Here is a 72,089-nt window from a genome sequence, read left to right on the forward strand (position 1 = left end):
ACACCAGCCCCATTAACATGACCATGTCCATAATGACAGTTACACACACCAGCCCCATTAACATGACCATGTCCATAATGACAGTTACACACACACACACCAGCCCCATTAACATGACCATGTCCATAATGACAGTTACACACACACACACCAGCCCCATTAACATGACCATGTCCATAATGACAGTTACACACACACACACACCAGCCCCATTAACATGACCATGTCCATAATGACAGTTACACACACACACACACCAGCCCCATTAACATGACCATGTCCATAATGACAGTTACACACACACACCAGCCCCATTAACATGACCATGTCCATAATGACAGTTACACACACACACCAGCCCCATTAACATGACCATGTCCATAATGACAGTTACACACACACACCAGCCCCATTAACATGACCATGTCCATAATGACAGTTACACACACACACCAGCCCCATTAACATGACCATGTCCATAATGACAGTTACACACACACACCAGCCCCATTAACATGACCATGTCCATAATGACAGTTACACACACACACCAGCCCCATTAACATGACCATGTCCATAATGACAGTTACACACACACACACACACACACACACACACACCAGCCCCATTAACATGACCATGTCCATAATGGCAGTTACACACACACACCAGCCCCATTAACATGACCATGTCCATAATGACAATTACACACACACACACACACACACACCAGCCCCATTAACAAGTCCATAATGACAGTTACACACACACACACCAGCCCCATTAACATGACCATGTCCATAATGACAGTTACACACACACACACACACACACACCAGCCCCATTAACATGACCATGTCCATAATGACAGTTACACACACACACACCAGCCCCATTAACATGACCATGTCCATAATGACAGTTACACACACCAGCCCCATTAACATGACCATGTCCATAATGACACACACACCAGCCCCATTAACATGACCATGTCCATAATGACACACACACCAGCCCCATTAACATGACCATGTCCATAATGACAGTTGCACACACACACCAGCCCCATTAACATGACCATGTCCATAATGACAGTTACACACACACAGACACACACACACACCAGCCCCATTAACATGACCAAGTCCATAATGACAGTTACACACACACACACACCAGCCCCATTAACATGACCATGTCCATAATGACAGTTACACACACACACACACACACACACACACACACACACCAGCCCCATTAACATGACCATGTCCATAATGACAGTTACACACACACACACACCAGCCCCATTAACATGACCATGTCCATAATGACAGTTACACACACACACACACACACACACACCAGCCCCATTAACATGACCATGTCCATAATGACAGTTACACACACACACACCAGCCCCATTAACATGACCATGTCCATAATGACAGTTACACACACACACACCAGCCCCATTAACATGACCATGTCCATAATGACAGTTACACACACACACACACCAGCCCCATTAACATGACCATGTCCATAATGACAGTTACACACACACCAGCCCCATTAACATGACCATGTCCATAATGACAGTTACACACACCAGCCCCATTAACATGACCATGTCCATAATGACAGTTACACACACACACCAGCCCCATTAACATGACCATGTCCATAATGACAGTTACACACACACCAGCCCCATTAACATGACCATGTCCATAATGACAGTTACACACACACCAGCCCCATTAACATGACCATGTCCATAATGACAGTTACACACACCAGCCCCATTAACATGACCATGTCCATAATGACAGTTACACACACACACCAGCCCCATTAACATGACCATGTCCATAATGACAGTTACACACACACACACACACACCAGCCCCATTAACATGACCATGTCCATAATGACAGTTACACACACACACACACACACACACACACCAGCCCCATTAACATGACCATGTCCATAATGACAGTTACACACACACACACCAGCCCCATTAACATGACCATGTCCATAATGACAGTTACACACACACACACCAGCCCCATTAACATGACCATGTCCATAATGACACACACACACCAGCCCCATTAACATGACCATGTCCATAATGACAGTTACACACACACACACACCAGCCCCATTAACATGACCATGTCCATAATGACAGTTACACACACACACACACACACACCAGCCCCATTAACATGACCATGTCCATAATGACAGTTACACACACACACACCAGCCCCATTAACATGACCATGTCCATAATGACAGTTACACACACCAGCCCCATTAACATGACCATGTCCATAATGACAGTTACACACACACACACCAGCCCCATTAACATGACCATGTCCATAATGACAGTTACACACACACACACCAGCCCCATTAACATGACCATGTCCATAATGACAGTTACACACACACCAGCCCCATTAACATGACCATGTCCATAATGACAGTTACACACACACACACACCAGCCCCATTAACATGACCATGTCCATAATGACAGTTACACACACACCAGCCCCATTAACATGACCATGTCCATAATGACAGTTACACACACACACCAGCCCCATTAACATGACCATGTCCATAATGACAGTTACACACACACACCAGCCCCATTAACATGACCATGTCCATAATGACAGTTACACACACACACACACACACACACCAGCCCCATTAACATGACCATGTCCATAATGGCAGTTACACACACACACCAGCCCCATTAACATGACCATGTCCATAATGACAATTACACACACACACACACACACCAGCCCCATTAACAAGTCCATAATGACAGTTACACACACACACACCAGCCCCATTAACATGACCATGTCCATAATGACAGTTACACACACACACACACACACACACACCAGCCCCATTAACATGACCATGTCCATAATGACAGTTACACACACACACACCAGCCCCATTAACATGACCATGTCCATAATGACAGTTGCACACACACACCAGCCCCATTAACATGACCATGTCCATAATGACAGTTACACACACACAGACACACACACACACCAGCCCCATTAACATGACCAAGTCCATAATGACAGTTACACACACACACACACCAGCCCCATTAACATGACCATGTCCATAATGACAGTTACACACACACACACACACACACACACACCAGCCCCATTAACATGACCATGTCCATAATGACAGTTACACACACACACACACCAGCCCCATTAACATGACCATGTCCATAATGACAGTTACACACACACACACACACACACACACACACAGCCCCATTAACATGACCATGTCCATAATGACAGTTACACACACACACACCAGCCCCATTAACATGACCATGTACATAATGACAGTTACACACACACACACCAGCCCCATTAACATGACCATGTCCATAATGACAGTTACACACACACACACACCAGCCCCATTAACATGACCATGTCCATAATGACAGTTACACACACACCAGCCCCATTAACATGACCATGTCCATAATGACAGTTACACACACCAGCCCCATTAACATGACCATGTCCATAATGACAGTTACACACACACACCAGCCCCATTAACATGACCATGTCCATAATGACAGTTACACACACACCAGCCCCATTAACATGACCATGTCCATAATGACAGTTACACACACACCAGCCCCATTAACATGACCATGTCCATAATGACAGTTACACACACACACCAGCCCCATTAACATGACCATGTCCATAATGACAGTTACACACACACACCAGCCCCATTAACATGACCATGTCCATAATGACAGTTACACACACACACCAGCCCCATTAACATGACCATGTCCATAATGACAGTTACACACACACACACCAGCCCCATTAACATGACCATGTCCATAATGACAGTTACACACACACACCAGCCCCATTAACATGACCATGTCCATAATGACAGTTACACACACACACCAGCCCCATTAACATGACCATGTCCATAATGACAGTTACACACACACACCAGCCCCATTAACATGACCATGTCCATAATGACAGTTACACACACACACACCAGCCCCATTAACATGACCATGTCCATAATGACAGTTACACACACACACCAGCCCCATTAACATGACCATGTCCATAATGACAGTTACACAGAAAAGGTGTGTTCAAAAGACACCCAGCAGAGTTGAAACATTGAAGTTATTATATTTTATTACAAAAGTACAGTGAGCAATTCTTCATCCACAACAGGTGTGTGTGTTAGAAGTCATCCTGGTTGCTCCGTGCGTCTCGTAGGTGTGTGAGTGATGCCAGGACCTCCTCTGTCGGTCTCCTCCCTAGCTGCTTCCCCCCTCTGGTCCTTACACTCACCGTGCCACTCACACACTCCTTCTCACCTACCACTGGACACACACACACAGAAATAAACAATTATTGAATCAATATGTTTACAAGCTGTGTCAGTTTATTTTGAATCTACAGTAATCTAATCCATGTTCACCCACGCACTCTTACCAAATATGTAGTTGTACTGGGCCAGCTGTGCAGAGCGGATCTTCTTATTTAAGGTGGCACCATGGTCATCATCCGCGTCAGCCATGAAGCCAACCTCGCGGAACTGTCGGACCACCTTAACAAGAGCAAAACACACATCACTCACAGTGGTGGTAGAGGAGACAGGAAACAGGCTACGGTAGAATACCAGTAAGGACGGCACCTTTTAAAATCCACCATGAGGGCCGAGACACTGGTGGCTGTATTACCTGGCTATGTATCATCATGACAGACCCCAGATCAGCAGTGTTGATAGATTCTCCTCCCCTGGGGCTACATGCGCATTACATACAGGAGAATGTATTGGCAATGTTGTGACTGGCAGGCTTTTTACAAGACAAGTCAAGACAGAAACAGGAGCCATGTCCTGATGAAGGCCTCAGAAACATTACATGTCTATATTCCATGTTATCTCCTGTGTTTGGTCTTACCTGCTGCTGGCTCATTCATCATGTGGCAGATGAAACTTGTAGAATATATTGATATGTGAGTAGTGGCATGTACGTACCTACCTTTGTTTCATTGTTGGTTCCCATGTGTTAAATAAATAAAAACCTAATCACAAAATTAACCTCAAATCAAGTCCTTTTCAGAGTCATGAACCGTGTATGGGTACAGTGTTGGATTAGCCTTCGACCTCTGGAGTCATTGAGGGGTACAGCTTTTGATGTGTGCTGAGTCATGTTGTGTTTGGTCGCGTGTGTGAGTGTATGGGGGGGGGGGGTTGATTTCAGCCTGCAGTACAAGGGACATGTGTATAATGTGTCTCAGAGCAGGAGTGCTGATCTAGGACCAGGTTCCTCCTTTTCATTTAATCTTAAGAATTGAGATCCAAAATGCAAAACTGACCCTAAATCAGCACTTCTACTCTGAGACACTTGATACATATGGCCCCAGATCTGATATTATGAGTCCTGACCTGTTGCGCATACGACTCACTACCTCCCCCTACAGGAATAATCATGACCTGCGCTGGAGACAACCACAGAGGCCTGAAAAAGACAGAAAGGAAAGAGAAACTGAGTGAGTAAGAGAAATGTGGGTAACCAAAGTGGTATCATTTTAGATTAATCAAATCAGACATAGAAACAGACACACTTCTCACCATTTCCCCGAAAAATTCTCAGCCAATATAGCGATCATGCGTTCCAGTGATCCCAGAACAGCTCTGTGGACCATCACTGGCCTGTGGGTCTCTCCATCCCCCCTGAGAGCGAGAGAAAGGGTGAAAGAGAGCAAGGGAGAGAGAGGGCGAGGGAAGAGAGAAAGATGTTGGGAGAAAGGGGTAGAGATGATCACTTCAGTCTTAAAGCTACAATAACAAAGCGGACACCCCACCTCTGTTTTGGTAAAAAGCTGATGAGCCTGGAGAAATGTAACCACTGTGAAATTCAGAGCTATGGATGCAAGGACTGACCATCCATGATATCAACATGTGTTTAACCTTGTTATGAGGCTATACAGTGTTTATTTATGTTGTTTACAAACATTGTCCAGTGTCTGTTCTTTTGCCCAGTCTGAGAAGGCTTTTTCTTTGCAACTCTGCATAGAAAGCCACCATCCCAGAGTCTCCTCTTCACTGCTGAAGTTGAGACTGGTGTTTTTCAGGTACTATTTAATGAAACTGTCAGTTGAGGACTTGTGAGGCGTCTGTTTCTTAAACTAGACACTAATGTACTTGTCCTTTTGTGCCGGGACCTCCCACTCCTCTTTCTATTCTGGTTAGAGCCAGTTTGTGCTGTTCTGTGAAGAGAGTAGTACACAGCGTTGTACGAGATCTTCAGTTTCTCACATGGAACAGTCTTCATTTCTCAGAACATGAATAGACTGATGAGTTTTAAGAAGAAAGTTCTTTGTTTCTGGCCATAATCGAACCCACAAATGCTGATAATCCAGATACTCAACTAGTCTAAAGAAGGCCAGTTTTATTGTTTCTTTAAATCTGCACAACAGTTTTCAGCTGTTCTAACATACTTGCAAAAGGATTTTCTAATGATCAATTAGCTAATCCAAGTTTATCATTTGAAAAGGCTAACACAACATGCCATTGGAACACAGGAGGGATGGTTGCTGATAATGGGCCTCTGTACACCTATGTAGACATTCCATTATTTATTTTTTAATGAGCCGTTTCCAACTGCAATAGTCATTTACAACATTAGCTATCTCTACACCCTATTTCTGATCAATTTGTTGTTATTTTATGGACAAACTTATTTTGTCTTAGAAATATCTTTGTTTTTGTAATTGACCTCAAACTTTTGAACGGTAGTGTGTGTATATGTATGTACAGTTGAAGTTGGAAGTTTACATACATTTAAACTCATTTTTCACAATTCCTGACATTTAATCCTAGTAAAAATTCCCTGTCTTAGGTCAGTTAGGATGACCACTTTATTTTAAGAGAATGTGAAATGTCAGAATAATAGTAGAGAGAATAATTTATTTTAGCTTTTATTTCTTTCACCACATTCCCAGTGGGTCAGAAGTTTACATACACTCAATTAGTAGTTGGTAGCATTGCCTTTAAATTGAACTTGTGTCAAACGTTTTGGGTAGCCTTCCACAAGCTTCCCACAATAAGTTGGATGAATTTTGGCCCATTCCTCCTGACAGAGCTGGTGTAGGCCTCCTTGCAGGTTTGTAGGCCTCCTTGCTCACACATGCTTTTTCAGTTCTGCCCACAAATTTTCTATAGAATTTAGGTCAGGGCTTTGTGATGGCCACTCCAATGCCTTGACTTTGTTGTCATTAAGCCATTTTGCCACAACGTTTGAAGTATGCTTGGGGTCATTGTCCATTTGGAAGACCCATTTGCGACCAAGCTTTAACTTCCTGACTGATGTCTTGAGATGTTGCTTCATTATATCCGCATAATTTGCCATCCTCATGATGCCATCTATATTGTGAAGTGCACCAGTCCCTCCTGCAGCAAAGTACCCCCACAACATGATGCTGCCATCCCCGTGCTTCACGGGTTGGGATGGTGATCTTCGGCTTGCAAGCCTCCCCCTTATTCTTCCGAACATAATGGATGGTCATTATGGCCAAGCAGTTCTATTTTTGTTTTATCAGACCAGAGGACATTTCTCCAAAAAGTACGACATTTGTCCCCATGTGCAGTTGCAAACCGTAGTCTGGCTTTTTTATGGCGGTTTTGGAGCAGTGGCTTCTTCCTTGCTGAGCGGCCTTTCAGGTTGTTGATATAGGACTAATTTGACTGTGGATATAAACACTTTGTACCCGTTTCCTCCAGCATCTTCACAAGGTCCTTTGCTGTTGTTCTGGGATTGATTTGCACTTTTTGCACCAAGTATGTTCATCTCTAGGAGACAGAACTCGCCTCCTTCCTGAGCAGTATGACGGCTGTGTGGTCCCATGGTGTTTATACTTGCGTATGTACAGATGAACGTGGTACCTTCAGGCATTTGGAAATTGCTCCCAAGGATAAATCAGACTTGGAGGTAAAAAAATTTTTTTTTTTTAAAACATTCTTAGTTCTTAGCTGATTTCAATTGATTTTCCCATGATGTCAAGTAATGAGGCACTGAGTTTTAAGGTAGGCCTTGAAATATATCCACAGGTGCAGCTCCAATTGACTCAAATGATTTCAATCAGAAGCTTCTAAAGCCATGCCATCATTTTCTGGAATTTTTAAGCTGTTTAAAGGCACAGTCAACTTAATGTATGTAAACTTCTGTCCCAATGGATACAGTGAATTATAAGTGAAATAATCTATATGTAAACAATTGTTGGAAAAATGACTTGTGTCGTGCACAAAGTAGATGTCTTAACCGACATGCCAGAACTATAGTTTGTTAAACAACTTCTTAGGGCTGCAATCCCGTTAACGGGATTGATATGACAACAGCCAGTGAAAGTGCAGGGCGCCAAATTCAAACAGAAATCTCAGAATTACAATTCCTCAAACATACATGAATGTATCTTATACCGTTTAAAAAAAGGTAATTTTGTTGTTAATCCCACCAGTGTCCGATTTCAAATAGGCTTTACAGCGAAAGCACCACAAATGATTATGTTAGGTCACCGCCAAGTCACAGAAAAATTCAGCCATTTTTCCAGCCAAAGAGAGGAGTCACAAAAAGAACAAATTAATCACTAACCTTTGATGATCTTCATCAGATGACTCATAGGACTTCATGTTACACAATACATATGTTTTTTTCGATAAAGTGCATATTTATATTTTTTATACTCAGTATACATTGGCGCGTTACATTCACTAGTTCCAAAAACATCCAGTGATATTGCAGAGGGCCACATCATTTTACAGAAATACTCATTATAAATGTCGATGAAAATACAATTGTTATATAGATACACTTCTCCTTAATGCAACTGCGGTGTCAGATTTTTTTCTAACTTTACGGAAAAAGCAAACCATGCAATATTCTGAGTACAGCTTTCAGACAACAAAGCAGCCAAAAAGATATCCGCCATATTGGGTAGTCAACATTAGTCATAAATAGTGAATATTTATAATGCTTTCCTTTGATGATCTTCATCAGAATGCACTCCCAGGAATCCCAGTTCCACATTAAATGTTTGATTTAGTTTGATAATGTCCATCATTTATGTCCAAAGAGCTACTTTGTTAGCACGTTTGGTAAACAAATCCAAAGTCATGAAGCGCGTTCCCTAGTTGCAGACGAAATGTCAAAAAGTTCCGTCATTGTCCGTAGAAACATGTCAAACGATGTATGGAATCAATCTTTAGGATGTTAACATAAAACTTCAATAATATTCCAACTGGATAATTCCTATGTCTGTAGAAGAGCAATGGAACGAGAGCTAACTCTCTCGTGACCGCGCCTCAGAGCCTTTGGCAATCTGCCAGACACCTGGCTCAAACAGCCCTTATGAGCCCCCACTTCACAGTAGAATCCTTACACAAGTTTCTAAAGATGGTTGACATCTAGTGGAAGCCTTAGGAAGTGCAACATAACCAATATCCCACTGTGTATTCAATAGGGGCTGGGTTGAAAATTGACCAACCTCAGATTTCCCACTTCCTGTTTGGATTTCTTCTCAGGTTTTTGCCTGCCATAAGAGTTCTGTTATACTCACAGACATCATTCAATGGATTTTTGTTTTAGATTCCGTCTCTCACAGTTGAAGTGTACCTATGATAAAGATTATAGACCTCTACATGCTTTGTAAGTAGGAAAACCTGCAAAATCGGCAGTGTATCAAATACTTGTTCTCCCCACTGTACGTAGAATCACTCAGCAAAAAAAGAAACGTCCTCTCACTGTCAACTGCGTTTATTTCCAGTAAACTTAACATGTGTACATATTTGTATGAACATAACAAGATTCAACAACAAGTTCCACAGACATGTCAGTAACAGAAATGGAATAGTGTGTCCCTGAACAAAGGGGGGGTCAAAATCAAAAGTAACAGTCAGTATCTGGTGTGGCCACCAGCTGCATTAAGTACTGCAGTGCATCTCCACCTCATGGACTGTACCAGATTTGCCAGTTCTTGCTGTGAGATGTTACCCCACTCCTACACCAAGGCACCTGCAAGTTACCGGACATTTCTGGGGGGAATGGCCCTAGACGCGAATCCGACCATCACCCCTGGTGAGACAAAACCGCAACTCGTCAATGAAGAGCACTTTTTGCCAGTCCTGTCTGGTCCAGCAACGGTGGGTTTGTGCCCAAAGGCGATGTTGTTGCCGGTGATGTCTGTTGAGGACCTGCCTTACAACAGGCCTACAAGCCCTCAGTCCAGCCTCTCTCAGCCTATTGCGGACAGTCTGAGCACTGCTGGAGGGATTGTGCAACATAATTGAATTCGACAACATACAGTGTTTGCCACAAATAGTCATATTAAACATTCCTGAAAATACAAGTGTCTCACACGCTTCAAAAGCCTAGAATCTTGCTAATCCAACTGCGTTGTCAGATTTAAAAAATGATTTACTGCGAAAGAATACGATGCGATTATCTGAGCACAGACCCCGATATCAAACTACTTGTTCAGCCAGCACTTGCGTAACAAAATCACAGATCGCATTGAAATAAATTGTTTACCTTTGAAGATCTTGCTCTGTTTGCAATCCCAAGGCTCATTGTTACACAATGAATGGTCTTTTGTTCGGTTAAATCCATTTTTTATAGCCTAACACGAAACATTTTGTGAATGCTTATCTCGTTGAATTTCGTGTCATTCAATTTGACGAAACATCCGACGTAAATACACAGACTCTACCTGACTTTATCCAGTCATGTTTGGTTTCCTTGCAATCAACTGTTTGTAACACAACCAAACTTGATGGGTCATTTTGCGGGACGTATAGACCAGAAAAAAAACGATTGGAAGATAACAAGTGACGAGCTGCACCAATTATATGACCACTGTCTCGTTGATTGACTGTATTTTAACCCAATGACCACTGATAGTCTTGAAATCTAGCTGGGTAAATAGCCAATGAGCTGAGGTAAGCGGCAATATGCAATGGTTGTGTGTTGGAAGACCAACCCATGTCGTAAACTCCAGCGTAAAGAGAGTCATTCGCTCTTGAAGTTTTATTCCGGAAGGAGCTACGCATTTTACGCACAGCATTGTTTTGGTAAACGAGCAGATTCAGCTGTTTATATATCAATCAGTATGGCGACTAAGTCAGGGAAAGCTAAATCTAAGTCTAGATATAGAGATGTACACACCATTTTAGAAGAAATTGATCGGAAAAGTGAGACAGAGATTGTTGTAGGACGATTCATTTAGCGATTCCCAAGTGGAGGAATATTTTTTGAACGGAGAGGACACCGTTGTAGCCACTGTGTATAATCTGTAACGTGCCTGCAGAAAAGGAACAATGTCACCGTTTGGACTGGTAAGTACTTCTCATGCTAATGCCGTTGTTTGAAATTAATAATATAAAATATTATTTGTGAAATTAAATAGCCTATTTGAGGCTGTTGAGGGGAGGGCAGGCCCACAACAATGGCCAAAGTGAAATGGAAACAGTAGATACAGCTGGTCTGTTGTAATATAATAAAGACAGTAGATCTAGCTGGTCTGTCATAATATAATAGAGACAGTAGATGTAGCAGGTCTATAATAATATATTCAACCTTACGTTCCCTGTACTCATATATATCTGTTTATTATACCTCAGCAGCACAATATTGTGTAGAGCTTTGGCAAAGTGAGTGATGTTATATCCTTCCTGTTTGGCCCTGTCCGGGGTTCTCATCGGATGGGGCCACAGTGTCCCCTGACCCCTCCCGTCTCAGCCTCCAGTATTTATAATAATTCAGTGGGTGTGGTTTATATTCAGGTGCGCTTAATAGTCCAGAAATTACGGTATGCGTCGGGGGCTAGAGTCAGTTTGTTATACCTGGAGTACTTCTTCTGTCTTATCCGGTGTCCTGTGTGAATTTAAGTATGCTCTCTCTAATTCTCTCTTTCTCTCTCGGAGGACCTGAGCCCTAGGACCATGCCTCAGGACTACCTGGCATGATGACTCCTTGCTGTCCCCAGTCCACCTGGCCTTGCTGCTGTTCCAGTTTCAACTGTTCTGCCTGTGGCTATGGAACCCTAAACTGTTCATATTTACTCTAGAGGTGCTGTCCTGTTGCATCCTCTACAACTACTGTGATTATTATTATTTGACCCTGCTGGTCATTTATGAACGTTTGAAAATCTCAGCCATGTTCTGTTATAATCTCCACCTGGCACAGCCAGAAGAGGACTGGCCAGCCCTCATAGCCTGGTTCCTCTCTAGGTTTTGGCCTTTCTAGGGAGTTTTTTCTAGGCACCGTGCTTCTACACCTGCATTGCTTGCTGTTTTGGATTTTAGGCTGGGTTTCTGAGATATTAGCTGATGTATGAAGGGCTATATAAATACATTTGATTTGATAGAGGACTGAGGGTCTTCCAAATATTGAAAGTGTGTAAATAGTTACCCATGTTATATTGTAAATGTATATCTTTTTTTCTTCATATTTTTTTTCCCATTTTGGCATTTTGTATATAGTTATTTGTTTCAAAATGTTTACCTTCACCAATTTGGCCACTTGGGTACATTTGGGCTATTTGTGTGGAACACCTGGGTGACTTCATGATAAATGTCATGTAGCACACTCATTTTGGAAGTTATCATTCTGAAACTTTGCACAAGTACTGTTGCCCTCTTATATTTTCCACTGAAATTGTCCCCATCATCCTATCTGAATGTTTGTTTTATCTTGTTCATTTTAAAGATGATGATACAACAATAAAAATAAAAAACGTATCGTTATTTTCATTGTATTATCTAAACCAGATCTATTGTGTTATATTCTCCTACATTCAATTCACATGTACACAAACTTCAGAATGTTTTCTTTGAAATGGTACCAATAATATGCATATCCTTGCTTCTGGGCCAGAGCTACAGGCAGGGGGGTAGCTGTAAGAGGTTAAACCCTTTACAATGAAGATCTGTGAAGTTATTCTGATTTTTACTAATTATCTTTGACAGACAGGGTCCTGAAAAAGGGATTTCTTTTTTGCTGAGATATATAAATTATATATATAAAATTAATTTATAAGTCCAAAAATGGATGCAACAACTTAGGATTCTAGCTTTAAATTCCCTCAGTCTAATAATGTTGTCAGCCATGTGCAACCCAATTAAATCTACCATTAGTTAGATAAGAGCAGAAGCTGCATCAGGGAACATCCCAGAACACACAGGTTGAACTGACATAGATGAGTGACTCACCCCACATACTGCAGGTCAAATCTGATTGGTAGCTGGAAGTCCAATTGGATGGTGGCACACTGGTGCTGTCGACCAATGGCATCCTTGATCTGGATGTCAATCTAAGACAACAGGAAGATGTGGTGTGTGTGAGTGTTAATAACAAGGCTCTGTTCAGGGCGGGTTGCAGCGTTACACAACGTTCAGACAGAAGGGTCTTGTGTAACTGACCTTCGGCCCATAGAACGCTCCATCTCCTGGGTTGAACTGCCAGCGCTCTCCAAACTGCTGCAGACTCCTCTCCAACTGCTGCTCAGAGAGAAAGAGACAGAGAGAGGTAGAGAGAGAGAGGAGAGAGAGGGGAGTGGGGGGGGGGGGGGGACAAGAGGGAGGTGAGTGAAAGAGGGAAAGAGAAATGGAAAGAAAGGATCTCATTTCTTCATTGAGCTTCTCCTCTCTGTGTTAATTTCCTGAGCTTTACTCCACAGAGGAAGAGGCAGGGAGCATAAACAGCAGCCACAGAACAGACAGGGTTTTGAGTTCGTCACATCCACATGGCCTTCAATGGGATTTTCTGTATTTTTTTTCTTCTCATTTTGTCTGTCATAGTTGAAGTGTACCTATGATGAAAATTACAGGCCTCTCACCTTTTTAAGTGGGAGAACTTGCACAATTGGTGGTTGACTAAATACTTTTTTGCCCCACTAAGTGTCCGTCATTATGATTACAATAGAGGCTATGTGCTGGGATTTATAGACATCACTTGTGGGACAGTAAACACACATTTACACAGCTGGCTCTGTGCGTGTACATCTGTTTGTATGTTGTGTTTGTGTGTGTGGTGGGGTGTGGTGTGTGTACCTGCTCAGCATGGTCCCACAGTGCAGGCTCCCCCAGGCAGGGTGTAGGTCGGGTGGAGAGGAGACAGTGGAAGGAGAATCCAAAAACTCGATACACACTCCTCACAAAGTCCAAACACGCTATGATCTCCTCCTCCAACTGACAGAGAGAGTGTGTGTGGGGGGGGGTGGGGGTACAGGAAGGGATTGGGTGGCAGGAGTACAGACAGAAAAGGAAGACAGAGTGATGGAGACAGAATAGAGAATGTAAATGCAATATTGTAAAATACAGTATAAATAAACAGATGTGAAACTGGAGAGTCCAGGGCTTTTGGGGTTAAGGGTTAACTTAGAGATGAGTGAGGAGGAAAAGTTGATTTATTGACTGATCCAGTGATTGGATTAGCCAAAGTGGAAAACAAACCTCACAATATCATGTGAATCAGTGTGTGTATATGCGCAAGTGTGTGTGTGGTTTAATGGGATAAGGGAATCATTGGGGGAGTCAGGGATACAATTCCACTTTCTCCCACTGTCTGCTGTCCTAGGAATTCCAGGGGGAAAAATGTGAGACAAATATCCAAAAAGGTTCAAATGACAGGAATTGTGTGTGTGTGTGTGTGTACCTGTTCGGGAGTGCAGAAGATGTGTGCGTCGTCCTGGCAGAACCTGCGGACCCGGGTGAGACCACCCAGAGCGCCGGACAGCTCGTTCCGATGCAGCGCCCCGAAATCGGCCCAACGCAACGGGAGCTCCCTCCATGACCTTACACGCTGCTCAAACATCAGACTGGAACAGAGAGAGCTGTTATTGAGAAGTCCTGAACAGTGTGTGGGGCAGAGTGAGACAGAATGTAGGGGTGTGTGTGTTCTCACCAGTGTGCTGGACAGTTCATGGGTTTGAGTGCATAGGTGTGTGTGTCACCGGTCACAGTAAACATGTTTTCACTGTAGTGTTCCCAGTGACCCGAACGCTCCCACAGTGCAGTGCTGTATAGAGTAGGGGTCACAACCTCATGGAAGCCACGCCTCCTGTACTCAGTCTGGGGGGATGGCGAGAAGGGAGGGGTGGAGAGAAAGGGAGGAACAGAGATGTAACAACTTAATTATTACAGACATATTTCTTCTCTGTGCGTGTGTCATCCAGGGTTATTTGGAAAACAGACAGTCGCAGTGTAGTAATTGCAGTGATTTCCTGACTACAACAGGAGTGTCCTGAGGTTAACGTCAGGGTAAAGATGTCTGAATGAGCGGCTGTGTGTGTGCACACGGAAGCGTACTTCACAGATTGTTGTGGCCATTCTATTCTAAAATCATAAAAAATACCAGGGGGTGTTAACCTGTCTAGGACACACGTTCTGTTAACGGAACCCCCCCCCCAAACATTCCGCTGAAAAGGTGGCGCGGGATATTAAAAATATTTTTTAGAAATATTTAACTTTCATACATTAACAAGTCCAGTACAGCAAATGAAAGATAAACATATTGTTAATCTACCCATCATGTCCGATTTTTAAAATGTTTTACAGCGAAAATACAACATTTATGTTAGATCACCACCAAATCCAAAAAAACTGACATTTTTCCCAGCCAAAGATAGTCACAAACGCAGAATTATAGATACAATTAATCACTAACCTTTGATAATCTTCATCAGATGACACTCATATGACATGTTACACAATACATTTATGTTTTGTTCGATAATATGCATATTTATATCCACAAATCTCAGTTTACATTGACGCCATGTTCAGAAATGCCTCCAAAATATCCGGAGGAATTATTGAAAGCTACGTCAGATAACAGAAATACTCATCATAAACTCTGACGAAAGATACATGTTTTACATATAATTAAAGATACACTGGTTCTTAATGCAACCGCTGTGTCAGATTTTGTTTAAACGTTACAAAAAAAGCCTCCCATGCAATAATCTGAGACGGAGTTCAGAAGTAAATATATTTCTCCGCCATGTTGGAGTCATCAGAAATACGAAATTACATCATAAATATTCCCTTACCTTTGGTGATCTTTCATCAGAATGCAGTGCAAGGAGTCCTAGTTCCACAATAAATCGTTGTTTTGTTCCATAATGCCCATTACTAGTGTCCAATTAGCTGCATTTGCTACCACGTTTAGCTCACATGCCCAAAAGCTGACGCTGGTCCAGGAGAACTCGGACGAAAACTTCAAAAATATATATTCCAGGTCGAATAAACTGGTCAAACTAAGTAGAGAATCAATATTTAGGATGTTCTTTTCATATATATCCAATAACGTTCCAACCGGAGCATTCGTTTTTGTCTACAGTCATGGAACGCATGCGATATCAACAGAGAATTGCGCAACCAGGAAATGGCATTCTGCCAGGCCAGTGACTCATTCCCCTCCCGTTCAGTCAAAATTCCCACTAGAGGCTTCATTCCACATTCTACTGAATGCTGATATCTAGTGGAAGGCGTAGGAAGTGCGAACAGATCCATATCTTGTTTGGATGTGAATAGGCGATTACTTCAAATTCGACCAGCCTTCAGAATTTCCACTTCCTGTTTGGAAGATTGCCTGCCCTATGAGTTCTGTTATACTCACAGACATAATTCAAACAGTTTTAGAAACTTCAGAGTGTTTTCTATCCAATAGTAATAACATGCATATATAAGCATCTAGGACAGAGTAGGATGCAGTTCACTATGGGCACGCAATTCATCCAAAGTGAAAATGCTGCCCCCTATCCCTAATAAATTCACTCTGGATTTCCAGAGTGTGCTCATAGAGCGCTCTGGGCATTCGTAAATTCAGAGTGTTGTCAGATTCTCCATTCGTAAATTCAGAGTGTTGTCAGATTCTCCATTCGTAAATTCAGAGTGCTCCGTTCTAGGAGCTTTCAGAGCACACACTGGACGCCCTGACTGAGGAGTAGGGTTGATCGAGCGTTCTGACCTCACAACGGCAGTTAATCACCCAACTGGCTAAAGTTGGCTAACTTGCTAGCTACTTCCAGACACAAATGAGAGAACACCTCACTGACCATTTTACTCACCCTAGCAGAGCTGGTTAGGCTGTCTGCATGTTATCCAGAGTGTTGGTGACTAACTGTGCTGCTTGCAACAATTCAATTACGTTTATTTGACGACGTTTACTGACACCGGTCATATTCAATGGGGGTTGCGCGTTCGTTAATTCATCAGTTATTCTGCACTTTGGCACACTCAGACGAGAGTAGATCGCCAGAGTGAATTAACTAATGCACCCGAAGTCAACCAAAGCAAAGTTGGTAGAATGTTTGAATTTGGAACGTTTGGCTGATAAGAGTAACAGTGTTGATTTGAAAGTCGTTCTATTTCCTTGCCATGGTCATTCTATTCATAAGAATACTTACATTTGAATATGATGATCTCACAATTGAAAAAAGCAACTTTAGAATGTTTGATTGATAGGCACCCATGTTGATATGGAACTGTTTTGGTGGTATCAACACCAAGACTAGACGAGGGACTTGTTTCTGCCAGAGCCATATATGAAGATATTTCTGCCAGGCTTTAGAACAGCTGACATGCTAGCAACTTATTCTTGACATGATGGTGATGTAACAGTACGAGTGTCTCTGACAGTTCCCTATGAAATGACCCGCTGTCAACAAACAAAACAGTGCAGCGAATTTAAAACACATTTTTACTGATTAGCATTTGGCATAATGTGTATTCAAGTCGGTATTGTGTTTGTGTCAACAAACTGGATCTTCATCGGTTTTGAAAACTATCAGAATTAAACAGCATAATGTGGAAGTGTCAATTATCACGTAGCAACGGCTATAGAGGAGAAAGTGGTGCTCTCGGAACGTTCAGACAGAGACCGCATTGGCCCAACTCTCTAGATACTGTTTCACTCTGGTTTCTGCCATCTTAGATTATCAAGTTTTCAAAAATGAGCTTCTACATCCAACGATTTCACCAGTCTGTAACATGGATGGCACCGAGACGTCAGTATCTTCCTGCAAGACCTTCAAATCCCATCATCAATGGTACGAATCATGGTGTATTCTCACGAAGATTTGGTTCATTGTTGAGTTTGGTGTACTTCTCAACATTCCTTGGTTAGCATGCATTTGGGTACATATAGAACTGGTTTTGTGTGAATTTAGGTCTGGTCCTGACCGAGTTTCTCAGAGATCTTGCAGTGTGAGTGGCACTGGAAGCCCCTAAACATGGCCAGCTGCTGGCATCACAGCCAGCACCTGCCTGAGCAGGAGAAATTACATCTGTTTCACAAGCACATGGAGCTGAAGCACAAGGTGGAGTTTTACAGGAGATTTAGGAGGGGGTTTTACGAGCAGCGTGTGAGCTCAGGGCCCAGTTCTGGATTTGGCCTGTCAGAAAGTGTTAAATGCATAGAAATAGAATGAATAGAACTGGACTCCTAATTCAAGTTTATGGTTTGACTATTCTATTTCTATGCATTTAACACTATCCCATAGATGAAATACAGACTGGGACCACGAGACCAGTGGCATTTTTCTGATGGAGAAACTACAAGCCATTCCAGAGGAGTTGGAGTTGGCTGCAGAGATAGGCTTCCTGTGAATATCTGATCTATTTTGTAGAAGCAGTAGCTAGTAAGATAGGATTGGTAAATATAGTACATTTGTGTGTAAGTTAGTCTATTTTATATCAATAAAAATAAATAATATTTCAAGCACAACAATTGTGACGTGTCTGTGTGTGTGCATTTTACCTTGATAAAGTCAGCGAGTGTGTTGTAGATGTGAGCTCCTTTAGGCAGGAAGAAGCAGCTTCCAGGACTGACGTCATTAAAGAAGAACAGCTCCTGGTCCTGGAGGCAAAACACACCTCCCCCATATCAGTCAGTATACGCTCCATTTGAGACACCGTCGCACTTGCCTCTCAGTTAGCCAAGATGCTAAGCTAGCCTGCTAAAATAGGTTTGTTTGTTAGCAATAGTTTCTACACTACTCCGCTAGCTACAGTAGCTCTGCCATGCCAATGACAACCTGTCTCCGGTTGTTTATATATCTATGCTTATTGGGCCTAGATCTTTTTTCTTCCCGCTCCTCGTCCACCTCACCTTGCCGATGCGTCTGTGGTCCCTCTTCCGTGTCTCCTCCTGTTCCCTCTCCCACTCCTCCCTCTCCCTCTCTCCTGGGAAGGCCACACCAATCACACGCATCACGCCTGACGTGCCAACAGGATTGGTCAACGTTACGGGAGACACCTGAACAGAAAGAGGGGGGACAGACAAGACAGAGTGTGACAGAGAAAGAGAGAGAGTAGCAGAAAAGAGAAATATACTGAACCAAAATATAAAAGGCAACATGCCCATGTTTCATGAGCTGAAATAAAAGATACCATAACTGTTCTATATGCACAAAAAGCTTATTTCTCTCCATTTTTGTGAACAAATTTGTTTACATCCCTGTTAGTGAGCATTTCTCCTTTGCCAAGATAATCTATCCACCTGACAGGTGTGGCATATCAAGAAGCTGATTAAACAGAATAATCATTACACCGGTGCACCTTGTGCTGTGGTCAATAAAAGGCCACTCTAAAATGTGCGTTGCGTCGCACAACACAATGCCACAGATGTCTCAGGTTTTATAGGGAGTGTGCAATTGACATGCTGACTGCAGGAATGTCCACTAGAGCTGTGGCCAGAAAATGTCATGTTAATATCTCTACCATAAGCTGTCGTTTAAGAGAATTTGGCAGTTAGTCCAACCAGTCTCACAACCGTAGACCACATGTATGGTGTCAGGAGGGCGAGTGGTTTGCTGATGTAAATGTGAACAAAGAGACCCATGGTGGCGGTGGGGTTATGGTATGGGCAGGCATAAGCTACGGATGGACAATTAACACAACTGCATTTTATCGATGGCAATTTTAATGCACAGAGATATCGTGACGAGATCAACTCTATGCGAAGCAGATGTGTCGCACTGCATGAGGCAAATGGTAGTTTAAGGCATCTGTGACCAACAGATCTGTATTCCCAGTCATGTGAAAACCATAGATTAGGGTCTGATGGTTTTATTTCAATTGAATGATTTCCTTATATGAACTATAACTCAGTAAAATCTTTGAAATTGTTGCGTTTATATTTTTGTTCAGTATATATAGTAAAAATAAAGAAAACCCCTTGAATGAGTAGGTGTCCAATATATATAGCCCCAGTCAAGAGTTGACACACCTACTCATTCAAGGGTTTTTCTTTATTAGTACTATTGTCTACATTGAATAATAATAGTGAAGACATCACAACAATGAAATAACAAATGGAATCATGTACTAACCAAAATAAAGTGTTAAACAAATCCAAATATATTCTAGATTTTAGATTCTTCAAATTAGCCACCCTTTGCCTTGATGACAGCTTTGCACATACTTGGCATTCTCTCAACCAGATTCAACAGTCTTGAAGGAGTTCCCACAAATGCTGAGCACTTGTTGGCAGCTTTTCCTTCGATCTTTGGTCCATCTCATCCCAAACCATTTCAATTGGGTTGAGGTCGGGTGATTGTGAAGGCCAGGGCATCTGATGCAGCACTCCATCACTCTCCTTCTTGGTTAAATAGCCCTTACACAGCCATGCTGGTTAAGTGTGCCTTGAATTCTAAATAAATCACAGACACTATCACCAGCAAAGCACTCCCACATCATCACACCTCCTCCTTCATGCATCAAGGTGGGAACCACACATGCAGAGATCATCCGTTTACCTAGTCTGCGTCTCAAAGACACGGCGGTTGGAACCAAAAATCTCAAATTTGAACTCATTAGACCAAATGACAGATTTCCACCCGTCTCATGTCCATTGCTCGTGTTTTTTGGCCCAAGCAAGTCTCTTCTTCTTATCGGTGTCCTTTAGTAGTGGTTTCTTTGCAGCAATGTGACCATGAATGCCTGATTCACGAAGTCTCCTCTGAACAGCTGATGGTGAGATGTGTCTGTTACTTGAACTTCATGAAGCATTTATTTGGGCTGCAATCTAATGTGCAGTTAACTCTAATGAACATATCCTCTGCAGCAGAGGTAACTCTGGGTCTTCCTGTCCTGTGGTGGTCCTCATGAGAGACAGTTTCATCATAGTGCTTGATGGTTTTTGCGACTGAACTAATTAAAATGCATTCCAGGTGACTAGCTCATGAAGCTGGTTGAGATAATGCCAAGAGTGTGCAAAGCTGCCATCAAGGCAAAGGGTGGCTACTTTGAAGAATCTCAAACATAGAATATATTTGGACTTGTTTAACACTTTTTTGGTAAATGTGTCATTTCATAGTTTTGATGTCTTCACTATTATTCTACAATGTAGAAAATAGTAAAAATAAAGAAAAACACTTGAATGAGTAGGTGTTCTAAAACGTTTGACCAGTAGGTAGGTAGTGAGTGAATATATATATATAGATATATATATATCTATCCCAACCATCTAATGGGCAGGGGCTGCGTTTCCCCTTGGGACAATACAGATTGACAGGATTTCACTTGGTGGGGCTGGAAACTGGTCACTTGACAATCACAACATCCTGTGGCTATTGCTCTCCCAGCGTGGAAAGTGGAAATTCCATTCTGACCAGTACAATACCAGTATGGCAATTCCACTTTGAAAGCAAACAGTAGTGCTGAGCGATTAACCGAAATGTTGGTTTTTAGATCAACTAATTGACCAACGTCAGTTCAATAATTTGAATTCGATTTAGTTCATTATTTTTTCTGGGAGCTCGATGCGCAGTTTCTCTAGAGATAAACCAGATCATCAAACCGAAACTGAACAGACCTCAAGCACTAATTGCTCAGCACCAGCAAATAGGCCATTGTTGGCATCACGGGCTACCAAGCTACAGTTCTAATGGTTCTAGGAAAAAAACAAGCAGCGTTTTGTTTCACTTGTCTTACGTGTGACATGTTGTTCTGACTTGTTAGTCTCCAGTTAGGCTCCAGTGCGTTGTTTAACTGGCTAGTGACTGTCATTTACCAGTAAGGAATTTCCAGTGTGACCTGTGCAGTCCCAGTACACATTAGTATCAGGAAGAGGTCAGAGTTAATGGCTATATTGCATGGTAATGTCGCAGCCCATGTTATGAGTTAAACAGTAACCAGGTTTCCATCCAACATTTTTATGTGAGTAAAGTACATGTTGGATAAAAAAAATAATAATGACAAGCTGGATGGAAACAGCAAAGCTTACAAATGTAGACAAAACATGCTAGACAAGGTGAGATCTTTTTGTGTGTAAAATTAAAATGGTGGTGGAAATGCTTTTATGCAAAAATATTTATATAAATAACCATCATATCGAAGTAAACTTGGAGTCACGCGATGACAAGTCTGTGTGGACCTCTCACTACAACACGTCAGGAAAGCATGCAGTTTATTAAGAGTACAGATGAAATAAGTTATTATGAACTTCAGGGTGGTGAAAAGGCAAGGTGGTGAGCTTGATGCTCCTTTCCAAATACAAATACAGTATCAAGGGTATGATGCTTGGCTGCCTTTTGACAAATAAAAATAATCTCGCTCTTTTGTCCATAATAATCTCATCATGTAGGCTATACCCACACTATGTGCCAGCTGTTGGCTACAGCACACATGCCCGGACCAGAGTGAGAACATTCGCTACATAACTCAACATGGTTTGTGACAAAACCATCAGTGGAGATGAAAATGCGATGGAATCCATTTTACTGTTGTTTTTTTATCCTGTACATTCAATTTTTACATCCAGTGTAGTTTAGATGTCATGAGAAGAAGGCAAGAACTGTATATTCCTCACTGAACTGATATACAGACAGGAAGGCAGGTTGACACACACACAAACCTGCAGCATCTTGAAGACCTTGAGGAGACCAGTGTTAGGGAGGAGAGGACCATTGCAGACTCCTATGCTGTCTCCACACCTGACCCACACACGGAATAGGATATCATCCTAGTGTACAGTCATTTTTCCTTAAAAACAGACCATGACTGTAGCATTACCATGTGGTGTGTGTGTTGTATCAGGCTGTGAGATGTTGAGCAACAAACCTGTAGACTGTGACAGTAGGACCACTCATCTGTTCTTCAATCAACTGGAGTCTCAGAGCATTGTCCTAGATAACAAAACAAAGTCAGTTAGTACACATACACACTAGTGTATCACGGCCACACCCCTTGAATTACAGACATTCCTAGATGACCATTACAGAGGTTAAAGACAACACATGTAAACAGTCAATTCCACAAGCTGCTACAGGTGGGAGCAAAGCAACACACCTACATTCTAGAATACTGTGGGCCATAACCGTAATGCCATCAAATGTCTCATTCTGTACCAACTTCACACTATCCCTGCGTCATTACACCGACTAACCAAACACTCTATGCCAAATACATTTAGTGCAGGTAAGGTCCAAAATAGTACTGGTATTGAGCCAAATGCCTGTTTCCAACCACAATGGCTATGTCCTAAATGGCACGCTATTCCCTGTATAGGGAACTACATAAGAAATAGGATGCCATTTCAGATGCAGCCAATGACAGACAAACAGAGCCAATGACCTCTGACCTGGAAGAGCTCTGTAACTTCCTGCCTGTTCAGCTCCAGTCTGGAGAGAGGAAGCTTCTGGCCAGCGGCCTCCTTACATCTCTCCTCTAGCTCAGCTAGGGACAGGGCACTGGGAGAGAGACCAGGGGTAAGCACTGTTTCTCTGTGCATACAGTGCATTCGGAAAGTATTCTAACCACAACTTTTTACGTTACAGCCTTATTCTAAAATTGATTCAATAGTCCCCCCCCCCTCAATCTATACACACTACCCATAATGACAAAGCAGAAACAGGTTTAGACATTTTAGCAAACATATCAACAAAAAAAAAAACTTTAAAAAAACAGAACTATCCCATTTACATGATAGCTCCTCCCAGGAGCTCTGTTAGAGAACAAATGCATCCTTCCTTCCCTCCCTCCCTCCCTCCCTCCCTCCCTCCAAGCAGCTTTTCTATCTTAAAGGAGTGCCAAAAGGTGAGGGGGTGGTTAGTGGGGTAAAATGTAATGACTAAGTTGCTTTGGATAAAAGCATCTGCAAAATGGCATATATTATATTACATTAAAAAAAAGAGGGAAATGTCTTGCCTGTTCTCCAGGAGGTGGTCACAGTAGAGACCGGACTCTGACACGCCCTCTCTGCACACTTCCACCCCAAACACCCTCTCTAACACCCACCCCACAACACACGCTCCTGTCCTCCACACCGCCTGGGGGAGAAAGGGAGAAAATGAAAGAGATGAGCGAGAGGGGATAAGATAGAGAAGAGATCAACCTCTGCCTCTGACTGCTCTACATGTAACATATTCTATTGGGTTAGATGAATGAGAATGTCCTTATTAAGTACCTGTTTGCCCTCTGTGGTGTTGAAGCCTAGCAGCTGTAGTTCACAGTCAGCCTCCAGGGGGCGAAGCAGCTCCCACAGCTCTCCATTCACCCTGCAGACCAGAGCACCTTTCACACTGCAGACATGGAGTGTTGGAGGGTTAGAGAATGTCAATATGTCTGCTTACACCTATCCAATTTCACCAAATTCCAATCTGAAAGCAAAGAGATGGGACACATAGGTGTCCCAGGGACTGAGAAAGGCCTGTAGGACTCTGCAGGGAGTTATTCAGGCTGCATTTAGACAGGCAGCCCAATTCTGATATTTTTTGACCAATCAGATCAGCTCTGAAAACAACCTGATCTGATGAATCAAAAGACCAATTAGTGGGAAAAATAAGAGAATTGGGCTGCCTGTCTAAACACGGCACATGTTCTGAGGGATAAACTGTGCTTGAATTGGACAGAAGCTCAATGGAGCAGAGTACCAGCACCTCAACATTTCTACTGCTTGAGTTCCTGCACCTTTTACAGAATATTAGCTCAAAAGTATTTCAGTGTTCCTTTACCTAAATATAAAACAGTACCGGCACTCAAAATAAGTATCAGCACCTATTGAATTCCAAGTCAAGCACTGGGTATAACCCTTCCCTGACTTTTAGGATTCTGAATAATGCATTATAAAAACACACACACACAATGTCTGAGAGGCTAACCATGAGTTCTGAGCGATGATTGAGGGCGTGGTCACGCCTGTGGTGCCATTCACCGTCCTGCCATCAGCCAATCGGACGCTGAAGGCCTGTTTCGTGGCGCCGCTTGTGCTCTGCTGTCCCTGCCTCTCTCTGAGAGACTCAAAGACCCGCACGCGCTCAGACAAAGCAGGGGATGCCTGTATCTAAAAGGCAGGGGGGAAGAAATTAGGAAAGAAGAGAGCACAGGGTCAATATGAACAACAACAATACAAACAACAGGGATCATACTATTACCATGTAATCGTTTTAAATCAAATATTTGCACAATATGGCATTCATAACAAAACGTATGATATTATGATCATACATACATTAGTAGTTTCATTATGATCATACATACATTAGTAGTTGCATATTTCAAAGACAGAGAGAAAGGACCCAATAATAAGCTTAATTGAGAACTGTCCCCTCCCACCAAACACTCCTAAAAAAAATGTATAACCTTGTGGTCACACAGACACAAATGACATGACAGTTTACAGCGCAGTCTGGTTTGGCCGTCAGAACACTCTCAGGGCTATTCATAGATCCATCCAATGGTTTGTCAGAGGACACGCCCACACCTATGTACATGAGCGGTCATAGGACAATGCTACACCACTGATTTGGAGAAGGCTGGCTACACAACCCAATGGTACTGTACTCCGCAGGCCAGTACAGCTACATTTCATAACAGAAAACGGTTTAATAAGGTTGCACACCTTGCTAAAGCGCCTCTGACAGTGAAGCACTGCCCGAACTGACGGCCGACAGGCGGGAAACCGTAACATCACGGTCACGAGCATCCTTAATCCACCGGTTTCACCGAAAACTTTCCACAATCATAACATTTCACACTCGTTGTCCCTTACACTGCAAGCGGCCATAATACCGGAAGAATGAAGTAGATGGTGAAGAAAAGTGATTGGCCAGCAAGGGAAGAGGGCGGAAACTTGACGTTGGCAAGTGCGCGCACGTTGGTGAGCGTCAACAATGAAAGCGCGCTCACCGTTCATTTATACACCTCAGTGGCGCCCACTAATCAGTACTTAACATTCGGATATATCACTTTCAGGTACACGAGACTAACTTCACAGCATTAATCTAAAACCAACTATCCATGAAAATGACCTGAATCCATTTAACATAGGTATGCTCAATTCCTACATTTGGTCAAATTACGCCCAAGATCAAGAGTGGAGCGTTCAAGAAACTCATCCCAATATGAGGAGATCACTGCATCTGTGCAGCGACTGAAGAGAATTGATCAACGGTGAGGCAACCGGGTTGGTCCCTGTGAGAGCCAGCAAGTAACACACATCCATTCATTGATTGGCCGCATGAAGAGAGAGGAACAGCAGAAAATATTGCAGCTCAGAGCACCGTTATTAGGCTATTACACGCGCATAGCTCAAAAGTACTCGCCTCTGACGTGGGGCAGAAATTAGGCTACTTTCAACAGACTTCTGGAAGGAATAGTATGAATAGCCTCGTTTACATTGTTTTAATAAATAAAGTAGAATATAAAAGTAGCATATAACTAGGATTAGTTTGAGAAGCCTTGCCACTGGCATCTCAATTCGTACAGTCAAGAAACCAGTAACGAGCGCATGGTGATATGATCAATAGGGTTTCGTTATTTCTTTCCACATAAGGTATATTGGTTCAAAGCTCATATTGGTTGTAGACGTCTTTGTGTATAATAGTTAAGACATAACTTGGTCATTTTATTTTACCGATATACACGTAAATATGGTTTCATTTATTCTACATAAATGTAAATAACTTAAGTAAAATATACTTCAAAGAGTTACATAGTGTTGATGTACTAACAAACGTCAATATGATTTTAGAGAAAAGGGGGATTTGCAAGTGACGCAGACTGGCTCGTATAAGAAAAAATATTAAAATAACGCTTGGGGGCGCCAGAGTAAATTAACTGGGGATTTAGGACCACCTGTAAAGTGTCACTGAAAATACACTGAAATGGGTAGGTCCCTGGGTAGAATGCCCTAGTGGGACCTTGGACCTTCTCCTCAAATACATTTGAGGAGGGTGAGGAGATAGGACACAAGGAATCACAAAAATACAAATTGAGTTAAAGCCCTAGAAATCAGGTTGCCCTAAAATTCACAGGTTACCCCAAATACTGATTCCAAAATCTCATTAGGGGTAAAACTCCAAAATTATATTAGATCAGTGTCTAGGGGCAATGTCCTCATTGCCTACTACCTGAAATATGGACCATTATGAAGCACAATTAAATACTTGTTCACCGTCAATATCTCATACTGTGAACCCCACCACCACACATATGAGACGTGTGTTCTCTCATAAGGTGAAACCTATTTGTTTGTATGAAGAGCATCTCAATGGCTCTCATTGCATCCTTTCCTTCATCTACACTGATCTGAATGAAGGAAACCGCTGAAATAAATACTTTTAGCACACTTGCCCCACATTGCTTCCACCTATCCGGTCTTCTCAGAACAGTATATGAAGGTGATGAGAGGAAGCCACTGTGGTAATATTACAATATGATCTCAACTGCCTTTCATTAAATGGGATAGGGGTAATACATTTAAAGTACTGTGCAGTGACTGCACTGAATATTGGGTGGGTGGGTTACAGGCTTCAATGCTTTCAACGCCAGACCGTCAAAGTGCGTCATACATGCAGTGGACTGGCTTGGGAGGAACTATGGATGTGACAGCAAAGACATGTGGACTAGAGCTCTGTGCAGGGATGTGAACTACACAACCAAGAAAATCAGTGTCAATCACAAAGGTTAAATGCAGATGGGTATGGTAGATGCTGTTGGATGGAATCATGCGTGTGTGTGTGTGTGCGCATAGAAAACAATAAAATGGTAACCCACTTCTGGGTTAGGATCTTCAGACTCAATAATATGACTAAACTCACAATGGGTGTAATAGCATGGCAGTGACTACCTCACTCAACCAGAGGAGGCTGGTGAAGGGTGGATAACTCATAATAATGGATGGAATGATATAAAAACACATGGAAAACCAGGTGTTTGATACCACTCAATTTATTCCATTCCAGCCATTACTATGAGCCCGTCCTCCCCATCTGAAGTGCCACCAGCCACCACTGGTCTTAACCGATATGGTGCAGTACTGTCTTCATGTCAGTGCTCTGTGGCCCGTTCCGGTCACCAAATCAACCCCTAGTCTCTACTACGCACTTCACGTATATGAAAGGATTGGATAGGTGCAATACGGTAATAGCTGCACCTTGCCTCTGATTGGCTTACACCTATGTAATCCTCCCAGATCGACAAGTGCCTAAAAGGTAAGGCCAAGGGGTTGATTATGAATTGAATATTCATAAATGCAGAGGCTGTCTTTAAAACAAAAACACATGCAGTAGGACTCCATGGAGTGTGGTTTAAACTGTAAAGTCTTCATATGAAGTAAATGCCTGGCTGTATGTCTAAATTGTGACAGTCATAGGTAAACATAGTAAATCCCTGAACTACAGGACGGCTCAGTGGTAGAGAGAGGAGAGCAGTAGCATCGGAAAGGATTGGACACTCAAAATATTAATGATAGAACATCATTGATGATCATAAAAAGAATAGCAATGCATCTAAACACGGAGAACATAACACAACCACCCCCTTCATGACTGAATCATTACATAGTTAATGCATACTATACACACACACCATTAGATTCCTCAAATCTTAAGCATTTTCACTCAAAAGTTATTCAAAACAAACATATTTCAAACTCAAGAGTACATTGAATGACAATATTATTTAAACAAACTGTTCAAAGAAAATGATTACATCTCTGAATCCATCCTGGTGGCTCGCTGTCTAACTGAGGTACGAGTTAGAAGGGAAGTCATTAGTCTACTGTACAGCAGGGAAACGTGCACAAACCAACTTGCCTGCGTTAATCTGGTCGTTATCAGCAGTGACAGAGAGAAGCATCACATCATACATACAGTCAGAGTGAGTAGTAGCTGCTCTGTACCATTGATTCAGAACAGCATCGCTTCCATTCAGAAATGTATAGCAGAACACTATAAACTGATAAACTAACACTGATGGGAAATTTAGAGGAGCATTTACATAGGTGTCCATTATCTTAATGAGTAATGAATGTTTGCAGATAATTCACTCATCACTTCTTCATTTGTGTTACTTGGTATTGTACAGTTGTAAATGTACAGCGTCAGAGGAAGGAGAGGAGGAAAGAGAAGAGACTACATCTAGGAAAGGTAGCGAAGGAAACAGGCCAAAGGTAACAGAAAAGGACTTCTGGACTAGACAGAGACAGTGCACTGCACTGCCAAGTATACATATTTTACATCTGACATGAGGTTACAGCCACAACAAAAATCACAGCAAGAAATCCAAAACAACTCAGAACAAATTAGCAGTTGGGGGAAAAATGACATAGTTCGTACTGTTATAAGTAATGTTTCAGCATTTCAATTCAGCTTTGAATAAGTAGACCAAAATAACATCTATCATACAGCAGCACCATGACAACTGCTGCGACTGGTCTTACCGGTATCCATGACAGTGACTATCAAAGAAAGTAGTACCCTCCCCTTGGTTGGGTTGAAACTGGATTTTATTAAAGACAATACAGGTAGCGATGGCCTAGTAGAGAGACAGCGGGTTCATAGTTCAAACTTCTAAAGCACCCGCCTCAACTACAGAGTCTCCGCAACTCATTATTATCTGTTAAATGCATCTTTACACTGGACGATTCTTCACTCTCCTCCCTCAGATTGGAGAAATGGAGATGGACAGAGTGGTGTTTTGTTAGAGCAATGAGAAGCACAAACATCGCTGCCTCAGTGTGTAACTACAGCTAAGGCTTCTTCAAAATGGCGTCAATCACAAGTTAGCGAATAGCGATGACTCTGCTCTTTACACAAACAACCGAGGTTTAATAGTCGCAACACAGCCAACTCATTCAGTCTATACATTTAAAAGCTGAGAAATATACAGAGGGAAGAGAGACTTAAGCATGAAAACCTCTAGGAGAGAAACAAGGTTATTATTTAGAATAGGATGCACTGGGAGCACGTTGGGGTTATGGTGGAGAAACTCCACAACAGCACTGATCATAAAGTCAGCACTCATCTGGATAACCAAATCCTATTGAGAAAAATGGTTGTATTTAGGACACACTCTCAGGGAGCAACTTTGTTTCTCAATCAAACCCCCTCCCATCTATCCATCCCATCCCTCCAGCCCCTACCATCTAGCCCTCCCTCCCTCCATCCCATCCCTCCAGCCCATCCCTCCAGCCATCCCATCTCTCCAGCCCATCCCATCCCTCCAGCCCATCCCATCTCTCCAGCCCATCCCATCACTCCAGCCCATCCCATCTCTCCAGCCCATCCCATCTCTCCAGCCCATCCCATCTCTCCAGCCCATCCCATCTCTCCAGCCCATCCCATCTCTCCAGCCCATCGCATCTCTCCAGCCCATCCCATCTCTCCAGCCCATCCCATCTCTCCAGCCCATCCCATCTCTCCAGCCCATCCCATCTCTCCAGCCCATCCCATCTCTCCAGCCCATCCCATCTCTCCAGCCCATCCCATCTCTCCAGCCCATTCCATCTCTCCAGCCCCTCCCATCCATCCATCCATCCATCCATCCATCCATCTATCCCTCGCTCTCTGAAAGTGTTTATATCAGCTTATTCACACAATACCGGAGGTAAGTAGAATTTTAGTGAAATAGAATAACCACCTGTTTCTGTTTCTATTTGATCTGTGCTTGTCGTCTTCCTTCTAGTTCACACCTCCGTTACTCCCTCACTGCTTTAGTGAGGGGAAGCTGAGAACATTGTTGCTCCTGGGGATCGGAGGAGGCAGATTTGGTTTGGTTACCTATTTCATCCATAACACTGTGCATAATTGCTAAGCTGGTACTGTATTGTTGTGAGGTGACGTGCTAGTTTGTGTCAAGGTGCGATCAGCTAAATGTAGTAAAACAAATGACTCCACTAGGATTAACATAGTGAGGACAGACTGGGCTCATACCATAAGGGTTCTACACATCTTCTCCCCGTGTTGGGTAGCTAGGTGTGTGGGTCGCTTTTCATTCAGCATGGGTTAACATTTCAATAGCGTGGGGGTAAGAAAGGTCTCTTGGGGGGGTAGAAGGGACCTCCTCGGCCCCCGCCGAATGAAGGGCCAGGACGCTTACCCCCGCGGAACATGGGTGGCTCTCGGTTTAGGTGCGGGTGGACAGGGGGGCCGCGAGGGTGGAGTAGAGGTCTCTGGGGGGTGGAGTTGATGGGGGGGCGGGGGTTGGGGGAGGATAGGCGCAGGAGGGACGGCGAGGGACGGTGGGGGTTGGGGTGTCGGGGCTGGGCAGGCGGGCTAGCTGGAGGGTGCTGGAGCGGAGGAGCTTGGGGGCGAGGAAGCAGGGGGTCGCCTGAGGGAGAGGGAGGGGTGGAGGAGGGGGGTGGAGGAGGGAGGTTGATGCCATCCTTGACACGGCCCAATAAGGGAGGCGGGGCACCGGGGGTACCGGGGCGGTGGAGAGGGGGTGCGTGGCGGGGAGTGAAATGCTCTTTGACTGTGCCGGGACGAGGCATCTTAGGGGGCTCCCCTAACAGAGAGGACATGAGGGGAGTGGGACCACCTTTACCCCCCCTGGGTCCCCCTCCCATTCCCCCTCGGTCTCCTCCGTCTGGGCGGACCTGGGGAGGGAGGGGCAGTTGGCGGTCAATGGGGACTAGAACCCCGCCTACCATGACTGCCGAGGGGGGGAGGAAGTTGCGCGGGGGTGGAGGGAGCTGGGGCATGGGAGGGGGTGGAGGGCGTGGGATGGGTGGAGGAGGGGAGTTGAAGAAGGGAGGAGGGGGGTGATGGTGGAGGTGTGAGGGGAGGGGACCCTGGGGGTTCTCCCCATGGTAGGGGGGCATCTGAAACTGGGGTGGGGGGCCGTGCGGATGAGGGTGGGGAGGGTGATTAGAATGAGGATGAGGAGGAAGGTGGTGGTGTGAGGTCGGGGGAGGCATGGGGGGTGAAGTCATGTCGTCAGAGCCGCCCTGAGGGGAAGGTGAGGGGGGCTGGGTATCCAGGTACCCTTCCTCATCGTACCACATTCCTCCACCTGGCCTCCCCCCTTCTCCACCCCCGCGACGCAGCCCTTGTCCAATCACGCGGATACTTTCCACCGTCTGGATGCGCTCTCCGGTTGGCTGGCGGTTTGAGAAGCCTCCCAGTGATTGGAAAGGTGCTCCCTCTGTGCAAGGCGACACCAGCGTCTCAATACGGTGGTACTGCCCCCCCTCCCCGTCAGATGAGCCCCCACCATCCTCTCCTCTCCTCTTTCCCTTTTCATCCCTCGTCCCACTCATTCCTCCCTCCTCTGACCCGCTGCTGGTCTTGCGAGAACCTATGGACTCTCTCCTCTCTCCTTCGACTGATCTGTTGTTCCCGTGACTCTTCCCGTGACTGTTCTGTCCATCCTTCTTCACCTTGCTGCTTCCCAGTGATGAAGAGCTAATCTTCCTCTTCGAATCTTCCTCCTTCAGCTTGGCGGCCTTCTTCCCCGCTCCGTAGCCTTGGAAACGAGAAGAGGAAGAGAGGAAGTCCACGTCGCTGCTGCTTCCTGTTGGGGTGATGACGGCGTCCCAAGGGTCACTGCGGTAGGCCGTGGGTGAAAGATCATGACCTATGGATGAGCCTAAGCTCTTGGGGTCACTGTTGAGGCCAAGGGGGTCGGAGGAGACACCCCCTGGTGTGTCCATGATTTCGTCCTGGGTGGGGGTGCCCCCGCTCTCATCCCTGACAGGGGTCCCATCTACCCCGTCTCCCCCCAGCAGAGGGCTCCCATCTCCCAGGCCCAGACTGAACCCTGGGTTCCCCTGGAGGAAACGGTTGATCTTAGACTCTAGGCTGGGAGGAGAGACAGAGCGGCTAGGGAGAGAGGGAGGAGGAGGAGGAGGAGGAGGGGAGGCCTCTCGGTTTTTCTCCCAATCCCTGGCTCCTCTGCTCCTCTCAGGTGTGTCTCGTTTGAGACTGTTGGTCAGGGGGGGTTTGGTGTTGCTAGGAGTGGTGGGTGTGGGGGGGCCCTTGGCTGCTGAGGAGTCTGGGGAGGCATGGGAGGAGGGGGCAGAGGAGGAGGAGCTACCAGACCTCAGCAGAGAGGACAGACCTGAGGAGAGAGAAGAGAAGATGGAAAGAAACGAGAGAGGGGAGAGAGAGAGAGAAAGTGGGGTGGGTGGAGATAATTACACCAGCAGATACACAAGTTACTCAACATAAAAAGTGCCCCCCAAAACAATTCCAACAGAAGCCTTGCATTTCCCATCTCAAAGTCTGTCTATAAATCTGCCTGTCTGGTTTACTATCTTATGTGTGTCTCACTCTGTGTTTGGGTCTTTGACAGGGCGTTGAGGATGCCTTCAGGGGTGACGTTCACTCTGGACAGGATGCTGGCCAGGGCTGGGCTAGGAGGGGTGGGGCCAACTGGGGTTTTGGAGGAAGATGATTGGCCAGAGGGGGTGGTGGGAGTTCCAGGGGAGGGGCGAGACACAGGGCTGGCTGCTGAGAGAGACAGAGACACACAGAGAGAAAACAATCTTATGCAAACATGTTATAACATTTCTGTACCAGTGTGTCACAGAATTCATATATTAACTCTGCTTATCTTGCCAAGTACAGACACACACCTGTGTTCTTCATGGCTGATGTGATACTGCTCAGTATGGAGCTGATCTTGCCCAGGTCCACATTGGCCAGGTTCATTCCCAGAGGAGCGGTCGGACAGCTAGGACCACTCACACCCGCGCTTGTAGGGGTGCTGGGGGTCACTGGCGTGGGGGTAGACGAGGCTGCCTTTTTGAGAGGGGATTCGGTGGAGGTTCGAATGAGTGTGACAGGGGCGGGTTTCGCTGCGGTCTTGGAGCTGGTCACCTTGGAAACGGTGGCTGATGACGACTGCTTCTCTGCTGATTGAAACAAGGGGTTAGCGTGTTTATTTTGACAAGGGGTTAGCGTGTTTATTTTGACAAGGGGTTAGCGTGTTTATTTTGACAAGGGGTTAGCGTGTTTATTTTGACAAGGGGTTAGCGTGTTTATTTTGACAAGGGGTTAGCGTGTTTATTTTGACAAGGGGTTAGCGTGTTTATTTTGACAAGGGGTTAGCGTGTTTATTTTGACAAGGGGTTAACGTGTTTATTTTGACAAGGGGTTAGCGTGTTTATTTTGACAAGGGGTTAACGTGTTTATTTTGACAAGGGGTTAACGTGTTTATTTTGACAAGGGGTTAGCGTGTTTATTTTGACAAGGGGTTAACGTGTTTATTTTGACAAGGGGTTAACGTGTTTATTTTGACAAGGGGTTAACGTGTTTATTTTGACAAAGGGTTAACGTGTTTATTTTGACAAGAGGTTAGCGTGTTTATTTTGACAAGGTTTAGTCTCATTGAGAATTCCCTACTGCCATCTCACCTGTGTTGGCTGTCTCCATGTCCTCCTCAGACAGATCCATGTCTTCCACATCTCTGTTGTCCCCCTCTCTCACAACCCCCATGTCCCTCTCGTCCATGGCACTCCCATCCAGGTCCGGGTCAAAGCCCAGCCTATCCCCTCGGCCTCCTCCCAGCCCCAGGAAGGGGGAGTCAGAGCCGGTGGGTGAGGGAGCGTCCTCAGAGGGGGAGGGGATGGGAGAGTCCTCGGGACCGGGAAGGGAGGACTTGAGGGCATCCAGTTTACGTTTGAGGTTGACCACGCGGTTGGCAAAGGTTTTGTAGGCCTTGAAAATTAGAACCATAGAATTAGATGTATAAGATTTTGATTAGATTATTTATTTGATAGATGACGATCAGATTGATTGCATGAATGATTGGTTGATACTCACGCTGGCCACGATCTTAACTTCCTTGTATTGCATCTCATAGAAGACGTCTGCGTTTCCTAGAGCCTCCAGTAGAGGGGGCCCTACAGGCATCTGGTTCTCCAGGAAACTGACAAACTCCTGCAGCTTCTGACTGCCCTCTTCAAAGTCCTTGGCAAACTTGTTCCCTCCGGCCTTGTCTGGGGTAGAGATGGACGGAGGAAAAGAGTAAAATAAGTCATTTAAACAAGAGTACACAGAAGCCAGCCGCACCAATATGTCGGAGATAACACCGCAAAGCGACAAGGTGTCGCTAGAGCGCGATGGGACAAGGATATCCCAGCCGGCCAAACCCTCCCCTAACCCAGACGACGCTGGGCCAATTGTGCACCGCCTCATTGGTCTCCCGGTCGCAGCCGGGCTACGACACGACCGGGATCGAACCCGGATCTGTAGTGATGCCTCTATCACTGATCAGTCTTAGACCGCCGCACCACTCAGGAGGGCTACTCTGTACAATGTGCTTAATATTAGGAAAGTTGAGAAATAAATATAGAAGGCCTAGACTATAGAAAGATGATGGGATTCTCCACTTTTTATTAGAGGCCATCAAAACTCTTTTCTCACGCAATTGAATAGCATAGCCTATAGAAATGTTGTGCAACATGGGCTTATAGGAACATGTACTTTATTCTATGCATCAACCAGCTATGAGCTGACTCTAGCTACACAACAGGTGATCCTATTCCCCTCAAACTCTTAACGCCAGGGTTCCATTTGATTTTCCATTGCATTGAGTGATTTGAGGGTCAATAGAGCGCGGAGTACCAGGCCATTAGCACGTTTGGTAGGCTACTACTGACTATAGGGGACATCAGAGCGCAGTTTTGGAGACGCCTAGTTACTTTGATTCAACGGTCACGTGGAATTTGACTGCAGTCATGACAACTCTTGACTGCCAGTGTGGCGGTAATACGGTCACCTTAACAGCCCTAGGCAGGAAGCCTGGCCTTATCCCTGTTCTGACCACTGACCTTTGAGTCTCTTGAGGGCCTCCGTGCTGCAGACGTCCACTCTGAGAGCTGTCAGCTGGGTCTCCCTCAGCTCCTCCTCCTCCACCACCCGTTTGAAGCCTGCCAGCTGCTCGATGAACGACTGGGGCTGGAGAGAGAGGGGGAAGGAAAGAAGGAGGGCGTGGGGAAGGAGGAAAATAGTATTATTGTGTGCATCTCCATCAAGGGCCAATCATCAGTTGAAACAATAAAGCATCATCCCCGCCACTGTTTGGGTAAAAAGCTGAGGGATAGGGCTGAAGAAAAGTAACCACTCAAATTCATAGACAGAGCTATGGATACAAGGACTGGCCATCCATGATATCAACATTATAGTGTACATTTACATTTGTTGTTTACAAATATTGGAGTAAAACAAGCTTATATTTGGGGTTCTGATGGGGTGTGACAGTTGAACTAAGCTCATGAGGCATTTATAAAAGTTATATTCTGCAAGAATCAATGGGTACAAATCATTAATTTATCAAAACCACAAATTGATGTAGCAACTGCAGATTACCCCTTTAAAAGGGTCAAAGCAATTTAGCAGAGGACAGAAAAAAATACACTTACTATGAAATCAGCCACAATCTTGGACTTCAGGGCAGCTTTGGGGTTGACTGGGGCTACAGGACAAAACCACAACACAACACACTGACCTGTTGACTCATATAGACCCAGAGGTTACAGAAATAGAGAGACACAGCAAAAGGAAAAGATGGTGAGGAGAGAAAGAAATAGGAGCATAGGAGACTGACCTGGCGGAGGAGGCATCTCTTTAGCCTTCTCTTTCTCCCTCTCTCTCTCCTTCTTGGCCAGGTTGGCTTTGAGCTGAGTGATGAGTTCCTCAGGATAGACGTTTCTCTCCTCCCAGATAGTGAAGATTCGCTCCACTGACTTACGCACCTTCGGGTCTCTGGCAAGACAACAGGTCAAAGGGCAAGAGCTTAGAAGGGCACAGATTCAGTCAGCAAGAGATTGGTGGTCAATGTCATCATACAAGGGCTCATCCTAACTTCCACCTAAATCAGATGTTTACTTAGTCTCCCCATTGACAATTAAAACATGCCTCAAATGGAAGTTAGGATGTGCCTCACAATATTCATATAATCCAGAGCAGTTCACTCACTTGACCATTAGTGCAGCGTTGGGGAGCACCTCAGCGAAGGCTGAGCGGTAGACGATGGCGTTCTTTCTCTTGCAGTTCTGTATTACATCATTGGCTAGATAGAACAGATTCAGACGGTGGTTGGTGTCCGCTGATGGAGAGAAGGAGGAGAGGAAGACAGGGAAGAAGAAGAATAGGTGGAGGAGGAACAGGGTTAGTGGGTCCTCAGAAGCCTGATGTTTAACCACATCAAAAACCTTGACCAGCCTGAGCGTAGACCACCCTAGTCCCATGGATGACCAGCCTAAACCTAGACCGCCCAGTGGATGACCAGCCTAAACCTAGACTGCCCTGTGGATGACCAGCCTAAACCTAGACTGCCCTGTGGATGACCAGCCTAAACCTAGACTGCCCTGTGGAAGTCATATTAGCTCATGCATGCATTTGCTAATCAATTCTGGAAATATAGCAAAACCAACCAGTGTTGATGGGAAACTTCACTGAAATGATAAACAATGCCGTGCTTTTACGAAGTGACAGTCAGAAAAGTGAATATCAGCTTGTCATGACATCTATCTAATGCATAATTAACGCACAGACAAAACATCATTACTGCAGTGCACACTTTTTTCAACTGACAACTTCTCCAACTGAAGCCCTGTGTTACAGGCAAGGCTAAGACATGGAAAACAAATAGGCTTGTCATGCAGGTAAATGGAGTCCAACATAAATGAAGCCTGGTTGTTGGGGGAAAAACACAGCAATATAAAGTCTCCCTCCCTGAATATATGAAGATCTATTTGAACATGTTCAAAGATGCAGCATGCAACACGGTAGTCACAATGTCAATAATAATGTTCAGCACCGCCACCGATTCATTCATGACACATTGTTTTCAGCAGACAGCGTTGTCACACTCTGACACAAGACAACGTTCATGACATTCATGTAATTAAAAAAAATGTAAATGACTCAAAGCTGGAGAACGCCATACATTCAAAAGCCTGCACACCCAGAGTTAAGGTATTTCAAAGTGACAGCTGATGGAGTAGGGAAAACAGACAAATCAAACACAGATCAGGTTCTGATGCAGACAAGACTAGAAACGGTATGTACGAGTCCCACAATATCAATTAGGGTCATTGAAACCAGTTGATAAACTGAAAGTGATATTAGCCTACGCCCTACAGCCTCAACATCTTGTGCAGGACAGCTGTGATAACTAGTGTAAACCAACTAAGTAGGGTATATATCTTAGTAAATGGTAACAAAATAAACAGATGCATTACCACTTTAACATAAAATAACAATACAGAAGCCTTTCATACATCTCAGTTGAGTCTAAGTGGGGAAAGGTTGTCAAGTCAAAGGAGAGAGAAACGTCCCCCCTGACTCCCCATGGGAAGATGCATTCAGGGAGGATGAGTTGGAAAGTATTCAATCAGGGGAAGAAGAGATGAAGACTGAGCACAGAACAGTAAACAACCAGCTCTGCTGTCTACAGTACGCAAACCAAACAGCATGGGCTCCCGAGGGGAGCAGCAGTCTAAGGCACTGCATCTCAGTGCAAGAGGCGTCACTACAGTCCCTGGTTCGAATCCAGGCTGTATCACATCCGGCCGTGATTGGGAGTCCCATAGGGCAGCACACAATTGGCCCAGCGTGGTCCGGGTTTGGCCGGGGTAGGCAGTCATTGTAAATAAGAACATGTTAACTGACTTGCCTAGCACTGTGGATTGAATCGAGCCCCAAGATATTCAATGAATGTAACAATGAGTTCTAATTCATATCCTAAGTTCATTACATGAAACGACTCTTCTTCGAAAAGATCCTGGAGTCAAAAAATAGAACTTGCTGAAGTCTAGGCCTTACTAAGTCTAGGCCTAACTAAGTCTAGGCCTAACTAAGTCTAGGCCTAACTAAGTCGGAGTGGTGGGGAAGGGGAAACAGTTCAAAATATCAAATAAACAATCGCTTTCAATGGCAACAGGGTCCCAGCTTCCTTCCCTGGCCTAAGCTATATTGCAAATCTTCAGTTGAGAATATTGCAGAATGATTATGGACTAGGACATGTGATTGGGTGTAAATGTGGGGCCTTGGATGGAACACCTGTTGCACACACAGGAGTGTGACTGAGCATCACTGTTCTACTACAGCCGACACCGTAGTCTAGGTGGACACAGACCAACGAACATAGACACACTCAGGGCCACGTCTGGGGGTTTAAAATTTCAACCTCCAAAGCCATAGTGATGGGGGGGATATTTATAGTTACATATCAGGATATTCTTTTTGATTATATTTATTACCGTTTTGACAACGTGGCAATATTATTTTTGGCTAGTTGGCTGCACCTGCAACAAAACTATAGCTTGTTCTCAATAATTTTAAATAGGGAACCAATTGTTTTCAGCACTTATTTCCATGACTGATCAAAACTCTCATGGTCCTCTAGTGCCTCTGCAGCGGACATATGGTGAGCAATATCTTTGGAACTTCAAATCGCAACAAAATCTTAGTATCAACATCGCAACACGAAAAGTATTGGCGCCAAAGTATGCTGATAATATGGTATTGTGAGGTGATTTGGCAATTTCCAACACTCGCAGTCTGCTTGGCCAGGCAGACTGCGATGCCACGTGAACCATCAGATAGCAATCATGGGCAAATGATGCATGTCAACTGGCATTACGACAGCATTAGGCTTAGCGTACCTCTAAGAGAGACAGCCCATTTGCAGAAATTGGTTCCTCCTGACCCAACACAGAACTCCCTGCCAGGACCAGATATGCAAGGACCAGATATTTTGGGTACCTAATTAGCACGCTTTAAGCCTTCCAAAGCAAACCGCGATGAACTCAAGTTGTAGTGGTAAAATATGTACCACTACCTGCACCAGCTCAGGTACAGTAGGATTCATTTTGCAAGTGGAAAAAAGGTATGTGTTCAGAAACAGAACATCACACCTACTGCTGTAAACAATAAACACTTATATGTTTTCTCAATCTCATAGCAGAAACACGTGACTGAGATTAACCAACAGTTAGTTATTTCCAGTTGGTCATGCAACACATTACAATATTTCCTCTGGAATATTTTTTTTGCATTGGGGGGAGACCCAATAACATAGTTCAAATGATTAACTATTATTTTAACATATTTGACCATGCATATAGTGTATGCATGGTCCATATTATCAGGTATGCTATTAGCATTAAGCATTATCACCTGTAGCCCAACGGATGCAGCATAGTGGCTATAAATAAATAGGCTGAAGCATAGGGTTGCTTATCTGCATTTACCCTATTGGGCTAATCATTAGCTAGATCCCAAATGTAATCTTTTAACTAGTTCGCATCCTATTAGTGAAATGTATGTCTCAAAAAACGTGCATAAATAGTGAATATAATGTAGCAAGGTACCTTACAATGGACTGTGTTACATTTAGCCCCACTCTCCCCTATACACTCACAGCAAATTACCGTGATAATGTGCTTTACCATGATGCTGCTAAAAACCTGTGGTGCACATATTCAGGAGTTAAGAAAGACATACAGTAGGAATGGAAAGCTGACAACACCCTCTTTTTAACAAAGGCCATTAAAACTGCTTTTCCATGCGATTGCAAGAATTGTTGTGCATCCATTTGTCAGAATGCAGGTTTCCCTCCCTATAGCACTCATAACATGAATTAATCTCAAGAGTGAAATAGATGAACTATTCTACTATGCGGTTATCTGATTTGTCTAGTCATTACATTTTGTTTGCAGGGGAAAAATAAATGTTAACTGGACTGTTCTAGCATTAAAGTGTGCCTCAACAGAAATATTGATGTTTCATATTTTTGGGGCGCAGCGCCACAGTTAAATGAGTGCAGCGGAAACACTGCATTACAACACAACCCTAGGAACGGAACCGCTAACACGGCCATCCAACATTCCGTGAAAATTAAAACATTTGAGTTGAAAGTTTCACCTGGACAACGAAGCCTACAACTCACCAACTCTATCTTTGGTTGACTGAGTTCAAAAGATAGTTTGAATGTTTGAGGACATCATACATAAAGCACAGCACCATAGACAACAGATATACATGTGGTTGAGCCAATGACAGGGACAGAGAGAGAGATGGGAACACATGCAACCTTGCAAATGTTTAGTCTACTGCAGTGCAAATCATTTTTAATTAACAAAAACTGCTCAGGGAAATGAAAGTGTTGAAAACCAGTTAAACCTTTATAGCTGGAGGCAAGGAAAGTGTTGAAAACCAGTTAAACCTTTATAGCTGGAGGCAAGGAAAGTGGACAACATCCGTTTCCATAAACAACAAAACACTGGCATATCTATTTCCATGACATATCACACCACGCACTTCATTAAATAACCCCTCAAAAACACATTGAATGACAGTCAAAGTTTAGGTCTAGGCCTACTCTAGCTAGCTAAAAATTTAACCCCAGTGTTTGACAAATATAGATAGCTATGCCAAACACTGGAGTGAAGATCTTAGCTAGGCCTACCCAGGGGCATTGTGAGGGCACTAGCCACTCCTGAAATATGATTGGCCACCCTTAGTGTCCCGCCATTCTCATTGGGTCAGAGCGCTGTCAATCTGGCTCAGATTGGAGTTAGGACTGTGGGTTTGTTCTGGCGGGAAGGCTGTTTGATTGGCTGGCTGGCTTTTTTGGGACGACAGAGAGCCCAGCATGACTTCTCTCAGTTGAGTTGATGAAAGCAGTGCAGAGGTGGAAAATTGCTAGGTAACTGCTGTTTGACTTGACAGCAAACTAAACTAGTTTCCCCAGTGTATAGCCAGTGTAGCTCTAGAATATGGCATGTGTTTGTTCTAGAATGTTATGCATGTCCCTTATTGACTGAGGTGAATGAAGCTACAGCAGCCAAAGTGATAATGGCTGGAGTTATTTTTGCCATTCCCCAAATAGCATTTTAGAGCTTTTAAATTGTATAGAATAACCTAACCAGGTAAAACACCAAACCTTATGGCAGTGATTAATCAGTTGTAAAAAGGTTTTATATGGACTATACTGGGACCAGTTTTTCTAATCAGGTCAGAAAACTCTTGGCCCTGGGGAGGATGAAAACCATGTCAAACTGCAGCAACCTTGTACTTGTTCATATGAATTACGTTTTAAAAACACAGACGGAGACCACTATGATTGGACAGTAGAACTCCGGGCTGAGGTTGCTTTATACAGGTTTGTATCATGTAGACCTATGCAACTATAGATGGTAATAAAAAACAAACTCTTATGTAATCACTATTGTGTTGACTAATTATTTCCAGTTAATCACTTTGGATTGAAAAAGTCTAGGTAGCCTAGCCAGCCCAAGTATGAATGCAAATCCAACTTGATCACATGTTCTCCTAATGCAAACAAATGGGCCATAAATACATAACGTTACAGCTTAGTTTACCCTGGCCAGGGGGATAGGGCGCATAGTAGGCTGTGTGTTGTTAGTAGCCTACAGATTATCAGACTGAGAAATCGTCTCGTTTTCTTCAAATACAGCATACCAGATCGCTAATGTTTAGGTGTAGGATGCTGCAACATCCATGTTAAGAGTTTTTGCTTGTGTCTCTCGGGGCTGATGTGCTATCACATTTACTAAATAAATAGACCTATGCAGGAAAGTGCTGAGCGCTTTGCGCCTTGTGCCCGGCCTGTGATCTCCCTAATCTGATTGGTCAAGACACATACAGAATGCAGTGAACCGATGTGCAGGACAGCAACTGTGTGTGAGTTGACGAATCATGAGGAAAATATGCCCCCCCCCCCCCCCCAAAAAAAAGAACACGTACTTTGTTCCTCTCTTGAATGCTTTTGTCGATACTAACCCAGCTAGCCACCCGTTTGCCGGCGGGTCTGACACAGTTATGCAATGCGTCGTATTTTAAGCCAATTTAACGCGTTTTGTTATACAATTCGCTAATTTCCCATGGCCACACGACTGATGTTGCCCCCCTCTTTGCCACCCCGTTAAAACAACCATACAATCGACCCTGGGCCTAACCCAGATTTCTTCCTAAAGGCCGGTTTTTCAGCCCACTTACTTACCCAGCAACATGTATCACCTGTGCTCTGTCAACACTACCCCCATTTTAACTCTAGTTCAAACACATTTGATAGTTTGGCTAGATAGCTAGCTAATTACCTGGCTCCTCTATCCTCTGCAGTTCTGCAAAAACATAGCGCGTGCACAAAACAGGCGCAATGTCGAACCATATGTGCAGACAGGTCAGGTTCGAGCAAACTAAATTGATCACACGTCGCTAGCTAACGTTAATATACATAACGATATGTTGAACTGCAGCTACTGGTAGGCACTAACTACTTTACTATCACTAGTTAGTTACATTAACTTGCAAGGCAGCTAACTATAAGGACACTTATTTTAGCTATGCATGAACTTTATGGCGTCAACATTTTTCGGTAACACATGAGCAACATAATTGATTAGCTAAAGTGTGTATAGTAGCAGGGAAGTTAGCTAACGAATGACAAGCTAACGTTAGCTACTCACATTTCTTGAGCCACTTCATCCAGTACCGAACGATAAGACTGTGATACTTTTTATTTTCAATGCACCAGGTCGACAGTCCCTGTATAGACTCCATAGTGTTGGATACTCCTTGGAATCTGCGGTCCAGGGTGGCCTCCAAAGCGCCGCGGCCACCATGGCCGCTAACAGCTCCAGAACCCGCCGCCATTTTTCCAGTCCTCTCTGGTACTGCAGACATGGACACCGCAATGAGTCATGAAGGTAGCAAAAGTGTGCCAGACAGGCGAGAGGAGACACGCCTACAGATCTAGGGTCAGATTCTGAAAACTGACCTAATAACAGTTGGAAGGGCAGGCAACTCCAACAGTCTGACCAATATTTACAACCCGAAAGGGGCCTGCCTGTATGTTTAAAGTTGGTTGCATCCAATCGCAAGCATTATAAAATGTCACCTCTCACTGTGTTACAAATCCAATGCAGCAGCTGAAAATATTTGAAAAAAGTGCACAAATGTATAAAGCTTTCATTTTTCCATTACAAAGTGTATTGTCCTGCATGTGTTTATTGGCAACATATACAGGATCAAACATTCAGGGAAGACACTTTATCCAAAACAAACATCTAAAGAAAATAAAACAATTTTGGGTCAGTCAATACTTGACTAAATGTGGTCATTCCACTAAATGTGGTCATTCCACTAAAAACAATTGTATCAATTTTCTTTAAAAATACAACAAAAGGCCAAAAACATGACAAACCATAGTGAAATGTACGATCTCATACGTATCAAAGTCTTTAGTTACTTCTACGTTGATAGGTTGGTTTTTGTTTATTCGAAACAGGACTTTTGCTTGGGAATAGTACATTGCGGCAATATTTCAGAACTGTATTTGGACCACAGCTGGGTTTACTCAGGAACTGTAGTCAGGTAGAAAAGCCAATAGCAAGCTATAGAACACTCACACACTGGAGAGATGTCAGACGTAGTATTAAACACTGACACACAGCAACTGACAGCCTGAATGACACCCTAACTGCTAGAAAGATGGTCTCACAGTTATCAACTCTTCCACAAAATGTGATTGCAGAACAGTGTACACCTCGCTCAATAATATCTATACACACACCATATATCCCTCCTAATCTACGACCTCGCCCTCATCCATTCACTAACCAGCACTTCCTTTCATTCACTCACTCCCAATCAGTCTCCCTCCCTGTCTCAAGTCAAGTCACCACACAATAACAGGCAGGCAGTCAGCCATACAAGGCTGGGTTGGGGGTTGTGAATGTATCTGTAAGAGGGGTAGAATCACCCCTGACCTTTGCATGTCTCTGGTGCACGAGGTAACAATGCGCTTCACCACTGATCCAGGATCAGATAACTCCCAACCCTAACCATTATGAGGATGAACAACTATCGGACCCTGGGTCAGTGGTAAGGGATCCTCCTCAGCTCTAGTGATGCTCTCCCTTCAGTCATCAGTGCTCTCCAGCACGCTCTGGCTCAGAGCCAGGTCCCAGTAGTGTTCTGTCCCGTGCTTCTTAAAGTGTTCTCTAGCCATGTTCTCTGTAGGACACTGCTTAAACTTCATCTCCCCGTAGTTACGCTCCTTAGCCGTGCCCTGGGAGGAGGAGGAGAGGGGACAGATGGAGGCAGGAGAGAAAACAGCAGGGGAAGAAAGAGAAAGACAAGATTAGATCAGTCTATACTGTGTTACCAATCAATCCATTTTAAAGAAGCCAGTTGTCCAAGATGAACATGATTATTATATGAAGCATGCATTACACTCCTGGAGCGTTAGTGAAATAAGATGTCATGGTTAACCACTCACCTCCCAGACCAGGCTGCATCTGTTGTTCTTCTTGGTCTCATCGTCTGCATCTGGATCTGACAGACAAGAAAGGAAAAGGATTCAGAACCAAAACAACTACAGTGAAATATTATGTAATATAAACAATAATAAAAAGCGTGGATCATCAATTAGATTCAGCTATGGGCCCATGTTTTCTTAAGCAGATGGTCAGGGGGGCAGAACATAATTACAAATCATTTGCAAATTGACCACAAGAAGCCCATACAGATATAACATTTGAATACAACATTTTCAAACCATGCTTACATTACGATCACATAGTGGCAAGAAACAGTATGTGAACCCTTTGGAATTACCTATATTTCTGCACAAATTGATCAAATTTGATCTGATCTTCACCTAAGTCACAACCATAGACAAAACAGTGTGCTTAAACTAATAACAAATTGTATTTTTCTTGTCTATATTGAATACATAATTTAAACATTCACAGTGTAGGTTGGAAAAAGTATGAACTCCTAGGCTAATGACTTCTCCAAAAGCGAATTGGAGTCAGGAGTCAGCTAACCTGGATTCCAATCAATGAGATGAGAGATGTTGGTTAGAGCTGCCCTGCCCTATAAAAAAAACCTCACAAAATTTGAGTTGGCTATTCACAAGAAGCATTGCCCGATGTTAACCATGCCTCAAACAAAAGAGATCTCAGAAACCTAAGATGAAGAATTGTTGACTTGCATAAAACTGGAAAGGTTCACAAAAGTATCTCTAAAAGCCTTGATGTTCATCAGACCATGGTAAGACAAATTGTCTATAAATGTAGAAAGTTCAGCACTGTTGCTACTCTCACTAAGAGTAGCCGTCCTGCAAAGATGACTGCAAGAGCACAGTGCAGAATGCTCAATGAGGTTAAGAAGAATCCTAGAGTGTCAGCTAAAGACTTACAGAAATCTCTGTAACATGCTAACATCTCTGTTGACGAGTCTACGATACGTAAAACAGAAAACATGAATGGTGTTCATGGGAGGACACCATGGAAGAAGCCACTGCTGTCCAAAAAAAACATTGCTGCACATCTGAAGTTTGCAAAAAGTGCACCTGGATGTTCCACAGCGCTACTGGCAAAATATTCTGTGGAGAGATGAAACTACAGTTGATTTGTTTGGAAGGAAGGAACACACAACACTGTGTGTGGAGAAAAAAAAGGCACAGCACACCAACATCAAAACCTCATCCCAACTGTAAAGTATGGTGGAGGGAGCATCATGGTTTGGGGCTGCTTTGCTGGCTGCTTCAGGGCCTGGACAGCTTGCTATCACCGAGGGAAAAATGAATTCCCAAGTTTATAAAGACATTTTGAAGGAGAATGTTAGGCTATCTGTCCTCCAATTGAAGCTCAACAGAAGTTGGGTGATGCAACAGGACAATGATCCAAAACACAGAAGTAAATCAACAACAGAATGGCTTCAACAGAAGAAAATACGCCTTCTGGAGTGGCCCAGTCAGAGTCCTGACCTCAACCCAATTGAGATGCTGTGGCATGACCTCAAGAGAGCAGTTCACACCAGACATCCAAAGAATATTGCCGAACTGAAACAGTTTTGTAAAGAGGGAGGGTCCAAAATTCCTCCTGACCGTTGCGCAGGTCTGATCTGCAACTACAGAAAACATTTGGTTGAGGTTATTGCTGCCAAAGGAGGGTCAACCAGTTATTAAATCCAAGGGTTCACATACTTTTCCCACCCTGCACTGTGAGTGTTTACACGGTGTGTTCAATAAAGACATGAAAACGTATAATTGTTTGTGTGTTATTAGTTTAAGCAGACTGTGTGTCTATTGTTATGACCTAGATGAAGATCAGATTAAGTTGTATGACCAATTTATGCAGAAATCCAGGTATTTCCAAAAGGTTCACATACTTTGCCACTGTATACATCTCGTATGTTAGAAATACGTGAACAGATTTCCAAAAATTACAATCACTTGGCATTGATTTGTTGCTGTTTTTAGTATTTTATGAGCCAGTCAGTTGTGTTGTGACAAGGTTGATGGGGGTATACAGAAGATAGCCCTATTTGGTAAAAGACCAAGTCCATGTCATGAAAATAACAGCTCAAATAAGCAAAGAGAAACGACAGTCCATCATTACTTGACATGAAGGTCAGTCAATACAGAAATTAAGAACATTGAAAGTTTCTTCAAGTGCAGTCGCAAAAACCATCAAGCGCTGTGATGAAACTGGCTCTCGTGAGGACCGTCACAGGAAAGGAAGACCCAGAGTTACCTCTGCTGCAGAGGATAAGTTCATTAGTTACCAGCCTCAGAAACTGCAGGCCAAATAAATGGTTCAAAGAGTTCAGTAACAGACACATCTCAACATCAACTGTTCAGAGGAGACTGCATGAATCAGGCCTTCATGGTCAAATTGCTGCTAAGAAACCACTACAAACCCATAAGAAGAAGAGACGTGCTTGGGTCATGAAAGATGAGCAATGGACATTTTTTATTTACCTTTATTTAACTAGGCAAGTTAGTTAAGAACAAATTCGTATTTTCAATGACGGCCTAGGAACAGTGGGTTAACTGCCTGTTCAGGTGCAGAACGACAGATTTGTACCTTGTCAGCTCGGGGATTTGAACTTGCAAGCTTTCGATTACTAGTCCAACTCTCTAACCACTAGGCTATGGACATTAAACCATGTCGTTTTGGTCTGGAGTCCAAATGAGTTTTTTGGTTCCAACCGCCGTGTCTTCGAGACGCAGAGTAGGTGAACGGATGATCTCCGCATGCGTGGTTCCCACCTTGATGCATGGAGGTCGTGGTGTGATGGTGCTTTGCTGGTGACACTGTCAGTGATTTATTTAGAATTCAAGGCACAGCATGGCTACCACCTAATTCTACAGCCATACGTCATCCCATCTGGTTTGGGCTTAGTGGGACTATAATTTGTTTTTCAACAGGACAATGACCCAAAACACACCTCCAGGCTGTGTAAGGGTAATTTGACCAAGGAGAGTGATGGAGTGCTGCATCAAAGGGGTGTGTCACTTGAGTGGGTTGAGTCACCGATGTGATCTTCCTGTCTGGGTTGGCGCCCCCCCTTGGGTTGTGCCGTGGTGGAGATCTTTGTGGGCTATACTCGGCCTTGTCTCAGGATGCTAAGTTGGTGGTTGAAGATATCCTTCTAGTGGTGTTGGGGCTGTGCTTTGGCAAAGTGGGTGGGGTTATATCCTTCCTGTTTGGCCCTGTCCGGGGGTGTCCTCGGATGGGGCCACAGTGTCTCCTGACCCCTCCTGTCTCAGCCTCCAGTAGTTTATGTGTAGAGGGGCTAGGGTCAGTCTGTTATATCTGGAGTACTTCTCCTGTCTTATCCGGTGTCCTGTGTGAAATTAAGTATGCTCTCTCTAATTCTCTTTCGGAGGACCTGAGCCCTAGGACCATGCCTCAGGACTAGCTGGCATGAGGACTCCTTGCTGTCCCCAGTCCACCTGGCCGTGCTGCTGCTCCAGTTTCAACTGTTCAGCACCTGAAGTGCTGACTTGTTGCACCCTCGACAACTACTGTGATTATTATTATTTGACCATGCTGGTCATTAATGAACATTTGAACAGCTTGGCCATGTTCTGTTATAATCTCCACCCGGCACAGCCAGAAGAGGACTGGCCACCCCTCATAGCCAGGTTTCTTCCTAGGGAGTTTTTCCTAGCCACCGTGCTTCTACACTTGCATTGCTTGCTGTTTGGGGTTTTAGGCTGGGTTTTTGTACAGCACTTTGATGTATCAGCTGTTGTAAGAAGGGCTATATAATTAAATTTGATTTTAACAAATGACCTGGCCTCCAATCACGCGACCTCAACCCAATTGAGATGGTTTGGGATGAGTTGGACAGCAGAGTGAAGGAAAAGCAGGCAACAAGTGCCCAGTGGAAACTCCTTCAAGACTTTTAGAAAAGCATACCTCATGAAGCTGGTTGAGAGAAAGCCAAGAGTGCCCAAAGCTGTCATTAAGACAAAGGGTGGCTACTTTGAAGAATCTAAGACTTCAAATATATTTTGATTTGTTTAACACTTTTTTGGTTACTACATTATTCCATCTGTTATTTCATAGTTGTGACGTCTTCACTATTATATTGCAATGTAGAAAATAGTACTAATAAAAAGAAAAACCCTTGAATGAGGAGGTGCCCAACATTTTGACTGGTACTGTATATATAAATTAAATTCTCACCATCTCTCTTGGAGTTGTGTTCTTCCCATTTGATTCTGCTCAACATGAGCCTCTTGAACTTCTTCTGGGCTTTGGGACCTGAGAGAACAGTACATGCATGCTCATGTAGTTAACTCTGGGGTAAAGAAGAACCCATTTACAGCAACAAGTCATAAGAAATGTTATGAGATTATCATGAGTAATTCATGGTAATTAAAGGCAACTTGAATGGTTCAGGCTCAGTGAAAGTAGACCCCATTTAAAGAGACTAATATGGTCCCTCTCCTCTCACCCCCTCCCCTCTCTCACCTCCCTCCACCACCACCATGTTGACGTCTCGGTGTAGCACCACGGTGCCAGTCAGGTACAGCTGGTTGGCGTTAGCTTCCACCTTAAACTTCTTAGCCGGGTTGTGGAGGTTACGGATCCTAAGGGAAAACGAGGGGGTGAGCGAGCAAGTACAAATGAGTAGGAAAGGCACACGGACACACCAAGCCATAAATAGTTACATGTGCACAGAGACTTACCTAAACACTATAACATGCACACAAAACCTTACGCTATCCAGAGACAAACCCTAACTCACCTATAGACTGAGATGTGAACTCCAAGACTCAGGTCCTCTTTCAGCTTCTTCACCTTCTTCTCTTTTCTCTGCTCGGTTGTGAGCTTCCGGGCTGCATTTGCCTCCTCATGGGCCCTGAGGACAAACACACAGACAGATGGTTATGGTGGGAGAGGACAGAAATGGCGAGTCAGGAAGTGGGTGAAATTGGAGCAGTCATAGATGGGAGGCAGAAAAGAGGGGGGAGAGAGAGCGAGGAGAAATGGGTTAATAGATGAGGGAGGGGTAAGAGAAAAGAGGGGAATGTGTAGTGGTTTGACTTACTTCTGTCTCTTGGCCATCTGTGCTCTGACGTGGGCCTCTACCTTAGTGGGATCCTGTACTGCCTCTGTACCCAGCACTCTCATCAGGTTAGAGATGCGCACTGACGAGACAAACACACAAGGTCAGAGATGCACTGAAACGGGGAGGAGAGGAACACAGGCCTCAAACAGGACTACCACTCAGTAAAACTTCAAATTGAAGAGAAAAGAAAAGCAGCATTACTTCAACAGCCCTGGTCTCTATCCTACCTTTAGGTTCTGGGGGGGGCATGAGCCCCAGTCGGACCTTCTCCTGAAGCTCTTTCTGTCCCTCCCTGCGAGTCTGTCTCCTCAGCTTCTTCTGTTCCTTCTTAGTCAGGTACACTCCCAGAGTCACTCCTGGCTTGTCTGTGTCCACTGGAGAGAGGAGACCAACACTTAGAGCTGCCTTCTCAAACTGAACAGTAATCTATTCCTCTCGGTCAGGTTGTCAACAAGGCGGCATCGTTCAGAAACAGACATCTCTTTTCCATAAAATATGTTTGAATTTTCAAACTAGTTTATCTGGAAAGGCAGATAAAGGGTTTCTATCAAAAACCAATCTCTTTGTCATGTGAAAACAGAATCCTAGTCATTACTCCACACGCTTAATTAGGTCACTTTTGTTTTGAGCCGACTTCGCCGTGGGCTTGAACAGGTCCCCTGGGTCACACCTGGGCGGCAGCCCCGTTCCAAATAGAACACAGTCAACTTTCAGCCCATGCAAAACACGCCTAAACAGGCAGCCGGGTGAGATGAATCTAACCCACTGACTAATATCCAGGAGCCCTTATTGGGAGCTTGACATAAAAGTAACATCAAAGAAGGGATGTGTGTGGTTACCTGGGGGGCTGATCTGAGCAGGGTGCTCCACCAGGTTTGTGACTCCAAACAACTCCATCGCCACAAAATTGGTCTCTGTGGATCTGAGAGAGAAGAGATGTGATCAGCACAACAAGAAATCTGGAAAACGGTGGAGGACTTATGACAATTCTTCAAAAGGTATACAACTTGGATATAGATGTTAGGATGACTATATTGAGCTAGTAAAGTGGGGATTAAATGTGTAAAGACTCACAGGTCAATGTTGGAGGGGAGGATGTACGAGTCCCACCACTCAATGATGGGTACCTGCCCGTCCCCCAGCATCTTCTTGGGGGCAAAGAGGGCCAGCTTGGTGGAGGCCTGGATCCCAGTCTTCTTGGCTGCCTGGGCGATCTCTGTCTGCAGCTTCTCCAACTGGGCCTGGACAGGTGACAGAAGTGGTTTTGGTTGTTTAATTTCCATTTTGCAGTTAATGTTACACTCTACAAATAGTTTTTTCCTCTCTGTGTATTGATCAATTGTTGTGAAACACTTTCAAAATAATAAAAGGCTATGGTGAGAGGTGAAAGGTGACGGGTCAGATTTGGTACCTTAGTTCTGATCCTCTGGGCGATCTTCTCAAAGCGTCCCTGCTCATGGAACTTGAAGCCCTTCTTGGCTCGCTGGGCGGGTGCTATGTTAACACGCCCGTCAAAGTAGATAGTGGACTCCAGGTCCTCGCCAGGCTTCTCCTTCAACTGCTGTCGGAACTGCTCCCTCTTCACCGCACGGATATTAGCTGTGGATGGAGAGGAGATGAATGAACACAGTCAGATATTAGCTGTGGATGGAGAGGAGATGAATGAACACAGTCAGATATTAGCTGTGGATGGAGAGGAGATGAATGAACACAGTCAGATATTGGCTGTGGATGGAGAGGAGATGAATCAACACAGTCAGATATTAGCTGTGGATGGAGAGGTGATGAATGAACAGTCAGACAGGTGACTGAAGATCGGGGAATAGAGCATGCTGATTGTGACAGTAGAGGAGAGTGTTGTACCTTTGAGGGTGGGCATGCGGTGTGTTAGCTCCACCTCGTTGCCGCTGGCATCCACGGTCCGACCCATATCATCAAGAATCAGAGGGGCCGGCTTGTTTGACTCACGGGCCTCCGCCACCTTCCTACACCCAACACACACACAAAATCAGATGACATATATGTGTTAAGCATCCCTGTAGTATGACATGCATTTGTGGAAGTGTCTAAAGTTGGGTCTGTGGTGTATGCTATACTCACGGTGGTGCTATCCCCATGGCGTGTAGGTTGGCCAGCGCCACCAGGTTATGAGGTCCTCCAGTGTTCCCAATGGCTCCCAGTATACCAGGCTTCATGGCTAACTGCGACTGGATGCGGGCCTGCAGCTCTGCAGCCTTCCTAGCCTTCTCGATGGCATCGTTCATGAAAGTAGCTGCCTGGGAGGGAGCGATGGACTGGGCCGAGCCCGAGGAGGGGGCAGAGGGAGCGGGGAGAAGATGAGAGGCGAAGGGGGGGTCTGGCTGGGGAGTGGGCAGGGGCAGCCTCTGGAGGGGGACAGGAGATTGTGATGAGACAGTAACAACACAAGTACACAATATCTGTCAGACATCTGCACTTTTCATTTATAAGGAGGGGAAAAGACAGCCAATCCTTCAAGAGAGGGAGAGAGTGGAGGAAGATTAGTCTCACCTGCTGGGAAGACACTGGGACGAAGCTCAGCTGTTTCTTCCTCTCCTCTATCTGTCTGGTGGCAGCCTCCATCATCTGTTTGATCTGAGAAAAGAGAGAGGGGGAATGAACACATTGATTCATTTCACAAGGATCGTGACACGTCTGTATGTGAAGCAGGATCTTGGTACATGTGTGTTTCATATGGGAAACAGTGTGTATGTGAGTCTCTCTGTGTGTGTGTGTCTGGCTACCTGTATCTTAGTGAGCATGACAGGGCTCTCAGTAGGGGGTGCAGGTAGGACCTCTGGTTCCTCCACCTCCTCGAAGCGGGGGACACGTTTCCTCTTCACCGGCACACCATCTCCTGCCTCGGGGACCTCCCGCCTCGCACCCACCTCCACCTCATCACCAAACACATCCTGGGGGAACATCAGTAGGTGGCAATGGCCTGAGGCTTAGCCAGAGGCACAGCCAAGCAATCTAACCAATGCAATGAGTAATTTAAACAACCTCCTGGGGAATATCCACTCACTGTTTCCTGCTCCCAGGGGAGATATTTATGACACTAACATAATAAAGATTAATCCTTGAGACAATAACTTTCTGTAGATAAACGAGTTACTGAGTTGAAATCTCTGATAATGGTAGAAACTCACCTAGCCTATCATTTACACCGATTCAAACCCTTCTGATATCTGTGCCATCTCCATGGTCTAAACATGTAGGTAGCTACTGGCTACAGGTTAATGTGTTCCATCTCCATGGTCTAAACATGTAGGTAGCTACTGGTTACAGGATACAGGTTAATGTGTTCCATCTCCATGGTCTAAACATGTAGGTAGCTACTGGTTACAGGATACAGGTTAATGTGTTCCATCTCCATGGTCTAAACATGTAGGTAGCTAGCTACATGTGGTGTGTGGTGAGGTCTACCTTCAGGTCTCTCTTGCGGTTCCTCTCCCCAGCACCCTTGTTCCCACGGGAATTGCGGCTCTCCTCCAGGGCCTCAAACAGTCTCTCCACGAACCCACCGGCAGACTCATCCAGGAATGGACGCAGCTGGTCTAATGGGTCAAAGGTTAGGAGTCAAGGGTCAAATACAACATTTAAAGACTGCTGAACAGTTATCTATTTGAGTCAGACCCACAAAAAAAAACAGACGTTCTGGAAAAATAGGCTAACAAAACAGATAGACAGCGTACAACACAGCTTTTCTGCCATAATTTCAGTGTAACATGTCACACCAACTGCCCTCATAATCCCCCTCTCGCACACCTGTGGTCTTCCTCTTGTCCAGGCCCTTGCCTACACAGTGCAGGGCCGCAGTAACGACAGTAGGCTCAGAGAACCCCAGCACCTTCTTCACGGTCCGTTCCACCCAGGGCCGTAGCTCCTCCACCTCCCGTTTAGGAAGAGACATCGTCTAAAACACAATGGTAGTCGGTAAACAAACAAACACACAGAAACATACAAACTTCTTAGCTAGCCAAGTAGCTAACGTTAACCTTAGTGGCATGGATAGGTGATCAGCAAAGTTGACAAACAGACCAGTGTCACCTGTATCTGCCCAGCTAACGTTAAGTTAGCTACTAAAAGTTATGATTAGTTTGCTTGCCAAGTTAACAAACATTTGCTGTTTTTGTTTCCCTTGCCTATTCACATTTCACCTGTCAACACAGATTTTTGCCAGTGTTGGCTAACTAGTTAGGGCTCAACTACTAGCTAACTTGCTAGCTGTCTCAACTACTAGCTAGCATTGAACTCTTGTAGCTAGCTAGCAAGCTACAACTGTCTGATTCCCCCGTGCGGTGAGATCAACTTACCAACCAGACGATTTCGTCCTTACCAGGTAAATATATCCTCTTATATCAATTATATTCTAAAACATTAATATTAAAAGATTGAAATACATAATAAATCCAAGCCGCTGTGAACAAACTTTATGTTAGCGCGGCGTTCACACGACGTTCTGAATTCAGAACCCGGAAGCGGAAGCACGTGAGGTATCTTCTTCTACTGTTAGTACTTGTTCGTTGTTGCCGCCTATCGTAAATCAATCATAAAATCAATGCATGAATAATAGTTTTGATTTATTTAACTAGGCAAATCAGTTAAGAACCCATTCTAATTGACAACGACGGCCTACCAAAATGCCTCCTGCGGGGACGGGGGCTGGGATTAAAAATGTACAATAAATTATAGGACAAAACACATCACGACAAGAGAGACACCACAACACTAAACAAAGAGAGACCTAAAACAACAACATATAATGGCAGCAACACCACTAGCGGTACTGGGGGGGGGGGGGGTTAGTGCCCCTGTGACAACAATTTTGGACCTCCTAAATGTGGATTATGAAATAATTTTTACATAACAAATTTTTGCTATCGTTATTTGTTTAAATCCGTTATTAGAAAGTGGCAACGCGGAACACTCATTTAACCCACACATTTTCTAGAGGGACGGCTTTAGGCGGAACACAACAGTATCGTACCACATGCAACTGCAAGTTTTTTTCTATTCAGAAGTTGTAAGAAATTCCGCACGAATATTATAGTTCAAGCACAAAGAACGGAATATAGAGGCGAGTAAAATTGGTAATATGTTGTATTTGTATTAAATGCATTACAGAAGTGTAACGTAAGATCAGCTTATCTTAACCTGGCCGTTTGTTACTTTGTGGCAGTATGAAAAAGGATAAAATATATGATCAACAAACTCATGGTGCTGAGTGTTTTTACTTAAACCACACGCATTGTAACGTAAAACGGTTAGACATAAAGGTAGTTACCTAACAAGTCAGTTATTTTAAGTAAATGAATTAATACGCGTGGTCCCCATTGCTTTTGCTCTTTAGTTTTCACCAAAAATGAAGAGAAAGAAGGACATCATGATCTTCCAAAGAAAAGACAAGGCAGACAGTGAGACAGAGCCAGATGGTTCAGCAGTAGAGAGAGCAGAGAGCAGGAAGACCTGTCCATTGGAGAGACTGAGAGTGAAGGCATAGTAGAGCAGGAAAGTGAGACAGATTGGGGTAGAGACTGCGAGTGAAGGCATAGTAGAGCAGGAAAGTGAGACAGATAGGGGTAGAGGCTGCGAGTGAAGGCATAGTAGAGCAGGAAAGTGAGACAAATTGGGGTAGAGGCTGCGAGTGAAGGCATAGTAGAGCAGGAAAGTGAGACAGATGCTGAGAGTGAGACACCAACAGAGGAGCCACGTGTGTCCGCAAGCAGTGGACCGTCAGGTTTGTGATGTTGAATAAATCTGTGGTTGTAAAGCAGTGCAATTAGTCCGTTTAAATGGTGTATAGAAATGAGTCGGTTTGTGATTGAAATGAATTCTTATTTAACATGCTGTTGGGCTTGTGATATAGATATCAGATGGATTTCAGAAGTTGCCTGATGGCAATGGTATATCTCAAATTACCCAAATAGATACTTTTAATTCTATATATTTTTCTTTGGCAGATATCAGCAAATCCTGAGAGGGGCCAATGATGAACATATACCCAAGAACTCTGATGGGGGACCGGAGGAGGAGCTTCAAGGCGGCCTTGTACCATATCCACCCCTGCCTTGAATATTCAAAAGAATCAGACTGTGTTTTGTTACGTCTGCAGGCATTTTAGCCCTCCCAAAGTCTGACTGTATTTGATTCACATTTGGGTTTTAACAACTGGAAGAAGGCAACTTACAAAGAGGGGGGATTTGCAATTCATGCAAGTTCTGAGCGGCACAAACAAGCAATGATTACATGGAGAGACTATCAGAAAGCTGTAAAAAGTAATGCAACACTGGTAAATGCCCTAAACAAGGAACACAACAAACCGGTTCAAGAAAATGGGGACAATATTAAAACAATAAAGTACTACTACTTACAGCCACACAAAACATTGCACAAAGAGGACACGATGAGTCTGCAGAGTCAGATAATAAAGGGAACTTCATGGCAATCCTAGAAACAATAGCTAAGCATGACACAACTGTGAAAAAAAGGTTGACTTCCATTCATAATGCAAAATATACAAGCAAAGGGATTCAGAATGAGGTTCTGAGGTGTTTGGCAGACATGGTTTGAACAAAAATTAGAGAAGTGAAAAACAGTGATGTCTTTTGCATAATGGCAGACAAAACAAAAGATGTAAAAATAAAAATATATATATTTTTTAAAAGGATCAGATATCTCTAGTACTCAGGTACTATTTCAGTGGAGCTGTCCATGAGAGCTTTCTCTGCTATGAATCTGCTGATTGACTAGATGCAGCAGGGCTTACTGACAGAATCATAAACATATTAGAAAGTCATGGTCTTGAATACAAAAACAACCTAGTAGGCCAAGCATATGACGGTGCTTCCGTTATGAGTGGCGAGCATTCAAGAACAAGCAAAGCCTTTTACATCCACTGCAGTGCACACTGTCTAAACTTAGTTTTAGTGGATACAGTCAAAGCTGTCCCTGAGGTCGGACAGGTCTCCTTACTAGAAAGACTTTACGTCTTCACATCCGGGTCATATGTGCATCAAAAATGGCTTAGCATACAAAAAGAGATGTACCCGGGTGCACCTAGAGAGCTTCAGAGACTAAGTGACACTCACTGGGCATGTCGATATATGGCTCTACGTACTATTATGGATAGATTACCTGCAAGACATAGTCCAAGAACGCAATGGTGACAGATCTGTTGAGGCACGAGGTCTGCTTGCACAGATAGATGTACAATTCATTGTGTGCCTTGTTACACTCCATAAAGTGTTTGGAGAAGCAACATTTCTATCAGATATGCTACAGTCTTCATCACTTGACCTGTCAAAGGCTGTTGATTTAGTTGAAGCCTTAGTTCAGACTTTGAATGACTACAGGGATGAGTCATTTTTTGATGACCTATGGAATTAAGTGTTGAACACAGCTGAGCAATGTGATACTGCAGTACACCTCCCTGCAAAACGACCAAAAAAGCTCTCAATTTAATGGAGACCGTGTACTCAGTACAGTGGGTCAGATTCAGAACAAGAAAAAGGCCGTTTTCGTACAACCCTTTTCTACCCTGTTTTAGATCATATGCTCAATGAGCTTAACAGAAGGTTCCCTAACAAACACTGTGACATAATGAATGCCATCCAAACTCTAAACCCTACAAATGAGTCCCTGCACTAAATCTGATGAAAACGTATCTCAGGTCCACAATGTCAGGTGACAGATTAAGAAATTTGGGTGTATTAAGTATTGAGTCAAGGAGGACAAAGGCCTTGAGTCTAGATGAATTTGCTGATCTTTTTGCAAAAAAAAACCACAAAAATATGTTGTGCAAATGAAAATTATAATGGAGATGCAAATAAATTGTTGAATGATTACGAACATGGTCTTTTTCCTGCTAATGCCTGCAATGCAGTGAAGAAAACAATATGATTACAATAACGTCTAATGTAACTGGCCCCAGCTTGGCCACCCCAGTTGAAATGGTCTAGAACCGCGACTGAGCAACACATGAAAACAACATGATAGCAGCACAAAACACGGTACAAACATTATTGGGCACAGACAACTGCGCAAAGGGAAAGAAGGTAGAGACAGAAATACATCACGCGAAGCAACCACAACTGTCAGTAAGCGTGTCCAAAATGTAGTCTTTGAATGAAGACTAGCTGCAGCGAACTGAAAAGAGGAGCGACCCAGGGGTGTGTGTGCTTTGGGGACCTTTAACAGAATGTGACTGGCAGAACTGGTGCTGTATGTGGAGGATGAGGGCTGCAATAGGTTTTTTTAGATAGGGGGGTGAGGCCAAAGATAATAAAAAGAGCCTATGCTGCAGGCAGAGTACCTTCATCAAAATACAGATTTTCCAGAGGTAGTCTACAATTTTACCACTCGCCGTGTATTTGACACAGATGATTGTCTTGTTGCAGCAGTTTGTCACTTGAATACAAGAGTGTGTTCAGTTCGATTGAACCTTTGCTACGTTTCATATAGATTTATACTGAACGGCACGTTCCCCCAAAACGTTCAGATCAAATGTGTCACATTCTTTGGAAACAACAGGTGTGGACTAACAGTGACATTCTTTCTTACGGGCCCTTCCCCTATATTAGTACCGAGTCGATATTCAGGGGTATATCGACTCGGTATCAGGGATATTATCAGGGATATTCAGGGGTATATACGGTCATTGAGGTAGATATGTACATAATGTATAATGGGAATAAAGTGACAGATAGTAAACAGTAGCAGCAGCGCTGGCTATGTGATAAGTCTAAATAAGTTAGTGCAAAAAGGGGCAATGCAGATAGTCTGGGTAGCTATTTTATTAACTATTTAGCAGTCTTGTGGCTGGAGTCTTTGGCTGTTTTTATTGAACAGACTTTGAGGTATATTTGCTCCGTTTTTGTGGGTTTGGCTGAAAGCAATGAGTGACATATTTAAAGAGAAGCCAATCATTTTCATCCACAACCCCTCCCCGTATTTTAATTGCTAATTCATGACCCCCGTTTCCGTTTAATTGAACGTTAAACTACTTTTTTTTCGTACTGAACGCAGCCCAGTAGTAGGTAACTCTAATTGATTGCAATTTGGATTGTCGGCCACCAGTCGGGAGTAGAGTAACGTTATAGGCTACAGCCTAGGTCGGCCTTGTCAATTGAACTTGAATTTCAAATAAAATATATACACTGAGACATAGATAGAACTGCATTAATGCGTTTTCTCAATCACTACATGATGCGTAAACAAACTGACATGCATTCATAGAATTGGTTGAAAACACTGGATAATGTTGAAGATGCCGCCTTGTTTATTTGGTTATTTCCTTTCCACGCCATCTTTTACTCTTTCTCTCCTTTTCCTCCTGGCGCGTGATGTAGGTCATCTGAGTCCAGTAGTAGTAGTTTGAGCACGAGAGCTGCAGTGTGAGCCGGGGGCTATCCCCCGTCTGCCGGATTACATGCAACGCTCTCCCGCCCCTCTCCACCCTCTAGTGTACTCCCTCCCTTCCCTCTCCACCTCTCCCCGTCCCTAGTACAACTACTGCAGTAGTGTTTTAGAACCATTGCACTGCTGTTCTATAATGATCTAGGCCTACTACTGTAACTGTACTGTGCTGTACAGCCAAATAGTACAAACACAATTTTTTTTTGTGGAATTCAGTTTTTTTTATTTATTTACTCTCTCTTTCTTTCATTCCACCTCTTTTTATATCTCCATATTTCTCTCACTTTCACCAGGCTTTCTCACACACAAAGCACACACATCTTTCCAATTCATCCTCCTCACATGCAGGGATGGACTGACTAAATGCCCTGGCAAAAAATTTGTTTGGTAAAAAATGACTTTTCAAAATTTTTATTTCACCTTTATTTAACCAGGTAGGCTAGTTGAGAACAAGTTCTCCTTTACAACTGTGACCTGGCCAAGATAAAGCAAAGCAGTCCGACACAAACAACAACACAGAGTTACACATGAAATAGAGAAATAGAGAAAAAAGTCTATATACAGTGTGTGCAAATGATGTAAGATAAGGGAGGTAAGGCAATAAATAGGCCATAGTGGCGAAATAATTACAATTTAGCAATTCAACACTGGAGTGACAGATGTGCAGAAGATGAATGTGCAAGTAGAGATACTGGGGTGCAAAGGAACAAAAACAAAAATAACAGTATGGGGATGAGGTAGTTGGATGGGCTGTTTACAGGTGGGCTATGTTCCTTTCCGCGCCCCCTTTTCCTCTTTATCTCCTCTTTCTCTTGGCGCGTGATGTAGGTCATCTGAGACCAGTAGTTGTAGATCTGTGAGCTGCTCTGACAGCTGGTGCTTAAAGTTAGTGAGGGAGATATGAGTCTCCAGCTTCAGTGATTTTTGCAATTCGTTCCAGTCATTGGCAGCAGAGAACTGTAAGGAAATGAGGCCAAAGGAGGGATTGGCTTTGGGGTGACCAGTGAAATATACCTGCTGGAGCGCGTGCTACAGGTGGGTGTTGTTATGATGACCAGTGAGCTGAGATAAGGCAGGGCTTTACCTAGCAAAGACTTATAGATGGCCTGGAGCCAGTGGGTTTGGCAACGAATATGAAGCGAGGGCCAGCCAACGAGAGCATACAGGTTGCAGTGGTGAGTAGTATATGGGCTTTGGTGACAAAACGGATGGCACTGTGATAGACTGCATCCAATTTGCTGAGTAGAGTGTTGGAGGCTATGTTATAAATGACATAGCAGAAGTCAAGGATCGGTAGGATAGTCCGATTTCCGAGGGTATGTTTGGCAGCATGAGTGAAGGCTGCTTTGTTGCGAAATAGGAAGCCGATTCTAGATTTAATTTTGGATTGAAGATGCTTAATGTGAGTCTGGAAGGAGAGTTTGTATTTGTAGTTGTCCACATATTCTAAGTCAGAACCGTCCAGAGTAGTGATGCTGGAAGGGCGGGCAGGTGCGGGCAGCGATCGGTTGAAGAGCATGCATTTAGTTTTACTTGCATTTAAGAGCAGTTGGAGGCCACGGAAGGAGAGTTGTATGGCATTGAAGTTCATCGCCCAATGTGATACGGAATCGCTATTATTTTCAATTTTAGAACACATTCAAGAACCTCCAGAAGCTAACCAGTTAATTAGCTACAAGTTATTTAGTCATTGTTAGCGGCTTTTACCTTCTGCACAGATACCAGCCCTGTTTTTAGCCACCATAATTTGCAAATAAATTCATTAAAAATCCTACAATGTGATTTTCTGGGGGAAAAAAATCTAATTTTGTCTGTCATAGTTGAAGTGTACCTATGATGAAAATTACAGCCCTCTCTCGTTTTTTTAAGTGGGAGAACTTGCACAATTGGTGGCTGACTAAATACTTTTTTGCCCCACTGTATAGACTTTTTTTCTCTCTGTGCTATTGACTTGTCTGTGTTGTTGTTTGTTCACACTGCTATGCTTTATCTTGGCCAGGTCGCAGTTGTAAATGAGAACTTGTTCTCAACTAGCCTACCTGGTTAAATAAAGGTGAAATAAAATAAAAATGATGTATACAGAGAAAAGAGTCGGCCCGAGAATTTAACCCTGTGGCACCCCCATAGAGACTGCCAGAGGTCCGAACAACAGGCCCTCCGATTTGACACACTGAACTCTGTCTGAGCCACACACTCACTCACGCACACAATATCACAAGTACCCTCACCCCATACACACTCGACCCGACCCCCCCCCCCCCCCACCACAAAACACACACACACAGACTCTCAATGGTGTCTTCATAGTACTCAGTAGCACCCGCAGTGCATGGCACTATTTTGTGGTCGCTGGTTGAATGGAGGGGCTGTGTATGAATGCAACCTCTATCCTCTGGTCTGGTTTGAGAAAAAGCTTCATCCTTATTCATCAGATAACATTACTGTCAGTGTTGTGTTTAATTCTACAATGTTTTCATTTGAAGGGCACATAAACTGAGTATACCAAACATTAGTAGTATTTACCTAATAATTGAGTTGCACAGGGATGCTGGCCCATGTTGACTACAATGCTTCCCACAATTGTCTCAAGTTGGCTAGATGTCCTTTGGGTGGTGGACCATTCTTGATACACACGGGAAGCTGCTGAGCATGAAAAACCCAGCAGCGTTGCAGTTCTTGAAACAAACCGATGCGCCTGGCACCTACTACCATACCCCGTTCAAAGGCACTTAAATCTTTTGTCTTGCCTGTTCACCCTCTGAATGGCACACATACACAATGGAATGGCATCAAACTATGTGATTCCCCAGCCCAGCAGATCAGGTGGCGTTTCATCATTCTAACCCAGTTGTAGTCCTGTGTGTCTGACAGTGGCTCTAAATCATTCTAGAAGGTTCCGGTACCAGGGGACTCTGGGTCACGCTGCTGTATACACTTCTCCAAACCCTGTGTGTGTGTGTGTTCACTTCACACCAAACTGAGCTGCATGCCACAGCACTGAGCCACGGCCCCTAATACACACACAGATGGGCAGAGTGTACCAGTCCTCAGGGTGTGTGTGCATGTGTGTTGTCAAGGTACATGCAAAATAACCCTCATTTACATACTCGTCGGAAGCACGGTAGTTTATACCTCTTTCACCATTTCTCTCTCTCATCCCACCTTTTTCTTTCACCTTTTTCTTTCTCTCATTCAGTCACTTTGCTTCAATAATTGAGAAGCCATGTCAGATGGTGTCACCATGAGGATCGTAGCATGACTCTTCCCCAAATATCCCCACATTGTGTTATGAGAGACTTCTGTGTCCTTGACAATATGGTCCACATCATGTATTTTAGTCTGCCCCCTGCTGATGACATCATAATGGCCACCAAGCAAGGACACATGTGATATGTCTGCTATCTAAATATTTGAATCCTTTAAAATGTATCTATATATTCCTTAACCTCCACACTACTGAACCTACTGATTAACTCTATTCCCTCCCTTGGTATTGCAGTTCATAGGCAGGACTAGTGTAGTGATGGTTAACTCTATTCCCTCCCTTGGTATTGCAGTTCATAGGCAGGACTAGTGTAGTGATGGTTAACTCTATTCCCTCTCTTGGTATTGCAGTTCATAGGCAGGACTAGTGTAGTGATGGTTAACTCTATTCCCTCCCTTGGTATTGCAGTTCATAGGCAGGACTAGTGTAGTGATGGTTAACTCTATTCCCTCTCTTGGTATTGCAGTTCATAGGCAGGACTAGTGTAGTGATGGTTAACTCTATTCCCTCTCTTGGTATTGCAGTTCATAGGCAGGACTAGTGTAGTGATGGTTAACTCTATTCCCTCCCTTGGTGTTGCAGTTCATAGGCAGGACTAGTGTAGTGATGGTTAACTCTATTCCCTCTCTTGGTATTGCAGTTCATAGGCAGGACTAGTGTAGTGATGGTTAACTCTATTCCCTCTCTTGGTATTGCAGTTCATAGGCAGGACTAGTGTAGTGATGGTTAACTCTATGCCCCCTATTGGCAGTGTGCATGTTTAATACAGATCAACGTTGTTTTGAGACTAGTCAGCATTCAGCCCTGGAGGATTTGGGTGAGTGCAAGTAAGTGTTTGTGTGTGTGTGTGTGTGTGTGTGTGTGTGTGTGTGTGTGTGTGTGTGTGTGTGTGTGGTCAGTAGTAGAGTACAGCATGGCTTGCCTCGCGTGACTTTCAATGGAGCACAGTGAATGAACACAGCAGAGACAGAGAGAGGGACAGAGACACAGCAGGTGCAGAGAGAGGGGGATAGAGAGACAGACACACAGCAGGTGCAGAGAGAGGGATAGAGAGACAGCAGGTGCAGAGAGAGAGGGATAGAGAGACAGAGACACAGCAGGTGCAGAGAGAGGGGGATAGAGAGACAGACACACAGCAGGTGCAGAGAGAGGGATAGAGAGACAGAGACACAGCAGGTGCAGAGAGAGAGGGATAGAGAGACAGCAGGTGCAGAGAGAGAGGGATAGAGAGACAGAGACACAGCAGGTGCAGAGAGAGAGGGATAGAGGGACAGAGACACAGCAGGTGCAGAGAGAGGGGGATAGAGAGACAGAGACACAGCAGGTGCAGAGAGAGGGGGATAGAGAGACAGAGACACAGCAGGTGCAGAGAGAGAGGGATAGAGAGACAGAGACACAGCAGGCACAGCCATGTTTCTCAAATGTCACATTTTGAAGTTGTTCCAAACGTAAATTTCAAAGTGTTTAGGGTTAAGTGTAGGCATTAACTCCACATTTTTAAGGTTAAAGTTAGGCATTATCTCTGAATGGTTTTGGCACCAAAGGCAGATGCTTAGGCATTAATTACGTATTAACTCCAAAATCTTAAGGTGAGGCATTAACTGAGAATGGTTAAGGTTTGGGATAGGCTTAAAACAAAAATCTCAAAAATAACTTTCCATTGCTGGATTTGAACATGTAACTTTTGGTACCTGAGGTAGATGCTTATGTATGGCACATAACAGCTAGGGCAAAAACCAAAACATTTACCCCTTGGAGTACCCAGGACCGGGTTTGGTCAACACTGCCCTACATACCGGTCTTGACGAGAAGGAAAAAAACTGTCTGGAGGTTCTCTTCTGCACTGTTCAACCAATCCAGTAACTGTGGAGGAGGAGTTGACATGGAGTGTCGCCTTGTTAGCGTCCAAAAGCAGAAGTCATGTCACAGGCTCTCTCTCCATTTCCCCTGAAAACCGGAACATCCGGTCGTTGGAGACTTGGCAGAGGCTACACAGCTCTAGTATTACTCTGGGGGGAGGGGTTTGGCTGAGAAGTGTTGTACACACTGAAACATTTTAGAAATAACAATTTTCTATGTTCTGTATATTCACCCTTTGCTGAATGTTTTATTTTTAAGGCAATGCTGCTCTGTCTGGCATAACACTGGAGTTCATTCATTCTAGGCTGTGTGGTGGGTGGGGGAGGAGGTTATCTTTTGACTTTCTTTAATTAAAATGTTCTAAATAAGGAATACAACTAAACACACACAAAATAAACACTAAATTCTACTTCTTCCCTAAACCCCACTCAGCAGTCATGTCATCCTGTTTCCTCTATGTGCCCTCTACATATCCACTCCTCTTTCTGCCCCTCCTCTTCCTCCCTTCCTCCTGCCCTTGCTAGAGAGGGAGGGGGGAGGAGGCAGGGGCTTCTCTAGCTAAAAACTGCATGGATACAAGGGGGGGCTGTGGAGGGAAGCAGGGGGGAGGCGGTCTTTGTTGTTGTAGCTTAGAATCAGTCAGTGTGTCAGAAGAGATTGGCCCGGTACTGAATCAGCCAGTCACTGTCAGGAGATGTGTGCGTGTACACACCTGAGTTTTGTTACTTGTATGTGTTTTTGTGCGTGTGAGTTTTTTTGTTTGTGAGTGTTGGTTGGTGGAGGATGGGATGGCAGTGCTCTATCCTGTCTGTCTGAGCTTGGAGAACCACACCCTCTCAGATTTCTGCTCCCTAACTCAACGTTCAACTCCATGGATATGCTGCCTGTTGGGGAGGAGCAGGGATGGAAGAGTCCAGCACATCTGCTGAATTTAAAACGGAGTTAAAGACATGGCACACTCAATGGGTGGTTGTTAGTATTTTTGTCAAATTACAACTTCAATAGCAATAATAATAACTTAATAGAAAACATAATAAAACAATTAACTTTAAATAGCTATTCAGTTTTGTTATAAGAAAATAAATAGAGTTTAATTTATAATTGGATGTTTGCGTATTTGAATTAAACAGAATGTTCAGTCTCCATTGTGACAATGTCAGCATGGAAGGTGTCATGTCTAGGGCCCTGTGTTTTGGACAATCATCTTTAGTTAAATCTGTCAGGTGGTCCAGCACCATCCTCAGACAATTTGTTACATTTTTGATGTATTTCAAATTTCTGGGAAAGGCTTCAAATAAAGGTTCAAATCTAGGTCATGTGACATGGTAACCCAAAACACAGAGGCTGCGTTCCAAACACGTAAAAGACACACCCTCCTCCACTTACCCTCGCCTTATGCCCTTGGGGGAATCCCCGCGGCCGTCTTTTCCATCGGTCCAAACAATTAGCCAAGTAAGCAAAGTTGGCAACGTAAGCCCCTCAGCCCAGCTCTGTTCACTCCGGGGCTTGAAACGCCCCATAATTCAATTCGCGATGATTGTACATCCGCTAAGAAAAGTCAGCCAAAACGTACAACCAACATTAATATGGAGAAGTCAACATACAAGTGTAAGTAAAAACAAATGTAAATAAGTTAGACATTTTGCTACTAATGCACATGACGGCAAAAACACGTATGGTAAAAGTACAGTGCCTTGCGAAAGTATTCGGCCCCCTTGAACTTTGCAACCTTTTGCCACATTTCAGGCTTCAAACATAAAGGAATAAAACTGTATTTTTTTGTGAAGAATCAACAACAAGTGGGACACAATCATGAAGTGGAACGACATTTATTGGATATTTCAAACTTTTTTAACAAATCAAAAACTGAAAAATTGGGCGTGCAAAATTATTCAGCCCCCTTAAGTTAATACTTTGTAGCGCCACCTTTTGCTGCGATTACAGCTGTAAGTCGCTTGGGGTATGTCTCTATCAGTTTTGCACATCGAGAGACTGAAATTTTTTCCCATTCCTCCTTGCAAAACAGCTCGAGCTCAGTGAGGTTGGATGGAGAGCATTTGTGAACAGCAGTTTTCAGTTCTTTCCACAGATTCTCGATTGGATTCAGGTCTGGACTTTGACTTGGCCATTCTAACACCTGGATATGTTTATTTTTGAACCATTCCATTGTAGATTTTGCTTTATGTTTTGGATCATTGTCTTGATGGAAGACGAATCTCCGTCCCAGTCTCTGTTCTTTTGCAGACTCCATCAGGTTTTCTTCCAGAATGGTCCTGTGTTTGGCTCCATCCATCTTCCCATCAATTTTAACCATCTTCCCTGTCCCTGCTGAAGAAAAGCAGGCCCAAACCATGATGCTGCCACCACCATGTTTGACAGTGGGGATGGTGTGTTCAGCTGTGTTGCTTTTACGCCAAACATAACGTTTTGCATTGTTGCCAAAAAGTTCAATTTTGGTTTCATCTGACCAGAGCACCTTCTTCCACATGTTTGGTGTGTCTCCCAGGTGGCTTGTGGCAAACTTTAAACAACACTTTTTATGGATATCTTTAAGAAATGGCTTTCTTCTTGCCACTCTTCCATAAAGGCCAGATTTGTGCAATATACGACTGATTGTTGTCCTATGGACAGAGTCTCCCACCTCAGCTGTAGATCTCTGCAGTTCATCCAGAGTGATCATGGGCCTCTTGGCTTCATCTCTGATCAGTCTTCTCCTTGTATGAGCTGAAAGTTTAGAGAGACGGCCAGGTCTTGGTAGATTTGTAGTGGTCTGATACTCCTTCCATTTCAATATTATCGCTTGCACAGTGCTTCTTGGGATGTTTAAAGCTTGGGAAATCTTTTTGTATCCAAATCCGGCTTTAAACTTCTTCACAACAGTATCTCGGACCTGCCTGGTGTGTTCCTTGTTCTTCATGATGCTCTCTGCGCTTTTAACGGACCTCTGAGACTATCACAGTGCAGGTGCATTTATACGGAGACTTGATTACACACAGGTGGATTGTATTTATCATCATTAGTCATTTAGGTCAACATTGGATCATTCAGAGATCCTCACTGAACTTCTGGAGAGTTTGCTGCACTGAAAGTAAAGGGGCTGAATAATTTTGCACGCCCAATTTTTCAGTTTTTGATTTGTTAAAAAAGTTTGAAATATCCAATAAATGTCGTTCCACTTCATGATTGTGTCCCACTTGTTGTTGATTCTTCACAAAAAAATACAGTTTTATATCTTTATGTTTGAAGCCTGAAATGTGGCAAAAGGTCGCAAAGTTCAAGGAGGCCGAATACTTTCGCAAGGCACTGTAATGATGTTTTTGTTTGGTTAGCTTTTAGAAACGTTAGCTAGCGCGTACAACTTTCCCTGACATCGTAATTTTATCATTTTCGATTTACCTGATATCTTCAGATGGCTGGTATTCGATGTCTGCGGAGGTGTTGTCTTCTAGCCAAGATATGAAATGTAATCATAATTGACTGTAGCGCATATAAAGCACACACAACAGCTACCGGTGGTTTCATGATGACTGACAACACAACAGCTACCGGCGGTTCCATGATGACTGACAACACAACAGCTACCGGTGGTTCCATGATGACTGACAACACAACAGCTACCGGTGGTTCCATGATGACTGACAACACAACAGCTACCGGCGGTTCCATGATGACTGACAACACAACAGCTACCGGTGGTTCCATGATGACTGACAACACAACAGCTACCGGTGGTTCCATGATGACTGACAACACAACAGCTACCGGTGGTTCCATGATGACTGACAACACAACAGCTACCGGCGGTTCCATGATGACTGACAACACAACAGCTACCGGTGGTTCCATGATGACTGACAACACAACAGCTACCGGTGGTTTCATGATGACTGACAACACAACAGCTACCGGTGGTTCCATGATGACTGACAACACAACAGCTACCGGTGGTTCCATGATGACTGACAACACAACAGCTACCGGTGGTTCCATTATGACTGACAACACAACAGCTACCGGTGGTTCCATGATGACTGACAACACAACAGCTACCGGTGGTTCCATGATGACTGACAACACAACAGCTACCGGTGGTTCCATGATGACTGACAACACAACAGCTACCGGTGGTTCCATGATGACTGACAACACAACAGCTACCGGTGGTTCCATGATGACTGACAACACAACAGCTACCGGTGGTTCCATTATGACTGACAACACAACAGCTACCGGTGGTTCCATTATGACTGACAACACAACAGCTACCGGTGGTTCCATGATGACTGACAACACAACAGCTACCGGTGGTTCCATGATGACTGACAACACAACAGCTACCGGTGGTTCCATAACTGACAACACAACCGTGGGACTGACGAATTTCCGGGCAAGGGCGGTCCATTTAAAATGTATTCATTCCTCCCTCACCCCTTGCCCTGCAAGTGTCAACTCATCAGACATGATTCATCATCAGAAGTGTCCATTTAATTTGAAACCTGAGGAGAGAGGGTGTGTCTTTTAAGTGTTTGTAATGCAGCCATGGCCCAAGTCAAATGTGCCATCAGTTTCACAGTGTACTATTTCTGATCATGTGTCCACAGTGAGTGTTTGTGTATTTTCAGTTCTTCAGAGCATCTGGGATAGTATATGTGTGTCTTTAGGCAGACATAGTTTAATTTGGAGGGGTACCTCATCTGATTTAGGTGTGTGTATCCAGTATCCTCCTCCAGACTGCTAGGATGTAACTCGTACAGTATTAACACTTTTGACTTGCCTCCTTCGATCCCCCTCTGAGAGGATAACGCCACACACACACACACACACACACACACACACACACACACACACACACACACACACACACACACACACACACACACACACACACACACACACACACACACACACACACACACACACACACACACACACACACACACCTCAATCAGATTAGGTAGAAATATGTATGCATCCAGCAGATCCATCAGTGTAGTGTTATGTAACTGTACAATGAAAGTAGTAGATTTCATGTTAATGTCATGTAGTAAACAAGCACATAGATTACGTAGTAGAGGAGGCAGGCCAGGCAGCAGCTGGGAGGAGGATAAAGCCCCCCCCCTCAGATTACTGAGGCTCAGTCTAATAACAAGACCCATTTCCCATTCCCTGTTACTCTCTCTCTCTCTCTCTCTGAAATGTACAAACTCTAAATCCACACCCCATAGAGTCACATCTGCTCCCTCAGTGCTGTAAACTACCCAACATAACACACTCTAACCCACTCTAACCCAGCATGCCAACACACTCTAACCCAGCATACCAACACACTCTAACCCAGCATACCAACACTCTAACCCAACACACCAACACACACTAACCCAACACACTCTAACCCAACATACCAATACACGCTAACCCAGCATACCAACACTAACCCAACATACCAACACACTCTAACCCAACATACCAACACACTACAACCCAACATACCAACACACTCTAACCCAACATACCAACACACTAACCCAACACACTCTAACCCAACATACTCTAACCCAGCATACCAACACACTCTAACCCAACATACCAACACACTCTAACCCAACATACCAACACACTCTAACCCAACATACCAATACACTCTAACCCAACATACTCTAACCCAGCATACCAACACACTCTAACCCAACACACTCTAACACAACATACCAACACACTCTAACCCAACATACCAACTCATTCTAACCCAACATACCAGCACACTCTAACCCAACATACCAACACACTAACCCAACACACTCTAACCCAACATACTCTAACCCAGCATACCAACAAACTCTAACCCAACATACCAAAACACTCTAACCCAACATACCAACACACTCTAACCCAACATACCAACACACTCTAACCCAACATACCAACACACTCTAACCCAACATACCAATACACTCTAACCCAACATACCAATACACTCTAACCCAACATACTAACACACTCTAACCCAACATACCAATACACTCTAACCCAACATACTAACACACTAACCCAACATACCAACACACTAACCCAACATACCAACACACTAACCCAACATACTAACACACTAACCCAACATACCAACACCCTAACCCAACATACCAACACCCTAACCCAACATACTAACACAGTAACCCAACATACCAACACCCTAACCCAACATACCAACACTCTAACCCAACATACCAACAACCTAACCCAACATACCAACACCCTAACCCAACATACCAACACCCTAACCCAACATACCAACACTCTAACCCAACATACCAACACTCTAACCCAACATACCAACACCCTAACCCAACATACCAACACCCTAACCCAACATACCAATACACTCTAGCCCAACATACTAACACACTAACCCAACATACCAACACCCTAACCCAACATACCAATACACTCTAACCCAACATACCAACACTCTAACCCAACATACCAACACACTCTAACCCAACATACCAACACACTCTAACCCAACATACCAATACACTCTAACCCAACATACTAACACACTAACCCAACATACCAACACCCTAACCCAACAAACCAACACTCTAACCCAACACACCAACACCCTAACCTAACATACCAACACTCTAACCCAACATACCAACACCCTAACCCAACATACCAACACTCTAACCCAACATACCAATACACTCTAACCCAACATACCAACACTCTAACCCAACATACCAACACACTCTAACCCAACATACCAACACACTAACCCAACACACTCTAACCCAAC

The 72,089-nt window shown here is 44.0% G+C and overlaps 3 protein-coding genes and 1 long non-coding RNA gene across 8 annotated transcripts; 1 reads left to right on the plus strand and 3 right to left on the minus strand.

Moving 5' to 3' along the window:
* Positions 1–4,183: 4,183 nt before the first annotated feature.
* On the minus strand, positions 4,184–26,176 carry LOC139388481 (threonine--tRNA ligase 1, cytoplasmic-like). Of its 2 annotated transcripts, XM_071135172.1 has the most exons (18): positions 25,998–26,176; positions 25,258–25,439; positions 24,564–24,678; positions 24,305–24,426; positions 23,739–23,847; positions 23,219–23,283; positions 23,013–23,091; positions 19,266–19,412; positions 18,915–19,013; positions 15,057–15,223; positions 14,808–14,970; positions 14,204–14,341; positions 13,574–13,651; positions 13,364–13,464; positions 5,732–5,833; positions 5,546–5,618; positions 4,588–4,702; positions 4,184–4,475 (listed from the first exon to the last, which is right to left on the minus strand). In XM_071135172.1, exons 1-18 carry the CDS (start codon positions 26,079–26,081, stop codon positions 4,333–4,335), a joined length of 2,082 nt encoding a protein of 693 aa, XP_070991273.1. In that variant the 5' UTR covers positions 26,082–26,176; the 3' UTR covers positions 4,184–4,332. The 2 variants fall into 2 exon arrangements, with proteins under 2 accessions (XP_070991273.1, XP_070991281.1); XM_071135180.1 differs by lacking the exons at positions 14,808–14,970; positions 15,057–15,223 and having other exon boundaries at positions 25,998–26,168.
* Positions 26,177–28,840: 2,664 nt separating this feature from the next.
* On the minus strand, positions 28,841–44,050 carry LOC139388462 (regulation of nuclear pre-mRNA domain-containing protein 2-like). Of its 4 annotated transcripts, none has more exons than XM_071135158.1 (11): positions 43,824–44,050; positions 37,303–37,432; positions 36,932–37,089; positions 36,747–36,799; positions 36,156–36,282; positions 35,146–35,321; positions 34,737–35,040; positions 33,957–34,232; positions 33,652–33,828; positions 30,805–33,439; positions 28,841–30,524 (listed from the first exon to the last, which is right to left on the minus strand). In XM_071135158.1, exons 1-10 carry the CDS (start codon positions 44,038–44,040, stop codon positions 31,392–31,394), a joined length of 3,666 nt encoding a protein of 1,221 aa, XP_070991259.1. In that variant the 5' UTR covers positions 44,041–44,050; the 3' UTR covers positions 28,841–30,524; positions 30,805–31,391. The 4 variants fall into 4 exon arrangements, with proteins under 4 accessions (XP_070991259.1, XP_070991233.1, XP_070991250.1 ...); XM_071135132.1 differs by having other exon boundaries at positions 33,652–33,831; positions 33,957–34,235; positions 43,824–44,049; XM_071135149.1 differs by lacking the exon at positions 28,841–30,524 and having other exon boundaries at positions 31,174–33,439; positions 33,652–33,831.
* Positions 44,051–44,323: 273 nt separating this feature from the next.
* On the minus strand, positions 44,324–55,255 carry LOC139388491 (U4/U6 small nuclear ribonucleoprotein Prp3-like). Its single transcript, XM_071135192.1, has 17 exons — positions 55,068–55,255; positions 54,520–54,667; positions 54,178–54,308; positions 53,496–53,663; positions 53,263–53,346; positions 52,834–53,117; positions 52,597–52,718; positions 52,145–52,332; positions 51,808–51,974; positions 51,573–51,655; positions 50,961–51,107; positions 50,713–50,812; positions 50,410–50,523; positions 50,133–50,251; positions 49,845–49,922; positions 45,638–45,693; positions 44,324–45,427 (listed from the first exon to the last, which is right to left on the minus strand). The coding sequence occupies exons 2-17, from the start codon at positions 54,662–54,664 to the stop codon at positions 45,278–45,280; spliced, it is 2,136 nt and encodes a 711-aa protein (XP_070991293.1). The 5' UTR covers positions 54,665–54,667; positions 55,068–55,255; the 3' UTR covers positions 44,324–45,277.
* A 478-nt stretch (positions 55,256–55,733) lies between these two features.
* LOC139405735 (uncharacterized) lies at positions 55,734–57,565 on the plus strand. Its single transcript, XR_011633902.1, has 4 exons — positions 55,734–55,831; positions 56,105–56,248; positions 56,405–56,491; positions 56,715–57,565. It is a non-coding gene; the product is annotated as an uncharacterized lncRNA (long non-coding RNA).
* The last annotated feature ends 14,524 nt before the right edge of the window (positions 57,566–72,089 follow it).

Source organism: Oncorhynchus clarkii, chromosome 3 (genome assembly GCF_045791955.1).
Source record: "Oncorhynchus clarkii lewisi isolate Uvic-CL-2024 chromosome 3, UVic_Ocla_1.0, whole genome shotgun sequence".
Classification (NCBI taxonomy): domain Eukaryota; kingdom Metazoa; phylum Chordata; class Actinopteri; order Salmoniformes; family Salmonidae; genus Oncorhynchus; species Oncorhynchus clarkii.

Coding starts and splice junctions, on each gene's coding strand:
- LOC139388481 (XM_071135172.1), bottom strand. CDS start 26,081: ATGCTCGTGACCGTGATGTTACGGTTTCCCGCCTGTCGGCCGTCAGTT. Junction 23,848..24,304: donor GACCACCTCCTGGAGAACAG/GCAAGACATTTC, acceptor TCTCTCTCCCAG/TGCCCTGTCCCTAGCTGAGC. Junction 4,476..4,587: donor CCAGTACAACTACATATTTG/GTAAGAGTGCGT, acceptor GTGTGTGTCCAG/TGGTAGGTGAGAAGGAGTGT.
- LOC139388462 (XM_071135132.1), bottom strand. CDS start 44,040: ATGTCTGCAGTACCAGAGAGGACTGGAAAAATGGCGGCGGGTTCTGGA. Junction 36,800..36,931: donor AGAGATGCCTCCTCCGCCAG/GTCAGTCTCCTA, acceptor TTTGTCCTGTAG/CCCCAGTCAACCCCAAAGCT. Junction 33,832..33,956: donor ATCAGCCATGAAGAACACAG/GTGTGTGTCTGT, acceptor TGTCTCTCTCAG/CAGCCAGCCCTGTGTCTCGC.
- LOC139388491 (XM_071135192.1), bottom strand. CDS start 54,664: ATGTCTCTTCCTAAACGGGAGGTGGAGGAGCTACGGCCCTGGGTGGAA. Junction 52,333..52,596: donor CCGCATGCCCACCCTCAAAG/GTACAACACTCT, acceptor CTCCATCCACAG/CTAATATCCGTGCGGTGAAG. Junction 49,923..50,132: donor CATGGTGGTGGTGGAGGGAG/GTGAGAGAGGGG, acceptor CTGTTCTCTCAG/GTCCCAAAGCCCAGAAGAAG.